Source organism: Hemicordylus capensis, chromosome 2 (assembly GCF_027244095.1).
Source record: "Hemicordylus capensis ecotype Gifberg chromosome 2, rHemCap1.1.pri, whole genome shotgun sequence".
NCBI classification, from domain to species: domain Eukaryota; kingdom Metazoa; phylum Chordata; class Lepidosauria; order Squamata; family Cordylidae; genus Hemicordylus; species Hemicordylus capensis.
This window is the reverse complement of record NC_069658.1, coordinates 188,372,006-188,434,396: the sequence shown is the minus strand read 5'-3', so window position 1 is coordinate 188,434,396 and position 62,391 is coordinate 188,372,006. Positions and strand designations below refer to the sequence as shown.

Sequence of the window (62,391 nt, the reverse complement as noted above, 5' to 3'; positions counted from 1 at the left end):
GGGGCCCGGCAGTCCGGAAGCGGGCCCGGGGCCTGACTATATTGCATATGTTTTTGTCTTGCTTCCTGCCACCACCATACGCTCGCCCCGCTGCAGCCATGAGGCCGAACCACTGATCTTTAAAATAATTCTAGCCACCATATGTGTGGCCAGGAAGTGGAGGGTGGGTGGGCCGAGCACCTCCCAGTGACCGGCAGAGCGGGAGCGGCCACTGAGCCTGATTGTATGGCCCAGCAGCCCTTGAGAACTGTGAGGCACTCCAGTTTGAATTAACGTTCAATTCAAACTGCGCAGGCGCGCTGGAGCACCTCGCAGTTCTCAAGGGCCGCTGGGCCATACAGTCATGCTCAGTGGCAACTCCTGCTCCGCCCACCACTGCCACAGGGAGGTGCTCAGCTCATCGCCCCCACCCCAATTCTAGCACTTGGTAGCTAGAATTATTTTAAAGATCGGTGGTTCGGTCAGGCGGGCCCCTCGCGGCCTCACGGCAGCAGCGATAGGGGACTTTGCTGCGAGGCCCCCAATTTTTTCCCCACCAAGGCCCAAACCTGCTTTTGGTGGCCCTGCTCATATCCTGGTCACAGCACATAATTGGGGCTCAATCCAGCCTGGCTCTTTTTGTGATTTCAGCTCTCCAACTGTGATTCTTCAACTGTGTCTTCAGAGAGGCTCCTCTGCTGACTTTTCCCTGGACCCTCCTGCAGACTTCTCTCCTGTAGACTGCTTCTTGACTTCTCTCCTGCAGACTGACTCTTGAAGACTTCTTGCAAACTGGCCCATTGCCGACTCTCCTACAGAGACTCTCGGGACTCTCCTGAAGACTGACTCTTGCAGACTGAACCTTTGCAGAGACTTTCTCAAACTCTCAGACACTCTTTCAAACGCTCTCTCTGTATGCATATTTTTGCCCCAGCAGTTTTTCAAGCCTACCAATCAGTACAAATCAAAGTTCCCTCCATTTTTCAAAATAGATTCCCCCTCCAAAACCAAACTGTCAACTGATATTCTAAATGAGCAACTAAAAAAACAGTGGTCATGACCTTTAGACCCTGCCAGCAACACAGAGACCAGCCAGCATTCTATACATATTATTTACAATAATGAAGAAGTTTTAGAAATAACAATTCAATAGTAATACATTTACAAAACTAAGAGGTATATAGGCTTCGTTCCTCCACATAAGCATTTCTAAAACCCCTTAGACCACATTCTCCTCTATTGGATGGAGTAGGGATTTCTGAATCTATTCTTCTTTCCAGAACTAGAAAGAAAATGTAGGAATCCATTTTTTGAAACTAATCCTAGGCAAATGTACCTGGGAGTAAGTTCCATTGGACTCAATGTAACTCACTCCTGAATAAATGTGCATAAGATTTACTTGTTTTCCTACATCTTTTGATACTTTTTAATTTAGTTTAGCATTTCCTTTAATGAGAAGATGCAACTACAAAGGCAACTCTCCATGTTCACCTGATAGATGGGACTTGATTGTCTTCTGGTTCAAGCTAGAAAAGATACCTAAGATGCAGAGTGCCAAAGCTGGAGTATTACCTTCACAGCGAGGGCTTCTCTTCTGTGGGACTGGAGCAGAGAATCTCTCTTGAACTGCCTGAAAATCTGAAGGGGAGATATCTAATTCTTCAAGGGCTTTCCTTGAGCTCATAGGTCTAAGTGGAATTTTTAAATGGACAGATGACCTAATGAGAAGTGCAAAATTGCCCTGTAGAAGGTATTGTGTTTAATGCCCTTCCCTCCAGAAGCAGTGAGATGTTCCTCCAGGGATATTCCAATATGCCTCTTCCCCTTCTTCCTCTTCTTCATCAATCGCTTTGAGAACTTCTGTTGAAAAGTGGGGTACAGTTGTCCCTTGCCAACCGTGAGGGTTCTGTTCCTGGAAAACCTCGCACTTGGCGAATTCATGGTTGGGAAGCAATTGGAAAGCATTGAAAACAGAGGGTTAGGGGAATTGTGGTCATGGATGGGCTGAAAAACAAGGTAAAAATCAGGAAAAAATCACCCTTGACCCCTGGAAATGGCCCCCTGACTTCCAGAAATGATCCCTGAAACCCCCCCCATCACTCCCAAAACTTCATAAATTGCCCCTTGATCCCCAGAAATTACCCCCTGACCCCTGGAAATGACACCTGACTCCCCCCCAATTACCCCCAAACCCCTGAAAGAAAAAAAAATCACCAAGCTGTGGATACTCAGGTCATGGTTGGCAAGACCCAGTCGTGGATTCTCAAATCCACGATTGGGAGACCCGTCGTTGGAGAGGGAAGACTCAGACTGTATAATTATTTGTAGTAGTAGGCAAAAAGGGAGACTGAGCTAGGAAAAGGACTCTTCCTACTCTTCCTTCAGCTTTCCCCGCAGTGTTCCTTTCCCCATTTCTTTTCTTGTGAAGGGAGAACAGAAGGCTGGTCACATTGTGTGAATAATCAATCAATCAATCAATATGTATGTATGTATATGTATGTATTCTCCCTCCGCTCCCTGGATTCACAATAGCCTACTGCCAAACATACTTGCCAGACAGAACAATACTTTGTTAATTTGCAATTTATCCACTATCCTATCCTATCCACCCCAGCACAGTACCTCCAGTGACTGTTGCTGGTGTCTATCTTATGTTTCTTTTTAGATTGTGAGCCCTTTGGGGACAGGGATCCCTCTTATTTATATTTATATCTTATTTATATATTATTTCTCTGTGTGAACCGCCCTGAGCCATTTTCGGAAGGGTGGTATAGAAATCGAATGAATGAATGAATAAATAAATAAATAAAAATTTGCAACCATTCCATAGTTGTTCAGAATTAGTTATTTCAACATAGGTTTTTATCAGTTGCGAATACTCTCGCCTATACACCATTGCTCTTATATGAATATTCTGTTCTCCTGCACTGCTGGGATCCCAGCTCTCTGGAGAAGGAAACACAGCATGTACTCTGAGCTATGGAACTTCTGGTGATAGGCTTCTGGTAATGTCTGAAGCAGTCCTGAGAACTTGAAGTATAACTCTTAAATCTGCCAGGGCCCATATGAACCTGCCAGGGCCCTCCGCTTGTCATCTCAGGCTCTACTCATGGTCCCACCACTAGCAGAGATCCAATTGGCTGGGACCAGAGACAGGGCCTTTCTGGTTGTGGCCCCTCAGCTTTGGAATGCTCTCCCCGAAGAGCTCAGCATACAAGTATGTAATGTAACAGGTAAAACTCAATGGATATGGGATACACAACTTTTATTCTATCCTCTTTTAAACAATAGTTGGATAAACTCCTATAGGAAAGGCTTGGGGGATAATGTTTAAAATCTGGACTCAGTACAGAGAGCTGGAAGATATATCCAGAGACTGCAGTTCAGGGTTCAGATGCTTAACTGGTACATATAGATTGTGGAGAGGTTACCATGATATTTCTGGATTTTGTTTTTCTTTTTTCTCTGCATCTCTTTGCACATTTCCCTCATCCCTGCCAGGAACATTGTCAACAATTATTTTTGGCTATGCTTGGGGCATTGTTATTTACCGTAGGTGTCTCAGAGGGAGATGCTTCCAGTCAGTTACTCCACAGAGCCTGCAGCAAATGACTACAATGTAATATTGGGACTTTCATCCGATCTTTCAGCCTGGGGATTACTCAAGTGCCTCAGTGGACAAAAATGAATCTGAGAAGTTCACTGACTTTCAGTTGAGAAGGGATTTATTAGATCTGGATAGACTTACAACTTTCCCATGTAACAGTGAAAACAGATCATTAAAACTGGATCCTGATGCAGGAGTGGAACCTGAATCTTGTAAGATCCCAGGATAGGTGCTCTGTTCACTATTCAGAACATGCTTATTCATTAGTTGATGGCTGCAGCATCAAGTGATGACTTACTTACATCTGTTAAATGAGTAATCACAGATCAAACATTACAAGCAGAACTTTGATGTCACCTCAAACTCAGTGCTTTTGATAAAAAATAAACTGACACATTCATTTTATTATTATTATTATTATTATTATTATTTTATTATTTTATTAAAACTTTTATACCGCCCTTCCAAAAGGATCAGGGCAGTTTACATTAAAACCTCCCTGAGCCTTTATGAGTCATAAAAGGTGTATTCAGACATTGGGCCAGTATGGGCAGTACAAAGCCCAGCACATTTGATTATGAAGGTGATGTCCTGGGAATATGCCCACCATGGTGTCCTTCACAGATGTTCCGGTGCCCTCCTAATGCCTCCTTTTATTTCATGGGGGGCGGTATTCATCCAAATGTCCCCTTTACTCATCCTCCAGATGATTTAAACTGGTGTCTGGAGCATGTGTGGAGGAGCCATTTGGATTATCAGCTCCTCCTATGCAATAAGGAGACGTGCCCAGAGGATGTCTGGACGTCCATGGAGGACACCATGATGGGTGTGGTCTTTATAATAACATGATGTGTGGCCTTTATAATAACATGAGCTGGACACTATATCATATGTCCTGGACCTTTATGTTCTATGTCTGTATTGACCTTTTAAGTTGTACGACATAAAAAGCTGATATGGACAGTATAGACCCCAGCCCAGAACACATGATTATGAAGGCCATGCATCATCATGATGTCCTCCATGGACGGACCATATACACATACCTATGGTTTGTGTATGAATGAGTATATGTCTGTTATTTTAAGAATGAACCTGGGTAGTGAGGCCTTCTCAAATACAGGAAATGGGTTGGAGGTGTACTGCGGTGTGTGCATTGAGTATAATGTGTGAATAACTCTGTGTTCTTACAGATCTGTAAATGCATACACTATGTACAGATTGTATGTGCATGGAAGATATTGTGCAAATTTGGTTCCAGTGATAAACATATAAGTGTGAATCAGCCCTCACAGTCTTGCTGTGCTCCCAGTTCAACTAGGCTTTGTTTTTTCATGGCTCATACCTGAGCCATTTTTGGAAGGACAGTATATCAACCAACCAACCAACCAACCAACCAACCAACCAACCAACCAACCAACGTAGACTCCCAATAGGTTAGGCCGAGCCAGCTTGCACTCCCATTGTCCAGCACTCATTGCAAGTTGTATCAGGGCATAGTGATGGCTTCCTTGGTCTTCAGCTGTTGCAGATCCTGGCTTGTGTTTCTCCTCTGGTCCTCATTCTGGTTCCTGACTTTAGGGGCAAATGTATAAATGAGGGGTATCAAACATTTTTGAATGTCCCTCAAGTCATGGATGTCCCTCAACTCAGGGAAGCTTTTTTGTTAAAAGACATTTCCTCTTTGGCAAATGTGGGTGGGGAGGGTGGAGTGGGTGTGGTCTACAAGAATAATATCTCCCTTACCATGATCCCTGTCAAAGTCTCTAACCATACTGAATGTGTGTACTTAGGTTTGGGGATCAGGGATAGTCTGAGACTTCTGTTGGTGTACCGTTCACCCCCTGCCCAATGGAATCCCTGAGATGATGGACTTGGTCTCGGGCTTGCCTTTGAAGACTCCCAGGCTTATGGTGGTGAGGGACTTCAACGTTTACATCAGGAACAATATGTCCAGAGCAGCTCAGGAGTTGGTAGTGGGCATGACAACTATGGGCTTATCCCAAGTGGTCTTGGGATGGTCGCATGTTGCTGGTCACACGCTTTCACTCTGATCAGGATGTTTTCCTGTGGGTGGGGACTTGTGTGATTTCCTCACTGTCATGGATGGACTAACTATTTGGTTAAGATTGGACTTACAATCACGCCACACCTCTGCAGGGGTGAATGGCCTATTAGGATAGTCTGCCCAAGAAGGTTATTGGATCCAATAGGATCCACCAGGGTTGTGAAAGGGCTAGTATATGTCCCTCCTCCCTTGAATCAGTATTTGGAACCATCAGTTACCCACTGTGACATTTTTAATTAATTCTTTGTGGATAAAATCTCGCTTATTCTGGCTCTTAGACTTAGATCCCATAATTACTGCACTGTCTGATGTAGAGGTGTCCAGCGATTCCTCTTATGTGGTTAATTGGATCAGTTTCAATTTGTGACTCCTGAAGATGTGGACAAGCTGCTTGGAATGGTGCAGCCTACCATCTGTTCTCTTGACCGACATGGCTTATAGTATACTATTTAGCAGTGGGGTTCTTGAAGAAAGCCTGGTAGATATAAATGCTTCTCTGAGGGAGGGCTTGGTGATTCCTTGTCTTAAGGAGGCAATCATTAGACCTCTTCTAAAGAAGCCTGCTTTGAAGCTCTCAGAGTTAAGTAACTATAGGCCTGTCTCCAACCTTCCATGGCTGGGCAAAGTAATTGAGAGGGGTGTGCACGGAACTGGCTGGTCTGGTTCAGTTCGAGTCTGAACTGGACCCAAACCAGACTGGGTCAGTTCAGTATGGCATCCCCTCGAAACACCCCCCCCCCGGTTTGGTCTGGTCCAGATTTAACTTACCCCCTCTGGGGGAGCTGTCTGAGGTGTGTGTGTGTGTGTGTGTGTGTGTGTGTGTGTGTGTCCATGGAGATCCCCCTCCCATGCCGGCCTCCCTTAGTCCATATATCGGCCGCACCTGCCCAATGGGCCTCTGCATGGCCTGGCATGCTTTGCAGTGGTTCCGGTCCTACCTTTGGGCCAGATTCCAGATGGTGTCCCTTGGAGACTGTTGCTCTTCAAAATGTGAACTTCTATGTGGCATCCCTCAAGGCTCCATATTGGCTCCAATGCTTTTTAACATCTGGGAGAGATCATCAGGAGATTTGGTGCAGGGTGTTATCAGTATGCTGATAATACCCATATCTATTGCTCCATGAAGGCATAACTTCGCTGAATGCCTGCCTGGAGACGGTGATGGGCTGGATGAGGGATAACAAATGGAGACTGAATCCAGATAAGACGGAGGTACTTATTGTGCAGGGTCAGAACTCGGGAGACGATTTTGATCTGCCAGTTCTGGCTGGGGTCACACTTCCCCAGAAGGAACACGTACACAGTCTGGGAGTGCTTCTGGATCCAAACCTCTCCCTGGTGTCCCAGGTTGATGCAGTGGCTGGAGGTGTTTTTTATCAGCTTTGGCTTATACATCAGCTGTGTCCATTTCTTGAGATAAATTACCTCAGAACAATAGTACATATGCTGGTAACCTCCAGACTCGACTACTTCAATATGGTCTATGTGGGGCTGCCTTTGTACGTAGTCAGGAAACTGCAGTTGGTAGAGAATGTGGCAGCCATGTTGGTCTCTGGGTCATCTCGGAGAGACCATATTACTGCTATGCTAAAAGAATTACACTGGCTATCAATAGATTTCCAGGCAAAACACAAGGTGCTGGTTATAACCTATAAAGCCCTAAATAGCTTAGGCCCTGGGTATTTAAGAGAATGTGTTCTTTGCAATGAGCCCCATCGCCCATTGAGATCATCTGAAGAGGTTTGTCTTCAGTTGACACTGGCTTGTCTGGTGGCTACTCAGGGATGGACCTTCTCTGTTGTTGCCCCGAGTCTTTGGGATGCGCTACCTGCTGAAATAAGAGCCTCCCCATCTCTGACAACTTTTTTAAAGGCCTTAAAGGCTTATATTTTCACCCAAGCTTTTTAACTTTACTGTTAAATTGTTTTAAGATTTTCATTCTTGTCTTATTTGTGTTATAAACTGCCCAGAGATGGAAGTTTGGGGCGATCTACAAACAAACACATACATCTTTACTCCTCATTAACTGTTTATTGCAACATTTATCCTAGTGATTCTTGACCAACTGGTTTAGTTGGAATGCACAGAAAATGAGACAAAGGTTAAAAAAAAAAAAGGAAGGCCAAACTAGACATGACACAGAGCTACTTGTTGATTTTATTTTTTAAAATATGAAATAAGCACAGTACCTTGCTCTCCAGCAATGACCTCCAAATCCTCCACTTTGGGGGCTTTTTTGTTATTTTTTGGGGGAAAGTGACACAAAATGGCTCTGTGCTACAAAATGGTGGCAGGAAATGATGTTGGAAGTAATTTCCAGCCACTCAAGAAATGCAGATAGGCAAAAATAGCCTTATTTTCACCCTACAGATAAATAACCTGGGTCCCTATGGCCCAACCGCAAATTATGAGCACTGTAAGTCAGTGACACTCTCTCTTCATGAGCATACACAGAAGTGTGGCGTCGCACACCCGAGAGAGAAGGCCCGCGGAGCAGCTAAGGGAGACAAGCAAGTGTGTGTCGGTCGTTGTTGTCACTGAATAATATAGTAGGTTGTGCGGGCCCTGCAGGCATTAGGAGGGAGGGAGTGTGCGCGGGGCGGGTTGCCTGCACCTATCAGAAGTTCATGGGCGATGGGCGGGCAGGCAGCCAATTGGAATCGAGCGGCAGCCAACTCGGGACTTGGGCGAGAATGGGCGGCAGCACCAGGCAGCAAGGAGAGAGGCTGCACGAGTAGTAGACAGCAGAAAGAAGAGGGGCATTTCAAGCCAAGCATGCGGGGCCCTAAAAAATGTGGGGCCCGTAGCAAATGCTACATTTGCTACTATGTTAATCCGGCATAGAATGGAGCTGCTCTAGGAAGAGCATCTAGGATCCAAGTTCCCTCCCTGGCATCTCCAAGACAGGGCTGAGAGAGATTCCTGCCTGCAACCTTGGAGAAGCCGCTGCCAATCTGTGTAGACAATACTGAGCTAGATGGGCCAATGGTCTGACTCAGTATATAGTGGCTTCCTATGTTCCTAGCATTTCTCCACTAGCTTACCTTTTCAGTACAACTGTGCTCTGCTCCCTTCTCAAGCTCCTCAAAGAATCCAGAGCAACCTCTATAGAGTTTTCAATATGACACCACATACAGTGAAATAAGTAGAAATCAAAACAGTAGCTGGTATACTGTGCAACATTATGCATGTGGTGGAATGGAACATGTGAACAAGAATGCTATTGTACAAGCACAAGAATTACGCAAAGGGAGTTGCACACCAGTGAGGCCATTATATATAAGTTGTGCAACTCTGCACTATTTTTGAACTTGCACAACATGACTCAACATAGCCTTGTGTGTGATGTTGCACACCAAGCTGTGTAGGCCTACTGGTTGTAAGTCTTCGTCCCTGTTCTATTATTCTTGTTTGATATCCAAGTAAAAGTTGTTGAGACCTAATACTGCATTGGTGTGGAGCCTATTCATAACAGTATTTTCTGGTGGCAAGGATGGGCTCTCATTAAAGCAGAGACTCCCTAGGAAAAAAGGAGGGACAATGGCTATCTATGGAAGCATGGAAGGTTTCCAGTGCAATGAAAAGGAGGGAGATTTTGAATCCTATGCAGAAACTAGAGCAGTCTTTCCAAGCAAATGGCACTGAAGAAGAAGACAGGAGAAGGGCTGTGTCCCTCACATTAGTAGAAAGATTGGCTTTATTGAAGGATTTGTCTTACAACAGCCTGAGCAAGTGGACTCTAAGAACATTGTTGAAATATTGAAAAGCTGATACCTGGTAGAACGATATGAATTCCATTTAAGAGATCAAATGGAAGGAGAAATCATTCCAGAATTCCTCACAAGTTCAAAGAAGCTGGCAGCTACATGTCATTTGGAGGGGTTTCCTGAAGAAAGCACTGAAAAAATGATTTGTGTTTGGAGTGAAGGATCCTGAGGTGAGAGAGGGACTATTAGAGATGGTACAGAAAAAAAGAGCTGCTGCTATGAGGGTCAGCAGAGGTTGCTCTAATGTTTGAAACCACAAACTACTTGCAGTTTCAAAATAAATTGCAGGTACATGAGACCCTCATTAGTTATAGGAACATAGGAACCTGCCATATACTGAGTCAGACCATTGGTATATCTAGCTCAGTATTGTCCTCACAGACTGGCAGTGCCTCCTCCAAGGTTGCAGGCATGAGTCTCTCTTAGCCTTATCTTGGAGAAAGCTAGGGAGGGAACTCAAAACCTTCTGCTCTTCCCAGACTGGCTCCATCCCCTGAGGTGAATGTCTTACGGTGCTCACACTTCTAGTCTCCCATTCAAATGCAACTAGGGTGGACCCTGCTTAGCTAAGGGGACAAGTCATGCTTGCTACCACAAGACCAGCTCACCTCTCCTCAGTTAAGGTAAGCAGGAAAGGGTGGCCGTGGAAATGCTGAATGAGAGTTCTGGGATCTTTTCAGGTTCTGACATAGCATTATGGGAATGCCAGAACTTGGAACAGATCAGGCAGGCATTTGCAGAGCCAACTTGCAATGAGGAAGCTTCCCTGTCCCTCTCCTTATACTTTCTCAACTCTAAAACAGCATTGAATGGGATTTCCTTTTTCATTCACATCCCATCAGATTTAAGCCTTGTATTATCCTTAGTTGCAATCAGCTGTGCTCTTTTGCCTTTGATTGACACCTGAACTGTGGGAAGTATAAAAGGTCCCTTCATGCACAAGCTTGCTTACTGCCTTCTCTTTGCTCACCAAGTAGGTAAGTGGTCAAAGATGGTGGGGTGGCTTGTCACAAGTTGTTTAATTCAGGGATGGAAACTTTATAGTCCCTGCATCTTTTAAGCCATGGAAGAACTTGTTTGTATCCCTGCTAAGTGAGTAAAGAGCCATCCTTTAAAGTGGTGAGTCTCTTATACTGTTTAGCAGGGTGAGAGCAATAGGCCGTACACATTATTCCTCCAGTGGGTGTGTCTGGTGTGTCTCATATTTCTTTTAGATTGTGAACCTTTTGGGATACGGGACCATTTTATTATTCTATGTAAACTGTTCTGAGAACTCTTGTTGGCAAGTGATATATTAATATTTGTTGTAGTAGTTCTTCCTGTCTCTTTGGGCAGTTTCTCCTACAATGTGTTTTATCCTTTATTACTCTGTTTGTTTTCCTCCTCTGAAATACATTCTCTAGCTCTAATCTGTCTGGCATCCTGTAGCCTACCAGCTGTCTGACCCTTCTGTGAAAGTTGCCTGAACACAGTCCCTTATCAAGGTCCACCCTTGATATTATATTGGCTGTTTTGGAGGATAAGCTGAAGCAGCTAGGAACATAGGAAGCTGCAGTGCCTTATACTGAGTTGGACCATTTGTCCATCTCACTCAATATTGTCTACACAGACTGGCAGTGGCACCTCCAAGGCTACAGGTAGGGTTGCAGCCCTATCTTGGAGATGCTAGGGAGGGAACTTGGGACCTCCTACACGCAAGCATGCAGATGAGAGCAGCCCCATCCCCTAAGGGTAATATCTTATAGTACTTGCATGCAGTGTTCACTATAACAGATTCCCAGATGATGTTGACTACAACTCCCATAATCCCTAAGCAAAAGCCATTGCAGCTGGGGATTCTGGGAGTTGTAGTCAAAATCTGGGAATCCCTGTCAGAGGGAACACTGCTCACATGTAGTCTCCCATTCATATGCAAATCAGGGTGGACCCTGCTTAGCACAGGGTTCTTGAGCAGTGAGTAATTCAGGGTTATTGATGGATGCTTGGTTGGTCTGATCTTGGGTCCTTGTGCTCTGACTCTGAGCTATGGCCTGTGAGCCAGGCACAATTAGTGGGCCCACGCTGCTTAGAAGAAGTAGTGTACACATGCCTGAGAAGATCTGACTATTCTTGGATGCTCTGTACAAAGTGAGGCAGACAGTACAGGGCTGTGAATCCTTTGCTGTGGGCAGTCTCAGGAAATGTGCAACCCTCAGGAACTTGCCCTGCTTCACAGGATAGGAGTTTGGTATCTGACCCCTGCACAGGATGGAACAGATCTGCCTGCCTCTCCAGTTGTTGCTGAGATGCTGAATTATTGCATTATTCAGAGTTGTGCATGAACTTGACATCTAGGGTTGCCAGGTCCAGATGGTAAAAAAAGATGATACCTATCACCAAAACAGAGGATGCTTTTCACCAAAAAAGTGTCAACTTTTTATAAAAAATCGCATGTGTTTGTTGGTATTATATATGCATATTTTGATAAATTGGATACTTTGAGAATAAATACAGCTCACTACTGTGAAGTGGCCACCTTAAGTGGTGCAGTGGGGAAATGCTTGTCTAACAAGCAGAAGGTTGCCGGTTCGAATCCCTGCTGGTATATTTCCCAGACAATGGGAAATACCTATATCGGGAAGCAGCGATATAGGAAGATGCTGAAAGCCATCTCCCACTCAGTATGAGATGATGCCAAAGGTAAACCCCTCCTGTATTCTACCAAAGAAAATCACATGGCTCTGTGGGTATCAGGAGTCAAAATTGACTTGATGGCACACTTTACCTTGCTGTGAAGCTGATGCCCAGGTGAGCTGAATGTCTGCTGTCTAGGTGCAGAGTTCACAAGGCCCCTGTTTCTTAACCGTACATTCATCTCCTGGTAAGGGTTTACCACACACAGAGTCCTCTTTCCTCCTCCCCCACGGGTCACCCAGCCTGCTCTCCCCAACCAGGCCAGCAACTTCACCTCTTGGCTCAAGGCAGGGCAACCAGCTAGCTACCGAGCCAGCCTCTCTGCATGCTAGTGCAGTGGTACATGCATGGTCTCCTAACCGCTTGCTGTTCTCTACGACTACAAACATTTATATATGGCTTTTCAACAGAAGGGTTCACAGTGGTTTTCAAAGAAAAATAAATATGATGCTCCCCTGTCCCCAAAGGGCTTGCAGTCTAAAAAGAAATGCAAGGTAACACCAGCATCAGCTATCAAAGAACTTCTGTGCTGGGGTTGGATAGGGCCAGTTGTTCTTCCCATGACAAACAGAAGAGATTCACCACTTTTTACTGGGTTTGCAGGGGTAGTTCCTAACTAGGTAAAGTTCGTTTGCTAACTGCTAACTTCTGCCACCACAACCACATGAAGGTAGCAAGCTGCCCCTGCCAGGCCCACCTATCTATGCACCTGCATCATATGGCTCTACAGCCTGCCACTGAAGCAGAACCTCCACTATGGCTTCCTCATTGGATGGATGGTCAGCAAGAAGGTGTTCTGAGCAAAGGGTGTTCCAGCTGCTCGCTCCCCACAACCTTGGACACCACAACATGCATAAAAAGTTGTTTGGTCCCCCAAATATTTTATTTATTTTTATTTTCATCTAAAAATCGAGCCCCTGGTGGCGCAGTGGTAAAACTGCCGCCCTGTAACCAGAAGGTTGCAAGATCGATCCTGACCAAGGGGCTCAAGGTTGACTCAGCCTTCCATCCTTCCGAGGTCGGTAAAATGAGTACCCAGAAATGTTGGGGGCAATATGCTAAATCATTGTAAACCGCTTAGAGAGCTTCCAGCGATAGAGCGGTATATAAATGTAAGTGCTATTGCTATATGATTATATCCCGTTCTTCCTCCAAGGAGCCCAGAGCGGTGTACTACATACTTAAGTTTTCTCCTCACAACAACCCTGTGAAGTAGGTTAGGCTGAGAGAGAAGTGACTGGCCCAGAGTCAGCCAGCAAGTCTCATGGCTGAATGGGGATTTCAACTCGGGTCTCCCCGGTCCTAGTCCAGCACTCTACACCACACTGGCTAGTCACATGACCACTATACAAGTCACTATTGACATCTCTTTATTTTTTTAGCTTGCTGATATTTAGCTGCAAGAACTGCAGGAGCCCTCAAAATGGTACGTATAAAACTGCTTGGCTCTAAGGGAATAGGGCTAGACTAGTGGGACTTGGGCAGAGCCATACATTGGAAACAAAGGCCATTCAACTGGGCCTTGTGTTTAGTTTGAGATGCACCTTTTGGAGGGAGTGACAGGGTGGAAAGGTGCTTGACCCTTTCCCTCTCTGCCCTTGCAAAGATGTATCTAACCTTCTGGTGTTGTGGGAGAGCTCCCTACTGCTTAGTTCAGTGGTACCCACAAAGGCAACCTTTTTCCTTTTTATGACCTGAAAACTAGCTTAAAGTTTGTTTTATGGTTGGGTGGGGGTTAAACTGCTGCAGGGCCTTAAAGAGGAGTGTCCCTATTGGTTCCTAAAGACAACACTTGAGGTGCAGGAGGAAGATCATTTTTCACATGTATAACTTGGTCCTGGGAATTAAGTGTCTGGGTTCAACTTTTTCAGTGGGCTGGTGATTGGTGTGTGGAAAAGAAGACATTGGCATTGATCTGACCCTTATATCATGGCAGATGATTATCTTACTTTACATAATTATTTTACATTACGTTATTTCCCATCATCTCTGTAGTTCTGTTTTTTTTTTGGGGGGGGGGGGATTGGCTATACCTTCAGAGGGCCAGAGAGTACTGGCAAGTTCGTTTTGCCTCTTAACAGACCAAATTGCTTTATCTGAGTCAGGGTGGACTCCTAGATGCTTGCACAGGGACATGTAAAGACTACTTGAAAATAGGAACATAAACAAGTGCAGAGTATTCCTTTTGGGTCTCCAGCTTGTGCCCCATAACACTCCCCATGGAACTCCTTCAGCATGGGGAGCAGGGTTTCCATGAAGACTAAATTGACACTTTTTTCTTGTGACAAATGTTGTTGCATTGAAGACTAGAAACATATGGTAAGTAGCTGCTGTCCACTGAAACTCCTAGTGGGGGGAACTGTATAAGCACTTCCCTGAAAAAAGCCAGGCTAAGAGGTAGCTGGAAAGATGGGGACACGGTTAGCCTGACTAAAACCTGGGTATGAATAATTCCCTTACACATCTCCTCCTCCTCTCAGCACTGCTTACAAATCAATGCCAAAGGCCTGGGTCAACTTGAAGCCTTCCTTCATGCAGAAGAAGGAGTGGCTTTCCAGATGGACAACCTCATGTTCTGGGACTCCCTGGGTAGAGGCTGTGACTGGGCCATCCAGGGCGTATCTGAAAAGACAGAGTCAAGCAAGTTCCAGATCACTCTTCTGCCCTCAGGAAAAATTTTGCTGAGAGACTGGGTTGGCATGTACCTTGCCCCAAGGCAGTCCGGCCATCCAAACACCTATCCCATCTTGCCTGTCCTGCACTCAGAAAATGCCGCCTTGCAATATGAAGTCTTTCACAGAGACAATATGGTAGCTTTCCGGGCCCATAATGGTCTCTTCTTGTCCAGAGTCTTCAGAAGTTTCCACACCATTGAAGCAGCCAAGCGCTTTGCAGATGACAGCTGTTATTTCCGGCCTGTGATTGGGGACCTCCTTAGCCCCACCTTGCAAATAGTAAGGGTGATTCCGGGTAATCTCTCCCGAGTAAAATGCTACCGTTGTGTCTTAAAGAAGGAGACTTATATCAACAGAAGTGAGGCACCAGAGAACCACACTTTCACCATGACCTGGGAAACCCAACACGCTGATAGAGTTTTCTGGAAACGCCTGTGGGGGCTTGGTATGGCCAGTTCTCTTCAATTTAACATCATGGACATGACTGCGACAGTGAAATACAGCCAGGACAATGAGAGGGTTGTCACTGTGATGAGGAATATTTCTGAGACGTGCACAGAGCAGGTGGTGGTGCCTCCCAGGATGAAGGCCACAGCCCGCCTTGTGTTTAGCAAGGACAATGCTACTGCCGTGAGCTTTGTGGCCATGATTACAAAGACGAAATCAGATGGGGATGTTGTGATATTGTATGAGCCTGGAGCCTGGAGTGGGCTTGTCTACTTTAACGTCCGTCTGGAGGTCAAGATAGAAGAACCTTGAGTCATGTATAGCCATGTGAAGCTACGGGACTGGTATCTTCCAAGGGGAACTGAGGATCAGGCTGTGTATGGACTTCACTTCTGAGGAAATGCATTTGATGGGGTTGCAGGCCTTCCTGGCTTGGTCCCTTGTATGATGCTGTTTCTTTGAAGAGGCATTCCCTTCTGGTCAAGGCAGGAAGTGATTCCCTTCTGGGCCATCTCTGCTATTTCCTGTTTGCCTTCAAGTGCCTGGGGAAAAAAGCTGATTCCCTTTCCTTGTTGTTAGGAGGGAGAGATTTTATCTTGTTGCACAACTGACAGAAAATTTAAATAAATATCACAAAACTCTTTTTGGAAAACAGCCTTGTTTCTAAATTGTGGGTGACAATTGTACAAAGACCAGTAGTGTCACTGCTAGTTTTGGAGAGGGAAGTTTTATAGCAAGGTTCAAAAGCTGGCTTATGAATAATTTCTTGGGTGTTATATGGGGAAATCAAGGAGTATGTAATGAGCATTATTGGTAGGGCTAAAGTTGTTGACACTGACAACAACTCATTGGTGTATGGGTCTAGTAAGCCAGCTTGGAGTATCCGGGTCTGCTTGTGTGCTCTTGAAACATGGGGAGGGATATTGCCCTGGGGAGCTCCCCTGTGGCGCAGGAGGAGGTGGTGATGGCACACAGAACAGCTACTGCAGATACCCCACACCATGGGTGTTACCTCACTTGCCTGGCCCTGATCTCCCCATTGTGTATTTTCTGTGTAAGTCGACATTGGCAGGGACAGAGCTCCTTGCGTGCAGCAGGAGCCTGTCCTCTCTGCTCTGGCTCCAATAGCTGGATTAGGGCTCTTGCTCTCCCCTTCCAGCCACCAACAAACTTTGTTTGCTCCATTTCAGGAGCAGAACAATTGGACAGGTTTGTTGAAGGAGGAGGGTGGTGGTGGTGGTGGTGGTGGTGGTGGGGAGAGTAGCACCAACAGCTGGATCACTAGAGTAGCGAGGAACTTCATCCTTGCCACCTTGACCTACAACTTCAGGCAGCACCTGCCCGCAAGGTGCTGCAGCCTGGTTAGGGGAAGGAGGTGGTGGTGTGGTGGTGGTGGTGCTGGGCGGGGGTGGTGCAGGGCCACCACTCAAACAACAAAAGGCAATGAGATGCTGTTGACATTGTCCCTCATAACTGGTGCCCATAATCCTGAGCTCATAATAGCACTGTGATCTTGATAGTATAGAGTTTCTATATATCGTTGCAGGCAAGGCTAGAGAGATCTGAGTGGGGTCTGAAGGCACACATTCAACAACAACAACAAATATGTATGTACTGCTTTTCAACAAATGTTTCCAAAGCGGTTTACACAGAGAAACAAACAAACAAGATGGATCCCTGTCCCCAAAGGGCTCACAATCTAAAAAGAAACATAAGATAGACACCAGCAACAGTCACTGGAGGTACTGTGCTGGGGGTGGAGAGGGTCAGTTACTCTCCCCCTGCTAGAGAATCGCCACATTAAAAAGGAGTCTCTTTGTCCAGTAAGCACATTTAAACTAGCCTGCCTAAATGAGTTGTACAGAAAGTTCAAATTCAGAGCTAATTCTAGGACAATAGAGAGGGCTAGTTTATTTTTTTGTGAGTGGTGGTCTTACTTGAGACGTTCATTAACATATGTCAAAAATGTGTTTTTCAGGACGGGTGGGTAAGCAGGGGGTGGGGTACATATGTGCACTAGTCACAGTGCTAGTACTACTTATAAAACATTAAGAGTATTCTAAGTGGGAGTTGAGATCTTTCCCCCCTTCATGCTAATGAAGGTTGGCTTGATATAGGCACTTCACACTAGTGAGGCCAGGAAATGTGGGATTTCTAACATGGGATATGCAGGGCTCTGGGCCATCTTCCTTGCTTGGTGATCAGCCATTCTTCTAGATGAGGATTCCAATAAATGAATAGGAAATGAATGATTGCTTCAAAATCCACTAACAAACACAGCTATTTGTAAATCGAACGAAGAAATCATGAACAGCTAGAATTAATGACGGGTGTATTTCCTTCCTTAAATACAGTGTAGAAGGGGGTACCAAAAGTTATAAAGCAAAACAGCATGTGTTGTAACTAGGGAGTAAACATAGCAGCAGCTTGTATCCTCAAACTCACTTTTAATCATATAACGATGGCCAAATTCAGACATAATAGGAAACTGGAGGTCCCTTCACTTCCAGGTTTCCATAGCTTCACATCCAAATGCTGGAAACTGTTAAGGGCAAAAAAGGTAAAGTTTTCCTCCCCAAATTCCACTCTAAACCTTTGGTCAGAGTGGAGTTTGGTTGCCTTTGGTTGCAAAACTCCAGTTTTGTGGTGCCAGGGTTACATCTGACCTAGAATTGCCATATCCCCCTGAAATTGTGGGTTTCACCTGGATTTTAAGCATCTCGCCCAGATTGCTTAGCCCACCAAGATTTGCTCAGCTTTCAGCTTTCTTTTTTCTTTTTTTAAAAAAGCTAAGCTCTAGCCCTTGTAGAAACGTAGTTAGGGAGGAAAATGTGCAGTCACCTCATCTCTCTCCTCCAGGATGTCAGACTTCTCCAATCCCCTATACTTTATATTTCTTTATCAGGTCTACAGAATAGGGAGTAGATAGGTTAGAAAATGGCAGATTGCCTGTCCATGAATAAAACAACTTTAATTGAAAAAGTGAGGCCAAAGGACTGCTTTTTGAATGAAAAAATGTGGAGGAGAGAAATCTCCTGATCTAACATAAAGCAACAGATCCACAAAATCCCCAGGGTTCTGAAATATTTGACCAAATGAATTCAGCATGTATCGGGTTAAAGGAAGTAGAATTAAGAAAGATGGAGCTATGAACCAGGGTAAAGCAAGAGGAGAGACATCTTTGACAGCAGGAGGCACAGCAGTGCGGCCTGGAGTGGGAGCATCTTCCCCAGAAGCAGCAGCAGTGCAAGCATGAAAAGGAAATGTGGCTACACCAAAAGCTGCTAAATATCATCCCAAATTATTTCACTGCCTTCACTCCAGGAGAGGAATCTCATGTGTTTCTTACTGCCTTTGAATGGGATGTGTAGAAATGGGGCTTCTGGGAAGCTTTCCATTATTTCCAGAAAATAGCCATCAGACAATGGGATACCCTCCCAGCATCCTAATGTGCTTGGATTTGTCCTGAAAAAACTGGAGTATTTCCAGCTTTTTAAACACTCAGTCAGATCAATAATTCCAAAGCAACATAATACCCTGTTTCTTTTTGCTATGTTTCTCCATTCTCACCACCCTCCATGGGCATCTGCAGGCTGTGTGTGTGTGTTGGCAGCAAAATATACACAAAATATGTAAATAGAAATCAAAACACAGCAGGATGTATCCAATGTTAATCCAGGTTAGAGTAGACCCATTGAAATAATTGTTAGTCCTGACAAAGGCTGCAATCCTCTAGCTGTGGTATAATCCTATGAGCAGCAAGTTGTATTTATAGTGAAGCAACCATATGGTCAAATCATATGGGGAGGAGAACAATTCCTTTTACCCCAATTAATCTGCTCTCCCCTTTCCTCTCTCTCTTTATGCTATTCTTGATGCACTGAGAGCAATTGGTGGGGCGATGTCTTACATGAGTGACTCAGAAGGATTCCCCTAAACCCAATCTGTTACTCAGTAGGAAAGCTTCTAGTTTATATACAAATCAAAAAGATTTGTTTGTATATCCTCCCACAAATCAGAAAATAAAGAAGATTCTAACTTCCCCATAAGCTAATGTGGTGCAGTGATTGTTGGTTAGTGGTTGTTGGTTGAGGTCTGGAAGACCCAGGTTGAAGCTCTCACTCAGTCAGATCACTGGGTGATCTTGGCCAAGATTTCTCAGCCTAGTCTACCTCAAAGGATAGTTGTGAGGATAAAATGGGGGGGGGGAGGAAGAAACTTGGGATGTAGTACATGGAGTCATCTGCTCCTGTGAGGCAATCTCTCTCTCACACACTCACTCACTCTCACTTCAGCCTTGTTAGGTCAGGTTTCTAGTTGTAGTGTTGCAGTTAGGAGGACACAGAAACTTTAAAGCAAGCGAGCCATGAGGTAGAGAGTTCTCTTGAATCCTGAATCTGGGGTGGGTGGGGGAGCTGCTCTCTCTTGCCCCCACCTGGACTCCCATGGCACCCTCACCCGTCATTTCCCATTTTACTCACATGAACAGTCTCTCCCCCCACCTTTGATTTTTCAGACTTGGCTGGCTGACCAGTCATCCGCAGAGTAAAACTATTCAGACTTCAGGGGGCAGAGAGGGAGGAACAGAGCACATGCATGAGGATGCTTGGAAGCCAACGTGCTGCCTGCTTGTAATAAAAAGGCAGCTCCTGAAGCAAGAAAGCAAAGCCATTATTGGCTGAGGTGTATTTTGTTTTCGGCAATATATATTTAAAATATAAAATACCTGAGCAAATGTATTTTAGATACAAAGTACTTTCCTGGAAAGTATTTTAGATATAAAATACAGAAGTATTGAAAACGTGTATTTTAAATACTTATATTTTAGATACTGCTTTCCAACTGAAGCCAAGACCCCAGCACGGAGCTTTGGGAGCTGTGCGCAGAGCAAGAGAGAGTGGGTCTGGGTTAGGTGGCTGGCTTCCTCCTTCCCACCCATTCCAGTTCCATGCTGGGGTTTGAGCTTCAGCTGGGAAGCAACCTGAAGGCGGCTGCAGCGGGACACAGAAATGTGTGGCTTCCTTGCATATGGAGCAGCTGGCCTGCCCAGCAGGTGCAAAATGCTCGCTGCCAGATCTCATGCTGTGCTTGGCTGGGGAAGAGTGTGGGGCTGGTAGGGTGTTGGCTTTGTTAGGCTGGGCAGTTCTTGAATGGCCCCTTCCGGCCCAAGGGAAGGTGAAGAGGACCTGGGCTACCTGTGACTGCTTTGGGCCATGAAGAACTCTGGAACAGGGTCTACTGGAGCCACCTTTCTTGTGGGGTTGGTTCCTGTGGTTTCTCTTCCCAGACCATGCAGAGAGTGCCTTTGTATTTGCAGTTACCCTAGATGGGTGCCGGCTCATGGCTGGAGGCAGCAGCAGGAACTGGGATGTTTGTGTTGGAGAGGCTAAATAACAGAGAAATGACAGAGAATAGCAGAGAATGATGTAGCCATCCTCTCAAGGGTCCCCATTAGCCTTAGAAGAGCTCTGAGGGCCCTGATGCTGCACTGCAAGGAGGACTGCCTGGAAATCAACTATCACAAAACTAAAATTATGGCCTTTGCCAGGAGGCCCAAGATCCACCCTTGGTGGATTGAGGGACATAAGATTGAGCAAGTTGCACACTTCAAATACTTGGGAGTAGTTTTTCATTCTGGCGGCTCATGGAGAACACGTGGTTTTAAATGCCCAGAGAAGTTCCTCTGCCATTCTCAAATTCCCGCGGAGGCCATTATGTACCCACGGCTCTTGAACTGTTCACAGCCGAGTCGCTAGCTCAGCTCCTCTATCGTGCTGAATTGGGCCCCTTCCCCAACATTGGGGAACTCTGGAACTTGTACAATCTAAATTCCTGTGTCAGTGCTCCAAGTATCGAGATGTGTCTCCAATGCCACTCTGCCCCTGGAGACAGGCTGATCAAGCTGGAGGCTAGGGTGTGGGTGGCCATTCTCTGTTATTGGCTCAGACTATCCTTTTGCCCATTGGTCTTTCCCCGCTAACCCTACACAATGATTACCAATCTAGCTGGATTCAGACAATTGAGACAAAAATAGCTACTCAGGGCCTTTCCCGCTTGACCTTGCTCAGCATGGGCTACGATTAGGCAAAATCAACCATCAAGCAGCGCATTATAGACATTGAGTGCCAAACCAATCTCAGCAGTGTCCCAAAATTTCATATCAGTGACGGGCTTCGATATTCTGCTTCTCCAGCAGCGTACCTCACCCAACTGGAAGTTCCAAAGCACAGAAGGGGATTCACTTTGGCTGTCATGGCCTCCCTTCAGGAGTGCTAGAAGGCCATTAAAGAAGGACCCCATTTGCAGAGCAACTATGCCCTAGGGCAGATTGAAACTACTGAGCATGTTCTACTTCTTTTTCTATAGATACATTCATGCCTCCCTTATCCTTCCATTGCTAAGCAAGTATTCAGGTCATCCGAGCCAGTTCTGAAGCTCCTTGCTACTCTCTTGACTCTAAGCCTGCCATCACATACAGCATCTCCAGATACTGTGCACCAGCAATCAGCATTTGTCGGTGGATGATGGGCAGTGAGCCCGTCAGCCTTGATCTGACCCTCAGTGCCTCTGGGCAGGCCCTGCAATTGCTCACGCACCTCCCTTTTTACTATTCCTTATAACCTTTAATCTGGCTGTTTTCCAGTTTTATTACTCAGGATTTTATCTATTTCTGTCTTCTCATGTCTTTTAACTTTATTACATCCATTTTTATGCCACCCCCCTTCTGGTATTTTTGTTTAAATGCCTTTCATGCCTTTTACTATTTTCCCGCTCTTCATCCAAAGAGCCCAGAGCAGTGTACTACACACTTGAGTTTCTCCTTCACAACAATCCTGTGAAGTAGGTTAGGCTGAGAGAGAAGTGACTGGCCCAGAGTCACCCAGCTAGTTTCATGACTGAATGGGGATTTGAACTCGGGTCTGCCCGGTCCTAGTCCAGCACTCTAACCACTACATCATGCTGGCTTTTGGTGTATTATCTACTATTTTTAGTGTTTTTAGTCCTTTAGTATTAATATGTACCATTTTATATGTAATCACCTTTTATCTACTCTCACTTTTAACATGTAGTCACCCTTATAATTTATGCTAGTATATGACCATAATATAGATAGATTGATTGATCCTAGCTTGGAATTCTTAAAGATAATTGCAACACAAGAAAAATCCCCTTTATTGAAAAAGTGAGGTGATTTGGAATAAAGAACTATTATATAGGTTGTGGTTATGCAAAGACTAAGTATCTTGGGAACCCATCATACAACTGACTGTACCCCAACGATTTTGTAAAAGCTTACTGGAACTGGCACATGATTTGCCTTTTGCAGGTCACCTAGGAAGGAACAGAACAAAATTACAGCTAATGACTATTTTTATTGATCTGGAATAGTACAAGTGACTGAGTACTACAAAACATGCCAAACAGTAGGAAAGGAAAGGCATAAGAGCAAAGCCCCCTTGCAGCCTATATCCATCATAGGAGAAGCCTTTTACAGGGTGGGAATATAGACATTTTGGGTCCCTTTAGTAAACCCACTTGAAAAGGGGAAAAAATATATCGAAACAGTGGTGGGCTTTGTAATAGGATATCCAGAGGCAGTGGCTTTAACTTCAATTGGAGGTTTTATTTAATACCTATTCCCTTCAGAGGTTTTCTCAAAGGCATACATTTTCTCTCTGAGGTGATGGAGTGTCTCTGGAAATGCTGTGGAGTAAGACCTCTAAAAATTACAGCTTGCCATCCCCAGCGCAATGGACTGGTGGAAAGGTTGAATGCTAGCCTGAAGGCGATGATGTGGACTTATGGGTGGCCTCCAAAGCCACTGTGTTTCTGCAACATTATGCACTCTCTCTCTTTACCCTTTCTGGGTACAGGCACTCCTGCCCATGGCCCTTCTCAGAGCGGCTTTGACTTCCTTGTTACGCAGGGTGTAGATTAGTGGATTCAGAACTGGTGTGACTGCTGTATACAGTACGGTCACAGCCCTATCTGTTTCTAGGGTGCTCTCTGAGCGGCAGGGGCGTATCTAGGGTAGGGCAGGCAGGGCACATGCCCCGGGCGCCACTTGAAGGGGGGCGCCATTTTTAAGAATGAAAAAAAATTTTTTAATGGCCACCAAAAACAAAATGGCCGCCATGCATGCTCAAATGGCCTCTGCAAGGCCCTAGTATCTGGGGAAAGTCAAATTCTCAATTTATTTTTAAAACTTATGTAATAGTGATGCTACAATGCATAGTAGAGAATTAGACAGGCACTTCTGTTTAGTTTTCCAAGTACACCTCCATATAGTATTTGGGTATTTCATGAGCCCCAGCATACTGAAATTTGTAGTTTTCCAGCATTTTTTTGGTCTGGCTATGTCCACTGCTAAATAGTTTTTGAAATATTAAAAGATTAACGAGCTTAACTTGTATTTTTGAGCTGATTTTATGGTAAAGTTATCGGAAAGATGGGTGTCAGATGTTTGGACAGGGGGCGCAATTTCAGTGCTTTCCCTAGGCGCTATTTTCCCTAGATACGCCTCTGCTGAGTGGGGACATAGGTATATGGTCTCAGAACAGCCATAATGGAGGGCCACCACAGTGAGGTGAGCCCCACAGGTGGAGAACGCACGTCGGAGGGCTTCTGCTGAGCGTATGGCTACCACTGCCCGTAGGATGAAACCATAGGATGTCAGTGTTAAGGCAAAACAACCCATGATAATGGAACAGGCGACCCCAGCTAGCAAGGTCCGCTTGATTCTGGTGTCAGAGCAAGAGAGGGCTAGGAGAGGGGAGATATTGCAGAAGAAGTGCTCCACCCAGTTGTTTTGGCAGAAGGAGAGATGGGACAGCATGATGGCATGGAGAAGTGAGTGGAAGAAGCTGGCTGTCCACACAGAGGCAGTTAAGGTCCAGCGTAGCTGGTGACTCATTAGGACAGGGTAGTGGAGAGGATGGCAGATGGCCAAGTAGCGGTCATAGCCCATGATGGCCAGCAACATGGCTTCGGTGCTGCCCAGAAGATGGAAGAAAAACATCTGAGCTATGCACCCTGCATAGGGGATGCGATTACTATGGGCAGCTAGCCCTAAGAACATTTTGGGCACAGTGGTGGAGAAGTAGAAGACATCAATGAAAGCCAGGTTGCCAGTGAAGAAGTACATGGGTGTCTGGAGCTGTGGGTCCCAGAAGGTGACAGCTGCCACCACTAGGTTTCCAGAGATGTTGGCTACATACAGGAGCAAAAAGAGACCAAGGAGAAAACCATAGAAATCATAGGCATCTGACATACCAGTCAGAATGAATTCAGTGACTAATGTTCTGTTCTGCATCAACCTGGCAGATGTGGAAAGCAGAGGAGGAGAAAGCATTGCTGAGGATGAAAAGAAATGAATTAATTAATGGAGCTAGCCAGACAATTTTTTAAAAATGTAGTAGCAACTGTAATAATACTGTAACTTAGAATTTACAGTATATAGTGCTTTCCAGTGTTCAGTGTGACTTACATAATTTATCTTCTTATAATGTTTGCAACAACCTTGTAAGATAGGTCAGTATAATTATCTCTATATAGCTGATAGAAGCCACCTAATGGTGCAGCAGGGATATTGGGCAGCAGCGATATAGGAAGGTGCTAAAAGGCATCATCTCATACAGTGTGGGAGATGGCAATGGTAAACTCTTCCTGTATTCTACCAAGAAAACCACATGGCTCTGTGGTCGCCAGGAGTCGACACTGACTCAACGGCAATCCTTTCCTTTTTCTTTCCTTTATAGCCAATAGAAGGTTGAAACTGAGAAAAGGCAACCAGGAGATTTTTCACACATGCCTTCATGCTGCGGGGTATTTGAAGAGCGAATCTGCTCCACAGTAGATTCGCAAGATGTTTAATTCAGGGGATTAACTGGACAGTTTACATAAGGTTGGCTCCTCTCCACAGTCCCTGGCAGATCTTTTACCTGCAAGTTCTCACCAGCTTGCTCCGGGTTTTTCCTCCAACCAATCACAAATCACAACAAAAAGCAGGTGAGAGACCTTTTTTTGTTGTTTGTTTGACAGCTATGAATGGAAGAATGGCATGACGAGTTGCCAAGCTGGCAGATCAAACAGCAGAACGTTTCATCTGAGCCTGCAGAATCTGACCCAAATCTTTGCTGATTTTTATAATGAACTTGGCTCTGTGAGTGACTGCCTTCATCACCTCATGTCCCCCCACCACACCCACCCCAGACCATCTAAGAGGCAGGGAAGTTCAAAGTAGAAATCATTGCTTTCTCTGTCATGAAGAAAAATGCAGGCAAATCAGCTCAGACAAAAAGGTCTCAGGTTACATCAAGCTGTAGTCTCCATTCTGCATATCTAAAGCCTATGTTAAGACCCACATCTTGCAGTTTGTGCTTGCGTTTAATTCAGGAATTTCTCCCTCTCCCTCCCCTTCTGGACTCCCTTCACAGAATTTCACTAATCTGCCACAACCCCTCCCTGCCCAGCACTTGCAATTGCAAATCACTCAGAGCAGACCATACCCAACACAGCTGTCAAACTCCCCTTCATTGAGTTTTGAAAAACACCAAATTACTGGCAATGGCCACTACACACATCAAGGGAGAAGCGGTGGGGCATAACAGAAGCCTCAGGTTTGTTTGTTTGTTTTAAAAGGACATAATTTGAACTAGGCCAGAATGCGCAGAGCTTGATTCGGAGGAAAACAGAGTCATGTCTGTACTGATCCCTGATAGCCCGCAGGGACTTCGGGGTAAATGCAACTAATATGTGGATTGGCACACTCCCTTCTGGAGGAGATTTGAAGTAAAAGCCATGTCTGCAAAGCCACCCTGTGGTGAGTTTATGACTAGTCAAGATTCAACCTCCTGATTAATAGCTCGGCTTCTTTGCCACTATGCAATAGCAGTCCTCATTGTTCCATCTTCTGCTTTCTGGCCGGTGGCAATTATGATTTATTGAAGTTTTCCTATGTACTAACCAGGAGTGTAGAGAAACTGGCAGCAGCCCGTGTGTGGCTGCCGGCACCCCCTGGCCCTGCCCCTGTATCTGATGTCAGATGCAGGGGCCCAGCTAGTCACACCCCCATGTCTGATGTCAGATGCGGGGGGCATGGTCTTCCTCCCAAATGGGGCCTTGCGGCCCCGTTCGGAAGGGAGATCAGCCCGCGCTGCATTGAGCGCGTTGCGTTGGCAATCCGGTAAGGATTCCCCTTTACAAGCAAAGGGGATTCCTTAACTAAAAGGGGGTGAGAGGGTACCTATTGGTAGTGATGGTGTGGTGGCAGGTCTGCAGTGCAGGGATGTGCAAAGCAGATGTGGTGGGTGCAAAGAATTTTCCACACTCCAAAACGCTACAACGAATAAAATGTGGGTCAAGGCTTCCTGCAACGGAAAAATACAGCTACTTTCCTGCAGAGCATTTACAATGTTGTAAGGCAAAAATGCTTCATTAAGATTTGAATCAAGGCATGGGAAATATGAACACACCCTGCTGACAATGTAGCAGCACCGATGTGGAAACACAGGCAATCTGGAGGGGCACTTAGTGGATGTGGTGTGAGTAAGTTACAGTGTGTAATCTGGAAAACGCCCCAGAGGTGTCTCCAAGGCTGCCTCCTCTGCTACTGTCCCTATAAAGTACACATTCTTCTCCCATAGAATGTGACTGAATCTCCCAAGCATCCCTTTATAATGCCCTAGTCTCACCCCAGCCACCTAATGGGGCAATGGGGAAATGACTTGACTAACAAGTTAGAGGTTGCCAGTTCAAATCCCCACTGGTATGTTCCCCAGACTATGGGAAACACCTATATCGGGCAGCAGCGATTTAGGAAGATGCTGAAAGACATCGTCTCGTACCTCACAGGAGATGGCCATGGTAAACCCCTCCTGTATTCTACCAAAGACAACCACATGGCTCTGTAGGTGCCAGGAGTCGACACCAACTCGAGGGCACACTTTACCTTTACCTTTAGTCCCACCCCATCCCTCCAAACTCAGATGAGTTGAACTTACTGCTGGCCTTTCTTAGGATATATGTTACCATTTGTGTGTGATTGATACTGAGACTCAGGAGCACACCATATGTTCCAGCAGCTGCAGGGGGTGGAGAATAATGCAATCACTGCTAGTCCACATAGAGTACTGCAGGGATTCCCAACCTTGAGTCCCCAGATGCCAAAGGCCATTGTGGCCGGGGTGATGTGAGTTGTAGACCAACAACATCTGGGGATCCAAGGTGGCAACCTCTGGAGTAGCAGAATTATGCTAGTCAAAGGCAAAATAAATATATATATTTTAAAATCTATTCATTCAGCAATACTTTGCTAATGCCCCTGGAGCCCCTGGTGGTGCAGTGGTAAAACTGCCGCCCTGTAACCAGAAGGTTACAAGTTCGATCCTGACCAGGGGCTCAAGGTTGACTCAGCCTTCCATCCTTCCGAGGTCGGTAAAATGAGTACCCAGAATGTTGGGGGCAATATGCTAAATCGTTGTAAACTGCTTAGAGAGCTCCAGCTATAGAGCGGTATATAAATGTAAGTGCTATTGCTATTGCTATTGCTAATGTTCCTAGTGCCCTTGGAAAAACAATGTGAATTGAGGCTGAGAAGGGGCGGGGGGATTTTAAATTAGTTTATTCCAAGCTTCTTGTACATTTGTTTGAAACATAATGAAAAATCCTCCACTATCTGCATAATTGTTTAACTTTGTAGTTCATGCTCTGTTGCTTGCTTCCTCTGGTGCCTAAAATGATCTCCTCCAAGCTGTGATGCTTCTAATAAGGTGCTACACCCTCTGCCATCATCTTTCTCTGCCTCCACTACTACTACTACTTCTACTTCTACTTCTTCTTCTTCTTACATTTATATCCCATTCTTCCTCCAAAGAGCCCAGAGCGGTGTACTACATACTTAAGTTACTCTTTCACAACAACCCTGTGAAGTAGGTTAGGCTGAGAGAGAAGTGACTGGCCCAGAGTCACCCAGCAAGTCTCATGGCTGAATGGGGATTTGAACTCGGGTCTCCCCGGTCCTAGTCCAGCACTCTAACCACTACACCATGCTGGCTGTCACTACATGACAATACTCTTTCAGCTTCTGACAAATCATTGAGGCTGTGCACATGAGTAGCCCTGCCTGGGTAGGGCTACTCATGTGCAGCACCGGGATTGAGGCTGAACCCGGTGCTGCCTCCCTGTTGGAGATGGAGTTCCAGTGCATTGACCTTTTGTACCAACTACCTTAATGACCACTGGGGCATTGAGAGCAGAGGTAGCTAGTGAGGGTCTCCTTACCTGTCCCTGCTTGCCTCTACTCTATGACCCCTGTTTTGACCCCTCAGGTTCTTTCTTTAATGAGTCAGTCCTCTTCCTTTCCTCCTAGAGAGAAGATGGAAACATCTCTCTCTCTCTCCCTTCCTATCCATTATGTAGCTGATAGACAGGATAAATCTTTCCTAACTCAATAAACTAGTTAAGTAACTTAGAATCTACATTCTACAGTGATCTCCATGCGTGTTACTCTAAATAGCTGCAACAACTAAACTCTGTACTCTGGTGGTAGCTTCTTCCTTGGTGCTTTGCTAAATAATCGCAAAACCCCAACACTCCCCTGGTAGCCTGAGTTTTTGACCTGGGCGTTTACCTGGATTAAAGAGTGCAGTCATGCTCTTTAGCCTGAGCATACACAGAGTCGGCAACTCCCAGGGAAATCCTCAATGCACCACACTCATCGCATGGTGCATTGTGAGATACCTGGAAGACTGAAAAATAAGTCCCGGCCTCCCGAGATCTACGCTGCACAGATAAGTGTGAATTGTCTGGGCACATGATGACATACTGAAGAGGACTTCACCGATTGGGAGGAAGATAGGCCCATCCCTGCCTCCCTGCCACCCCTGCCCTTGCCACTTCTATTTTGGACATGAGCATGGCCTTCTTGAGTATTGAACTGATCAGTTATCCCAGTTAGGAAGTGAATTACCTGTAGATCCTGTGGGGAGGGAGACTTGAGCAAGGAATAAAGTGAGATTAAAATGGAGACAGATGGAAGAAAACATCATGGAGCACATCAGTATCAACAATACTGATTTTTAAAGTGACTTTGCAAGATTCTTTCTGATTCTTACTCCCTTTATTTCAAAGTCTACTCAGAAGCAGCGTGTTTGTTGCCCCCTTTTACTTAGCCACCTCTTGATGGCATGCTTCACTTCAGTGTTACGGAGGCTATAGATGGCAGGATTGAGGGTAGGGATAACCACTGTGTAGAAGACAGAGGCCATTTTGTCAGTCTGGGAGGCATATGTGTTCTCGGGCCGTAGGTACATGAAAATGAGGGTGCTGTATAGCACCCCTACAGCAGTGAGGTGGGAGCCACAAGTAGATATGGCTCGCCATGATCCTGTTTGCCCTACTGTACAGAGGATCATGCCATAGGAAGCCATAATGGCTACCAGAGTGAAGCTCTGGATCGCCCCACACACGGTCAACAGCAGGAGCTGATTAAGATCTGTACTGGCACAGGCCAAAGCTAGCACTGGAGGAATGTCACAAAAGAAGTGGTCCAAAGTGTTGGCACCACAGAAAGGCAGGCAGAATGCCATGCTTGAGTGGATGGCTCCAGAAGCTGCACCTGCTAAGTACGACACTGCTACCAGGAGGCGACAAAGGTGCTGAGGCATGGCAGCTCCATAGTGAAGTGGGCGGCAGATAGCTGCGAAGCGATCATAAGCCATGGCAGCCAGGAGGCAACACTCGGCATCAGAAGCGGCTGCAAAGAAGAACATCTGGAGAGCACAGGCTGGGATGGAAATGGTGTCATGTCCTTTCCAGAGGCCCAGCAGCATCTTGGGGGCCACGGTGCAGCAGGAACACAAGTCCATCAGGGCCAGATGGCTCAGGAAGTAGTACATAGGAATGTGCAAAGGCCGTTCAACCCTGATGAGGATTGCCAGGCACAGGTTTCCTACCAGGCCAAGGAGATAGATCAGCAGGAAGAAGGTAAAGAGAAGGAGCTGAAGGTCACGGCGGGAAGTGAAGCCCAGGAGGAGAAACTCGCTCACTACTGTGCCATTGCGATGTGCCATTGGACCTGTTGGAGGGAGAAACCATATTAAATCCTTCCCTCTCACCTTACCATGAGAAGGTAGACTCACTCCTCCTTTATCAAGAAATTGTTTGACCCTGTTTTGCCCAAATGTTACTGAGGGAGGCTATTCACAGAACTGTAGAAAATCGGGCTAGCCTCCACTAGCCTGATTTTCTACGATCGTGAGAACCACCAGGCTCGGCTGTGAGCCCAGTGGTTCTTGAGTGGATAACCCGCTCAAGTAGCCTGTCCCTTAAACCGGGTTTGCGGACGGACCGCTCTGCAAACCCAGTTTTTTAAAATTGTGAGTAGCTGTGGTGCGGCTCTGTGCCGCAGTTACTCATGAGTAGACCCCGGCAAGGCTTGGGGGCCTCCCCAGTATGCCCTGTGCACTCGCGCAGGGCATACTGGACCTTCCGGGGGCCATGCGGCTTCAAACTCCCCAGCCCCCACCGGCTCCATCATGGAGCCGGCAGTCATGTGGGTGGCCGATCTGGCTGCCCAGGGCTCCCGCCCTGCTTGTGTGCGGGGAGAGCGGGCGAGCCCGCTCTCCCCACTAACTCTTACAAACCGGGTCTCACTGATCGTGAGACTCGACTCAATGAGGATCCAACATTCTGCTTTAAGAAGAAATACTATATTTACCTGAATACAAGATGCCTCTGAATTTAAGATGAGTCTCTTAAAAACAGAGGTTAAATACAGGTTATACTTGTATTTACCCCAAAGGGAGAACTCTGAATTTAAGATGACCCCCTGGTTTCTAACAGGGAAGAACTTGCGGCGGGGGGTGGGGCGGCTTAGTCTTGGATTAAGGTAAATACAGTAGAAGTTCTCTTTGCAGAGAATGATTTACCCCTGAGGAATCTGGGAAGAATTCTGTCCCCCTGAAACGGTTATGTTTCCCCCCCCTGAATACTACACTTCTTTTCCAGATTGGATGACGGAAGCCAGACTCTTGGTCACCCCACCGTGCTCAGGCGTTCCTTCGTTATGTGTGCCACTGGAAGGGCACATAGTCTACCCATAGCTGCAAATGGAGCTCAGGCTTATGTAACTGGAAGCTGCCCTTCTCCATTCAACAGCTCCAGTGCAGCAGGAAGCAATAGTTGCAAGATACTTTGAAAGCAAAGTATGTATGAAAGAGAAGCACAAGTGTGAGTTGCTGCTGAGACTGTCCCCTGGAAGCTATAGAGACCCAGGGCAGATGATGGCTACATATCACTCCTGTGGTTTGAGGCAGTTGTATGGATATGAAGCCTATGTACTATTTGCCAGTGCTGAAATAAAGTTTTGCACAATTTCAAAACCTGGCAGTTTTAGAATTCAGTGAGGCTGTGCATATGAGCAGCCCTATGCAGGTCAGGAAAGCCCTACCTGGGTAAGACTGCTCGTGTGCACCGACAGGATCAAGGCTGATCCCAACGCTGCCTCTGCGACAAGCCCAACTTTTAAACCCGGGCATTTTCCTGGGTTAGAGGGGGTGTGAGTGCCCAGAGAACAAGGGAGTTTTGGGCAGCAGATATATACACAGAACAGAAAAATAATTTCTTGTGTGCACAAAATTAATGGATGGGGCAATGCAGAAAGGAGGTGGGAAGTGGGAGGGAAACCTCCCAAGCCCTGACCTTTACTCATCCAAATCTCATTCATAGCCCCACCAAAGTCCTGCCACAGGTTCCAAAAGTTTTTGTCTTGCATTGGTTTGCATGTACAAATCAATGGACCTACCAAGATGTAGATAAAAGATGGCTGGAGGCTCATTGTCCTATTGCTGAATGTCCCACCTGATGCTTCCTTGCTCTGCTTGCTCTATTAGCAATTTTGTCTATTAGTGCGTACACACACACACACTCCTAGCCAATTTGTTCAGCAGAAAAATAATTCCTTCTTTAGACTTGGAAGACAGCGTACCAGTTATCAGGTCAGCTACGAATCCATTGGCTGATCACTGTCAGTCATCCCCTAGTTTTCATCATACCTGAGCAGAGAGAGACCAAGTATCCCCTTTGTCCATTGTCATGTAGCTATGTGACCCTGACTGCTTTGTTTTATAGTTTTTCATTCTGTTTTAGGATATGTCCTCCTTTATCTCCTCTAGGCAAAGATGATCTAATATCCCCTATTCATGTCTCTGCTTCCTGATCAAGAGCTCTGTGGGGACAGTTTGTTTGGCATCTCTACACCCAGAGGGTCTTGTTATCCAGTCAGGAAGGAAGGTCTTTCTTATCCCAATTAATGGCACTCTTTAGAAAGACAGAAGTTATGTCTTACAAAAAAAAAAGGGTGTGTGTGTGTCATTATTCCCACTAGTGAAACATGGTGCATAACTTCTGTAAATAACATGAAAGACTGATTAGTTTGTAATTTTTCCTATTTAATGATGAGAAATGTAGATGAACTTTCAAGGGACAAAAAAACCCAGTTCTATCTTCTACAGGAGCTTTCACCACTTAGTCAAACAAATGATTTACCGAACTCAATTTCCCCCTGCCAATGTTTGCCACTGGCTTTTTCTTTTTTTCTTTTTCTTTTTGATTGATTGGCACTTCTTTTTTATTTATTTTTACATTTATATCCCGTTCTTCCTCCAAGGAGCACAAAGTGGTCTACATGATTATGTTTATCTTCACAATTACCCTGTGAAGTAGGTTAGGCTAACAGATAAATGACTGTCCAGAGTCAATTAAGTTCAAATCTCCATTTAAATTCAGATCACCCCACTGGGTGAGTTTCATGGCCAAATGGGGATTTGAACTTAAGTAGTCCTGATCTTAGTCCAGTGCTCTAGCCATTACACCATATATACTGCTTTTCATGCGAACCTTCCAAAGCAGTTTACATAAAAGCATTGAAAGGATAAGCATCAATAAAAGACCATACAACAAACAACATGAAGACTTTTACAGATCTTCACATGCTGTGCTCTTTAAGCTTTATCTTCTTTTCACTTTCCCTCTGACCCTATTTAAGTAGCTCTGTGGTGGCAGCTGGGGAAAAGAGGGGTTCCCTCAGCAGAACATGGGAGCTGGATGGTGGCAATTCCCCAGGCTGCATCTGCCTCTCCTCTCCTCAGAGCAAGGTGGCTCTTAGGTAGCTCTATGATGGGAGTTGCGGGGGAGAGGTGCAGTGTGTTCCCTGTAAAAGGGATTCCCAGATGTTGTTGACTACAATTTCCATCACCTTCAGCTGAAATGGCCTTTTGCTGGGAATTATGGGTTGTAGTCAACAACATCTGGGAATCCTTGTTACAGGCAACACTGGAGAGGAGTTAAAGGGGTTATCACTTCAGAGAAAGATGCAGAGGAATCATGGACAACTTAGAGGACGATGCCCTTAGCCATAGAGGGAGGAAAAGACCTGAGCATAAAATTGCTTCCTTCCTTCTTGGCTGATGAGGTAATATTCTAGATCAGTAATGGCAAAGTTCTTCCACCTACAGTAAGCCGTTCAAGTTTCTTAGGGGTTAGCCCACGCCTGTCTACAAACCCACTGCATTCCTTATTCTGAGCAATTTGTCTAGGAAGTGTCTGCCCCTGTGTCTGAAGAGACTGGCAGGTTCTTCTTCCCTCTCATGGGGAAATCAGCCATCACCCAGGGGGCTCTGTGTGTTAATTCCGAGGCCAGGTCAGAAGTGACAGCTTGCACTTCCGGCCTGGCTGGCACACTGAAGTGTAGAGGGGGCAAGACAAAGTCAGGGACAGCGATGCTGCCTGTTGTAAAAGATGAGTTGAACTTTAGTCCTCTGCATTATTCACCTCTCTTCTACACTTCCTCATTTCTAAGTTTCAATCCCCTCTTCTTTTTTATTCCAGAAACTCAGGAAGAGTTGGAGGAGAAGTTGTGGAGTGGATGGAAGAGGCAGGCAGAGCTGATTGGCAGTGGGGGCTCCCACCAATCAACTGCCAGAGGTGACAGCCTCACAGTGGGCTGGCCCTGCTTTCAAAGTCAGAGCTCTGACTTCAAGACCCAGGGACCTTGCTCTCTGTGACACTGTGGCAGGTGGAGGGAACTGCTTGCCTGATTTCTGCTGCACTGCATCACCACCAGTAAACATGGCCAGAGGGTGGTACTGCAGCTAACATCCTACTGGAGACTAGGTGATTCACTGGTAGCGGGCAGAGGAAGATATGGCGGTGGGAGTTGGGCTGGCTGTTACAGCGGGAAATGGTCCAGGCAACTGAGGCTTGTTCCTTTTTCCAGCTCTTCTCCCAACCCTGAGACCCCTGGGAGCTCTGAGAACACTCCCTCAAGGATTAGGGTGCTGCTGCTGAATGCCAGGTCAGTCAATGCTAAAACATCTCTCATCCACGATCTGATTGTGGATGAGCATGCTGACCTGGTATGTGTGACGGAGACCTGGTTGTATGAGCTGGGAGGGGTTGGTCTCTCTCAGCTCTGTCCTCCAGGTTTCCTGAGCATGCAGCAGCCCCAGCTGTAGGGTTGGGGAGGGGGCGTTGCAGTCATCTATCGAGAGATCCTGCCCATTTCCAGGTGCCATTTGAGTTGTAAAGCTCTTAACAGTTTGGGCCCGGGATACCTGATATCTGCTCCCAAGGGTTGCTGCCTGCTTAGTGTATGTGCTGCTGAAGCGAGCACTTGCTGCCCACTTGAGATCATCTGAGAGGGCTCTGTTCTGGGTGCCGACAATGAGGGAGGCTCGGTTGTCGTGCACGCGGGACAGGGTCTTCTCTGTTGCTGTCCCCAGACTTTGGAATGCTCTCCCAGTGGCCATTCGCTCCTTGGACTCCATCACAATTTTGAGAAAGCATGTTAAATCTTGGCTTTTTATCCAGGCCTTTACATGATTGTTTTATTGCTGCTTCTGTGTGTTTTTATCCGTGTACATCTTTTATGTTTGTATTTTATATGTTTTAAATCAGATTTGTTGTCCTATTTTTACCTTAATACTTTTAACTGTCATTTTTATTATGTTTTCTAACTTTTTTAAACCGCCTTGGGATTGTTTTTAATGAAAGGCGGTATATAAATTTGACAATCAATCAATCAATAAAATTAAAATAAAGAACCAACAGAGTTCCATCTTGCTCTATGAAAATCCTGACTCAGTCCTGGCTTTTCAATCAGAAAATGTATTGCTCAGAGACAGAATGAGCTCCTCCTAGACTGCCTAGCCCTGCTCGACTGCTTGCTGAACTACCCAACAGTCCTGATAGTCATTGAGGCTATTCTCATGACCAGCAAAAATCGGGCTAGGAGAGCCAAGCCCGATTTTTGCTGCTTGTGTAAACTGCCAGGCTCGCAGGTGAGCCCGGTGGTTTACAAGCGGGTAACCCGCTTGAGAAGCCCTCCTCTTAGCCCAGGTTAGTGCAGCGAGTGCTCCGCTAACCAGGGTTAATGGATCGTGTGCTGCCGTGGCGCGGCTCCACACCACGGCCACTCATGAGTAGACCCCCAATGGGGAGGCTTAAAAGCAGCCTCCCGGCTCGGGGGTCTCTCTAGCATGCCCTGTGCACTTGCGTGGCCCCCACTGGCTCCGTGATGGAGCTGGCAGTCATGTGGGCAGCTGCTGTGGCTGCCTGAAGCAGACTGACTGCTTGTCTGTGGGGAGAGCGGACTAAGCCCGCTCTCCCCGCAAACCCCATTTCGGTGGCTCCCACTGATCATCAACACTTTGCTTCAGGGTTAACAGCTCCAGTTTTGCTTGGAGGACTATCAAGTGTTAAATTGGAAAATTAATCCAGTTACGAAAGATTGTCCCCATACTGATTTGTGGGGAGTTTACTCATCCATAGCCCCTCCCCCCCTTACAGAGGTCTAATTACCAATTGCATGGACATTTTCTGACAGCAATAAATTGCTGGATGTTCAGAGCTTTCATGCAAGTTCCAAGTACTATCTGACTTCCTGTACACATTGATTCCATGCTACTTCCTAGCCTTTTATCTTCTACTAGTATTTTTAAGCCCGTTTTAAAATAACGGGTGCTAGTTGGGTTACGTTTTCCCCCTCTCCTCCACCCGGCTGGGCCCACCGCTTCCTCTGGCCCCACACTGTTGCCTCTCTTCCCCTCCCTCCCACCCCAATCTCTTGCCCTCCCTCCCCCTCCCCCCTCTCTCTCACCCTCCCCTCCCTCTCATCCTCCTGCCCCAGTCCCTCTTGCCCTTTTCCCCTGCCCCACTCCCACTTGCCCTTCCCCTCCCCCCTCCCTCTTGCCCTCCCCCTGCCCCACTCCCTCTTGCCCTTGCCCCTCCCCCCTGCCCCACTCCCTCTTGCCCCTTCCCCCTGCCCTTTCTCCCCCCCCTTGAATTTTTTTTTCCTTACTGGCCCGCCGCTCCTCCTCCCGGGCGGCAAACAGTTTACTTTGGAAGCGGCGGCGAAGAAGCAGCAGGAGGAGGCAACTGGGTCCAATGCCGGCCGCGGCGGGCCCACCATGCCACGCGGCCTGCTGTGGCCGCTGCCGCTGCTTGTTTGTCGTTGCGGGCGGCTGCTGGACAGCCACTGCTCCACCCATTCCCACCTTCAGCTCCTGGTATCGGGGCCCACTGCGGGCTGCCGTTCTGCTGCCGGGCCGGCCCCGCAACCACCAACTGTTGCCCTGCCGCGGCCACCACCCCCATGGGCCCCACTCGCCGGTTCCCGCTTGTTCTCCTTCGTCACTGCCGCCTCTGCCCTCCCCAGTTCCCGCTTGTTTCTCCTCCTCCCGGTGCCCATGGCTGGTTTTGTGGCATGGCTGGTCCCGCTGCTGCCGCGTCTGCCCTCCCTGGTACTCGGTTCTCCTCCTCCCGGTGACATCCTGAGCAGACCAAGAGAAGAGCCCCTCAGGGGAAGGTCCTGGCCTGTGAGTTTCAAGACTGAGAACTTGGCTGGCTCTGGCTGAAGGTTCTGAGATGGTATGAAAATGGTGCCTCAGGAGTGAGCCTGAGGAAGCTCAGAGGGGCGTCTGAGAAGAGCTGAGGGAGAAAGTGGGGAGAGGGTGAGGGCAGACACCTTGGGACTGATCTCTGGGGAAGGCTGAGGGAGAGCACATGGTGTGGCTCCATTCGGGGAAGGCTTCGGGGAGCTGGGTGTCAGGCTCAGGTCCCTGGTCTTGGTCTAGTCTTCTTCAGCAACTGAAAACTGCCATGGAATCTCCAGGGCTCAACGGTCAACCACCAACTCAGAACCAACCGGTGGCTGGAAGAAGGAAGAACAAGGCCGCTCCGTCCCGGGGCTTGAGTTACAGTGGCTGCAGGGAACAAAGGGGATCTGGCGGGTGGGTTCCACAGGGAATAGGACTAAGACCTGCCATTTAACCAGTCCCTTCAACCTCTTCTGCATATTATTTATTTCCCCCTTTCCCCTCCATTTTTAACACCTGACTGAAAAATTGTGAACGTATTCTTTAAAGATTTTTAAAATATAACGAAAGTCCGTTTCAATATTGATTGAAATCACATCAATGCACTATTACTGCCTGCTGTTGCATTTCCTGTTGGAACTAGGACCCTGACAGCATCAGCTCTAAGCTGCAATGTCTCATGGTGACCACTGGGGGGTGGTTAGGGGCATGGATGGAAGTGCTGGACTCCTCCCCTCTTTGTCCTTTCAGTGTAAGTCTCCATGTTGTCTCTCCAGAGATGGCTGTTTGTTTTGGTCTCTCTCTTCAGCCATGAGCTACAGCTGAAATTAAGCTGCTGGCTTTTCAACATTTGTTTGTAACCTTTTCTTTAAATAAATCCTTGCAGTTCTACGGTACAAAAGAACCGTCTCAAGACCTCTTGCTTTGCTGCTTTCTCACCAAACTGGTTTTGCTTTGCTATTTGGGGACTGAACTGCCATTCTTCCCCTATACATTCATGCCCTATTATTGTCTGTTGCAGGAGGGGTGAGACTCAAGGGTGATTTAATATTAAGGATTAAAGACTGGTGGCAGTGGAACTGTATTAAATGGACAGGGAAAGGTTTTAAGACAAAGACGCCCCTTACAGGGAAACTTTCAGATGTCTGTGGCACTAGTTTGAGCTGAAGGTGAGTGCAACTTCTAAGTTGTGATATTAACCAGAACTTTCTAGAGAAGCCTGAAGAAACAAGGTTTGAGGGGGCGTGAGGGGAAGAGGTTAAATACTATACACAATTTGCAGGGATTGAAAATGAAACTGCTAATATTATAATGCCCTTACACAAATTTCCAGTGGTCGTTGCTGGCATCTACCTTGTGTTTCTTCTTAGATTGTGAGCCCCTTGGGGGTGGGAAGCCACCTGTTTTCTATTGTTCACTGTTTTTTATGTAAACCTTTTTGGGAACTTTTCTGTTGAAAAATGTTATATAAATCATCAATCATCATCATCAATTTTGCAGCCTGTAACAAGCGTCACCCTGCTTATCAACCTGAGACACTGCTAGTGAGGGGGTCTGTACTCAAAACTGGAGAGGATAACAACTTTATACTTAGGTGGACCAATATTACCAAGAAATGTGTATTTATTTCAACTTCCCTTTATCTAATCTTTGCTGCCACCACCAAGTTCTTCCTGCTTGGGTTTTTATCCTGACAACCCCCCGGAGAGCTGGGAGCTGCGTGAGGAGAAAGTATAATGCGCTGGACACAGGATGTACTTTTAAATAAAACAAAATCAAGTTTATTTATGTACAAGCTGCTCAAAGGTTTCTCTCTCTCTGCCGTGCTTCACACTCATAATGGTTTCTTTAATGACAATCACAAGACTTGGCTAAAGTGTATAGAAGTGATACAAGATTCACGACACACAGATTACACCCACTGGCAGACATTCTTCACAGTGTACATGGACAGACAGAAAACAATTTGACTGAGGTAGCCACAGTTGGATCACTTATAGGCACATATCCTACTCAACCTGTGCCTGGAACCCCACCAGTACCAGAACAGACCCTATATCTCTAGAGATCCACTCTCTAGCCCTGGCCATCCCTAGACACTCTGTGCTTCCAGTAAGACAGTTCCAGTAAGACTGCCACTCTCTGCTCCATTCTAAAGCCCCTCCCTTAGGAATCCCACCTGGAGGACAGTTCCTTGGGCTTTAAAAGGTGATTGACAGGACTGGAGCTGCTGCCAACTATCACACAGCCACATATGGAAGAGGAGAGGAGAGCTAGTCTTGTGGTAGCAAGCATGTTGTCTCCTTAGCTAAGCAGGGTCTGCCCTGGTTGCATATGAATGGGAGACTTGATGTGTAAGCACTGTAAGATGTTCCCCTTACGGGATGGCGCAGAAGGTTCCAAGTTCCCTCCTTGGCAGCATCTCCAAGATAGGGCTGAGAGAGATTCCTGCCTGCAACCTTGGAGAAGCCACTGCTAGTATGTGAAGACAATACTGAGGTAGATAGACCAATGGTCTGACTCAGTCTATGGCAGCTTCCTATGTACTGTGTGCAATTTTGATCAATATATCCTGCAAATGATATTGAAGAGCTGGAAACAGTACAGAAAAGGACCACCAAAATGATCAGGAGGCTGAAGCACCTTCCTTACAAGGAAAGGCTACAACATTTGGGGCTTTCTGGTTTGGAAAAGGATGACTAAAGTGAGGGACATGATAGAAGTTTATAAAACGTTGCATGATATGGAAAAATAGAATAGTTTTATCTCCCATAATACTAGAACCTGGGTCCATCCAATAAAACCGATTGGCAGGAGATTCAAGGAGACAAAAGGAGGCATTTCTTTACAGAAAGTATGGGATATTATTATTATTATTATTATTTATTAATTTGATGCTGCTACAAGATGTGGTGATAGATACTAGCCTTAAAAAGGCTTTAAAAGGGGATTAAATAATTCATGCAGGATGGGTTTATCCAATGACTATTAGTCATAATGGCTATATACTACATCCAGGTTCATAGGTGGTACTGTATGTTGCCTGTTGTAGGGAAGCAGCAGTAGGAGAAGCAGCACTGATGTTTCTCTGCAACTGTTATTCAGATGTTCCACTTGCGGACATCTCAGAAGCATCTGACAGGCCATTGTGAGAAACTCAGTGACCCTTTGGTCTGATCCAGCAAAACTCTTCTAATGTTTTTATGGCCTTCCTTAAGAGCTAGGCTGGGATAAATAGCATATTTAGTGGCGCCATTCCCACTGGATTTCAGGGCAGAAGTCGGGGGGGGGCAGAAGCCCCCACTGTCTCTGCCCCCCCCCCCCCGAATCATGCAGGATATTTCCCCCCATGCCACCACCAGCCTGCAGGAATTTCCCAGACAGGCAGAACTGAGAGTAGACTGTGACTGCTGCTGCCCTGACACCTCCCCACCAAGGCAGTGCAGCCAAGACTAGTGGGCCTGGCTGCAGCCCAGCCCCAGCATGGCCCGATATCATCCCATCATAACTGGCAGGGGCATGAGCAGCCACTGAGCTCAGTGGCAACCTTCCTGGGCTCAACTTTCCAAGGCAGTGTGGCGGTCTCCTCTGCAATGCCACCAGCACAACTGCACACACATGCCTTGGAGAGCAAGGAGTCTGTCACCTGCTTCTTCATGTGCTGCTGGTTCCATAACCCTAACCCTTTCATCTTGAATATTGACAAAAGTTAGACCTGCTTCTTTTAGGTGTTGACCTTCCTACCCAAAAGTTTCCTCAGGGCATCCTTCATCTTGTCATTCCTCAGGGTGTAGATGAAGGGATTGAGTATGGGTGTGACTACAGTATACATGATGGCAGCCAGTGTATCCTTTTCAGCTGAGAAGCTGGATGAGGGCTGGAAGTAGACCCAGATGACAGTGCCATAGAACAAGCCCACCACGGTCAGATGGGAGCCACAGGTGGAGAAAGCTTTCCGCTTTCCTTCAGTGGATGGAATCCTTAGCACAGCTATCAGGATGCGTGCATAGGAGAGGGCAATGAATATTAGAGCTCCATTGACAATTAGTGCACCTTCTGTGTGCACCACCAGGGTATTCAGGAGTGTTTTGGAGCAAGAAATCTTGAGCAATGGGAAGACATCACAAAAGAAATGGAGTACATGATTGGTTGCACAGAAGGAGAGGCGAGACATCAGGAGGGTGTGCAGGAGAGAGTGGAGATGAGAGACCAACCAGGAGGCAGTCACTAGCAGCCAACAGACATGCTTGCTCATCACTGTAGCATAATGCAGTGGCCGACATATGGCCATGTAGCGGTCCAATGCCATGGAAGCCAAAAGAAAGCTGTCAGTTATGCCAAAGGCAATGAAAAAGTACATCTGGGCCAAACACCCACCATACGAGATCTTACTAACTCCAGAGAGTGTGTTGGCCAACATCTTGGGCACAGTAGTTGTCATGAAGCAGATGTCCACCAGTGAGAGGTTGATAAGGAAGAAGTACATGGGGGCCTGGAGGAGGTGGCCATCCAGCCTTACGGCCAGGATGACGATGAGATTCCCCAGCACTGTAGTGAGGTACATGATGAGGAAGATGGTGAAGAAAAGCACATTCAAATCTTGTCGCCTTGAGATGCCAAGAAGTATGAATTCAGAAATAACAGTGCTGTTCTCCTCCCCCATCCTATTACCAAATCTGTAAAGTGGTAAAAAGAAGAGTGTGAGACACTGAGTATTAGGCAAAGGATGCTAGAAAACATAGCCACTTTAGAAAAAAATGATACCCTAGATCAAAGATTTTGGGACAAAATAAGAAACTACATCTTATGAACTATGTCTCAATGGAACAGTGAACAATAATACCCCTTTTCAACAAAAGAGTTATCAAAAGCATTTATATAAAAAAAGAAGAAGGTACCTTGTTTCCAAAGGGCTCACAATCTATAAAGAAATACAAGGTAGACACCAGAAGTAGCCACTGGAAATAGACTCTGCTGGGTTAAATAGAGTTAAATAGAGTTACTCTCTCCCTCTGCTAAATATAAGAATCATTGCTTTAAAAAGAGCCTCTTTGCTAAGTTAGTATGGGTGAATTCAATTTAAACATACAGTACAAGGAATACCCTTTTATTGGTAAACAAGCAATAATTCTCATTCACAGAAAATGAGGCACAAGAAACATTTCATTTCCCAAAACTGTACATTTCCAAATACCGTAAAGATCCTCAGAGTGCTCATAAGTGGTTTTGTGTATGCAGTCATGAGTAATGTCTATATTATTAGACTGTGCTGGCCACTTGCAGTTATGGAATGCAGAGGGGGGTGTTAAAAAGGAATAGAAAAGAGGGGAAGGGAGAATGAATGGTGCTTACTAGTGAGTGTGAAGAGGAGGAAGAAGAATGAAGCAGTGAAGCCCAAGACTAGGTGTGCAGAAGAAACTGAAAGCCTGGATATTTCCTCAGCAGGACAGCAAGATCACAAAAGTAGATGGTGGGCAACAGAAGCATCTGTTTACATATTTCTTTGTGGAGAGTGGCTGTATGATTCCTCTGCTGTCTTTAGAATCAATGCAGCTAAAGAAATATTAAAAGAAGCCAAAATTGGCAGGATCAGATGTGTGCATGTAAGCTCAGTGTCTATATGCTGTGAACATTTCTGCAGGTGAGATAATATTTTGGCAAAAAGGATGTTTCTAAGTGCTATGCAGATGACAGACAGAGCCCAAAGATTTTTCCCTCTCCAATCCACCCAGAAACTTTTGGCCATTAGGATATGTCTAGACAAGGGCATCCTCTCTATTTAGAGCACAAGGAAAGTTCAGTAGAAAGGCTAGAGATATCCTTACTGGTGGCACCAGAAAAAAATAAGCGGGCAGGCAAAGTAGGGGCAAAGTGCATTTCTGAGTAAGGGCGTGCTTTGTCCCACATGCTAGATTTCTGAAAGTGAAATGGGGGACAGAACGGGGGAGGAACTACTTTTCTGAGGGAGCACTTCCCTCCAATTTGCCCCACTCTGTAGCCACCCTCAGATATCTCGTGCTCCTTTTGAAATACTAGGCATGCAGATAGAAGAGCCTTTGCTGGCCCTGTACTGTTCTCCATCAAAACAGGCTGACAAATCTCACAGCTTTGGACTGGAGATTCCAAGCACTAAAATAGCATCCTCAATGCTTGCAATGCTTGCAGGTAGCATCTGGAATTTGAAGATCAGCCAATGAGATCTAGTGCAGGGGTCCCTGACATTGGGTCCCCAGATGCTGCTGGATTACAGCTCTCATCATTCCCACCCACAATGGCCAAAATACATTGTGTCTGGGGATGGTGGGATGTGTAGTCCAACACCTGATTAAGAGAACAGCCTGTTTGGGGGGCTAAAAGAAGCATCCCACTATGTACTTTGGATCGGCAGGCTTGCAGACTCCATCTTGGCTGGAACTCATGGGAACATGACTTCCCTTCAACCATCTGAAAATGGCAAACTCTTGAGTCAGTCGCTTAGCATAAGCAGCTTGGGGTGACAATCACCAGGTCAAAAGTACAAATACGTGATTGGACAGTGCTCCTCATAGCTCCTTTTTGTGTAAATGCACAAAAGAGGTTGCTTGGCTTGGCAGACACAAGTTAAAGCATCTAGAGCACACCCACCCAGGATTGAATAGGACAACATGTATTCTTTTGTTCACCATGGATGTCATCCTCATCAGCAAAAAGGTGTGGTCCGTGTATGGCCCAAGGACAGGTTTCTGCCCATTTGTATCCCAAACCCCATCAAGCTGTGTGCTTTTCTAGAACCACTGCCTGCATGTTTGGGCCCGGGATAGCGGAGGTATCCAACAATGAGGGAGGCTTGGTTGACGTGCACGCGGGACAGGGCCTTCTCTGTTGCTGCCCCCAGACTCTGGAATGCTCTCCTGGTGGCTATTCACTCCTCGGTCTCCATCGCAGCTTTTAGAAAAAGTGTAAAATCTTGGTTTTTTGCCCAGGCATTTATTTGATTCTCTGCTGCTGCTCTTTATAGTCTGTATTGCCTTTATACTTTTGTTTTAAAATTTTAATCAGATTTGTTTAATCCGCCCCCCCTTAATATTGTAATTGTGTCTTTTTTACCATCTTGTGTTTAAATTTTTGCTGTAAACCGCCTTGGGATTGCTTTAATGAAAGGCAGTATATAAATTTAACAATAAATAAAATCAATAAAATAAATGTACTTGTGTCTTGGCATTGGCCATTCCATCTGCCTGTGTCTTTGCCCTTGTGCCCGTTCTGCTTCCAGCCTCCAGTGTAGACCCATCTCCAAGTCCAACCTATGCACCACGCTTGGTTGCTTCAGAGAACTGGTCCTTTGAGATCAGACCCCCTTTAGACTTTTTCTGGCTTCCTGGCTTGTCAGTGGCTCACTTGCCTCTGCACCCCACATTCCTGCCTGTTCTTGCAGAGAGATCCCATGTGTACTAACTAGCCTATGTTCCTCTTGCTCCTTATTCTCTTTAAAATCTAAAGCTGCTCTCTAAGACTTTTTCTCTGGCCAGCCTGGAGTAGATTTTGATTCAGACCTCAAGCTAAAACGCCTCTTCGTGAGGCAAATTAGTCTTATCCAACTTATTAGTTAATATTGTATTGCTTATCTTGAGTAATCAATTTTTCTGCATTTCTGTACCCTTATTACCCTGAAATCAATCTGATGGCATTGTATCCCAATCTCTGTCATTATTTCCAGACCAAAACTTTGTACAAATTAAACATTGTAATGAGCTGCTCCCTTTAGATTTGCTGATTCCCCACCTTAGCCCAAAAAGTTAGTCAGAAGTGTGTAGCCAGCACTCCAGAGCAGTTTCATTAACTTAGGAACCCAATGTTTATTTATTTATTGTTCAGTTTTTATACCGCCTTTCATAAGGCATTCCAAGGTGGTTTACAAAAGTTAAAATACAATAAAACTCCATAAACAATCACATTTAAAACCTTATCATCAATTAAGCAGTAAAAACCATAAAACACAAACACACACACACAACCTTAAAAAAAGACAAACAGAAGCAGCAGAGTTGAGAGACCCGGCAGTCCCTAAGGGGTAAAAGCCTGAACAAATAAAAAGGTCTTTAGTTGTTTTGTAAAAGCAGCTGCAGATGTCAAAGAGCGGACATTCACTGGGAGAGCAATGTTGGGAATCCCTGGTCTAATGCATAACATGTTGGACTTATATAGGAGAGACTCTGTTTCAGATCTCTGCTCAGCCATCCAACTCAGTGGGTGACATTGAGCAGGTCACTCTTTGTCAGCTTGATCTGCTTCAGAGCATCTGTTCGTATTATCAAATGGGTGGGGGACCACACAGCATCCTGAGCTTGTTGAAGGGAGAGCAGGGTTGAGATAGTCTGCCAGGATACAGGATATAACAATGCAGTTGTGGCTCCTGAGTATTTTTACCTTTCTTTAACCACGGAAATGTCCACTTGTCCACATAACTGAAGCAGAATTCAGGATCTCCAACTTCCAGCCACAAACCCCAGCAAACGTCCCTTTCACAATTAAAATACCTTGGACCTAGTTTTCCATTCTCTAACCTTGCTTAGAATGCTGCTACCTATTAGCTAGGAAGACAACACTGACTGGGTAGATAGACCATAAATCTCACCTTTCGCCATCTAATGACAAATGCATAACCAGTACCCACAGTCTCATGTACTTTACCTGAGGTGTTCTGGGCAGATGCTGTCCTTCCCTTTAATAGCACTACAGGAATCCAGGAGAAAGGAAGATAAAGCTATACTGAAGGAACATTCCAGCTATTTGGGCCCATGATTCCTTTCCAGGTCTCTTGGGAACCATACCCAAAGCTTCTAATTAGTGAAAAAGACAAAACCAATAGCCTGGCTGTCCTGGGACTTTGGCTCTTATGTAGAAGAGGAACGAATTTATATTATTACTAAGGTTGTTCTCAAACACCTATGACTGCCATATGTTAGGAATGAAAGATACAGAACCAGAAGTTCTGCTATTGGTTTATGTTCCTTCTCCTCAACAGTTTCTTTAGAATCATGTAGTGATAGTAGCTTTTAGAGAGAGATTTTGGCTAGGACATTAATAGCAAGGATTGCCAGGCATTTAGGCTGTGAGTCTCTCAAATAGGGATCTCTCTTTGCAGGGGCATATCTAGGGAAAATAATGCCTAGGACAAGCACTGAAATTGCACCCCTGTCCAAACAGGGATGATGGGACTTGTAGTCAATATCTGGAAATCCATCTTAAAAGGAACACTGTACCATCTAGACTAGAACACTGTACCATCTAGACATGGTTGTTGATCAAAACCTGAAAACATGAGCCATCTCTGTTAAAGACTTAGAACAACAGTCAGGAGTTATGTGAGGATTCCAAGTGTCATTTTCTCTGTCTCATCTCATGCTTTTTTAAAAACATGATTTTGTCCTAGAGCAGGGATTCTCAAACTTGGGTCCTCAGGTGTTATTGGACTTCAACTCCCATAATCCCCAGCCTCAGTGGCCTTTGGTTGGGGATTATGGGAGTTGAATTCCAATAACACCCGAGGACCCAAGTTTGAGAATCACTGTCCTAGAGGATCACCTGCCCAAATAGCCACTAGCAAAATAGGGGAAGAAGAAGGTGGAGGGGGTGGGGGCGGAGCCTATAAACCAGTGAATGATTCCTGCCAGCCTTTGTCTTGTGATGACTGTTGGCTCATGAGGGGGTATATGTGCATTCACCACACCAGTGCTTACTTTGACATGAAGAGGGAGGAGAATACATTAGTTTGCCACACTAGACAGAGGCATTTGCAACAGCAGCCGACAGCCAAGTTCTGCCAGGGCCAAAACCAGCCCCTGCCAGACTAAGGAATCATTGTAATTTGCCCCTTCCTGTCACAAGCAGTGTGCTGTTCTTTTATTATTGACTCTAACTCTCAGATATCCCAGTCATGGATGGAAAATTCAGGGTCAATTTACAAGAGACACATTTTCTACATGGAAGTTTCTTCTGTGCAGGTGTTGTGCAGACACCCATGTGTAGTGACCGCCAGGGGCATAGCAAGGTTGGAATGGGCCAAGATGAGATTTTAAAATGGGCCCCCAGCCCCTCAAAGTCCAGGGCCTCCACACACCCCAGGCCCCCAAGGATTTAAGTCTGATATTTCAAAATAAGTATGCTGCCTGGGAATACATTTCACTGAATACACACATGCCCACTTCACAATATATAATGATATACACTGAGTACTATATATTTGTTCTACTTTTAATGCCTAGAACACAATAGAAACACTAATTATTAAAATGAGCCCCTCACTGCAGATTAGCAAAGGAGACTTTCAACCATGCAGGGTGAGCCTATGTATGTTTTCTCAGAATTCTGAACAAATTCAGTAAAGTTTGATTCCAGGAGGTTTTTCACATGGGGCTTTTAAAGCCCTTTAACACACATCTCCTCTGGAATGGAGGTGCTGCATTCACATGTTGGCCAGATTTATCTTGAAGTCCCTGTGAGATATTGGGGAGCAGTTCACACACAAGAAAAATAACATAAAAGCACAACACATGCTTCACAGTTCTCACTCAGACCTTCTGCAAAACAACTTGAACATAAGTGCATTTATAAATGAATGAATGAATGAATGAATCGTCTATAATAAAACCCTTCAGCGTGATCCCGTGCCTGTCTTCGGCCCGTGTCTTTCTCGGCTGTTCTGGGCATGCGCGGAGTGCATGCCCAGAACGACCGTGAAAGATATGGCTGTCCAGACACGGGCGGCCATGTTGTTTAGTGGCAGGGGGACCGGGAAAAAGTGAAGCAGCAACGGGGGAACTGGGAGGGCTGAGCCAGCAGCGGGGGAACCGGGAGGGTTGTGAGAGTAGCCGCTCTCTCACTTGCCACCACCAGTCGCCCCCGCTGCCCCCCCCACCTGATTAAGGGCCAAATCGGCCCAAACAATTGCCGCCGCGGCCACCGCCGCCGACCACCCACCCACCCTCCCAGCTGCCCGAGTCCTCCTCACCGCCGTCTTCGGCTCATCTTCGGCCCGCGACAATCGGCCGATCAAGGACCATAATCTGAGAAGGAGAGAGGAGCTCGCATGCAGAGCTCCTCTCTCTGCAAAGCCTCTCCCCGAACTTGTGCTTTGGGCACAAGGGACGCAACAGGCAGAGGCTTTGCAGAGAGAGGAGCTTTGTTTGTGAGCTCCTCTCTCCTTCTCAGATTATGGTCCTTGACCGTCTGACTGATGCGGGCCGAAGATGGGCCGAAGACGGGGGTGAGGAGGACTCGGGCAGCTGGGAGGGCGGGTGGGTGGTTGGCGGTGATGGCGGAGGAAGTTGTTTGGGCCGATTTGGCCCTTAATCGGGGGGGGGGGAGATTAGAGCCGGCAGACCACTATTGTAAAAAAGAAAGAGGGGGAAAAAATAGAAAAAAGCCACGAGCCCCAAAGAGCACACCCATTATAGAAAGAAAAGAGGAAAAGAGAAAGAAAAGAATTTTTTTAAAAAGAGGGATAAGGAGAACGAGAAAAGGAAGGAAAGGAAAGAAAGAAAGAGAGTCAGAAAGAAAAAAGAAACAAAAAAAAAGGGCAAGAGAAAGGAAGAAGGAATAAAGTGGGGGGTGGGGAACCTAGCGCCCGTTATTATAACAGGCTGAAAAATAATAGTATAATATAATATTGTTTGTTCCAGAAGTTTTTGTAATTTTCTGCCATGAAACAAGCCACTTATAGGCCTTTTGAGATAGTTTTTGTTTCTAAAGCCAAACATTTCCCAATCTGTTTTAAATTAAATATTCAGAGACTTCTCAGTCTCTCTGCCCCCACTCTCCATATCAAAACCCTATGGCAAGCAGAACCCTATATATCGGGAGCGGGTAACCACAAAAAGGAATTCACAATCTACCTGACGAAGGCTGGGCTGGGCTGGCTGGCCTGGGCAGAGGGTCTGCTGCAGAGAACTCGGCCTGCCTCCTTCCTTGCTTGCTTGGGGCCTGCCGGCCTACTCGAGTTCAGGCTTCAGGGAGGCCTGCATGGAGGCTTCTCTGGAAGCCCTGCCCACCCGCCGATCAGCTGAGAGGCAGGGAGAGAAGGAGCTCTGCAATTTGCATGAGGTTCTGATCTTAGGCAGAAGGGCAAGGCAAGCAGGAGGGCAAGTGGCTTAGGGGCCATGGGGCTGGGCAGGTGGGCAATGCAGTGGGGGTGGCAGGCACTGGAGTGGCACCCCCCACAGTGGTGCCTAGGGCACGTGCCCTGGCTGCCCACCCCAGTTACGCCCATGTCTCTTTGCACTCCTTGTGTGAAGCATCATGCACACGGATGGCACTGTATTAACAAGAGCAGTAACGTGTGCCATTTTAAATCCCTTGATGAAAGTAAGGCCTGAGGCAGTACTGTCTTCTCCTGCCTGTTCTCCTCTCCTAGACCTCTCTCCCAAAGCTAAGGCAAGGGACGTTTGTGTGTGTGGTGGTTGTGTGTGTGTGTGTGTGTGTGTGTGTGTGTGTGTGTGTGAGAGAGAGAGAGAGAGAGAGAGAGAGAGAGAGGCAACAGCAGTTTGCAGTTTTGGAAGATATAGGGAAAGCTGAAGTTGTTTTGGGGTGTAGGTTCCTGCTCTATGGGATTAGACATGAATTAGCAGTGCACATGCTGGTCACCTCTACCTGATGTTCAACAAGTATATTTGCAAATAAACCAAATATGACAAAAATGTGATAAATCTGTGTGATCTTCCCCCCCATCCCCACAAAAGCCAGAAGAGGTAGTGCTGCCTCTGAAAATGGGCACAGTCATAGCCTTGTGCTGGGGATGGGCTCTTTGTCCCACTCCCAGGCACAGGCTCAAGGAGAGCCCCGATTGGCTCTCAAAAGTTCAAACACCTCAAAGGCTGCGCGGCTTGGGGTGTTGGAAACCCTAGGAGTTGCCCTGACCTGGACGAGTTGGGTAGGATGGAGATGAAGTGGGCTCAGCCCCGCTTCTGTCCTGAGCCAAGGTGTGGTCGCAGTGACCAAAGCATGCATATAGGGTGAATTATGTGAGGCCTACAAGTCTATCGTAAGGGGAAATGGAGCAATTTAACAGACTGAGGCTGTTCACACACGCAGTGTAATCCAGGCCAGGGCAGCCCAGCCAGGACGAGGCTGCGTGTGTGAAGCTCTGGGAACAAGCCCAATCCTGGCGCTGTCCCTGAGCCTAGCCCTGCTTTTTAACCTTGTGATTAGCGGAGGTTAAGATGTTGGAAATGGAGTTCCAGTGCATTGACCTTTTGCAGCAACTATCCTAATGACCACTAGGGGCATTGGGAGTAGAGACAGTGAGTCAGGGTCTCCCTATCTGCCCCTACTCTATGACCCCGATCTGACTCTTCAGCACTTCCTGTGTGGAGTCACAGTCCTTTCTTTCCTCTTAGAGAGCAGATGGAAACATCTTTCTCTCTCCTTACCTATTCATTATGTAGTTCTTCAGATTAGAATCAGGTCTTTCCTATCAAAGTGAACTTAACCAATAAATACGTAGTATTTAGTTCTACAAGAATCTCCATGTGTCATCTCTAAATAGCTGCACAGACTAAACCATCCTCTGCTACCTGCTCTGTAACTGGAGTGTTTGCTCTCTTCCTTAGTGCTCTGCTGTTTACCTACTGGGGGTAAAATTAACAGCCCCCAACATAAGTGAACCTGGAGTTCGCTTAACCTTGACAGGCAATCGTCTGGGCAACTGCTGCCAGGTTAAGAGGCTTCCCCTGGGCCTGGGCGCTTTCCAGATTACCCACTACAACTGTGGTAAAATGCTTCGGCTTGGCAGGATTGAATTGAAAACGATCCCCAGAATCTACAACAGGAACATTTCCCTAAAACAGGAAAATAGGGCTACTTTTTTTGCAAGGGACATACGTTATTGCATGACATGGCAGTGATAAAACTTGAAACAAGGCATCGGAAATGTGAATGGCACATGGCTGACAGTGTAGGGACTGCAGTGTCGCAACACAGGAAGTACGGAAGCACACTTAGCATATAACGTTGTGACACCGTTGTAGGGGTTAATCTGGAAAGTGCCTTGCAGTCATTTCTGTCAGCAAGCTGGGGGGAAGGCGTGGCCACACTGAGCACAGCGGCTGCTTCAAGGAGAGCAGCCGCTGCACCCGTAGCACAGGGCACCCTGGGATGCAGAAGTGGGGAAGCCCACCCGCTCTCAGCTTCTACTGTTGCCACACTGCCGCTCGTGTGGGTGCATGGCACCGCAGAGTGGAGGGCGGCCACTGCTAATCTACCGGGGAAGGCAGGCGAGCTCCTGCCTTCCCTTCTGCGTGTCTGGCAGCGGCCATGAGGTCATGTGAAAGACCTCACAATGTTCTAGGAGAGCTCAATATCATCAGGAGGTGGAAATTCCAAGGATTTTCCTATTTCCGTAGTCTTTTTATGCCCCTTCTCATTGCCCCCATCACATCCTCATTTCTCAGACTGTAAATAAAGGGATTGAGCATTGGGGTAACCATGGTATAGAGGACTGCCACCACCTGGTCCTTTGCGATGCAGTAGCTTGAGGAGGGCCTGATGTAGACTGCTATCACAGTGCCATAGAACAATGACACTGCCCCTAAGTGAGAACCACAGGTTGAGAAGGCCTTGCGTTTCCCAGCAGCTGAGGGCACTTTCAAGATGGCTACCAGGATGAGGGCATAGGAGACCACAATGAAGAGGAAGGGGCCCATGATGACCAAGGAGCCCTCAGTGAAGGCCAGGAGCTCATTGGGCTGGGTGGAGGAGCAAGAGAGGCGCAACAGAGGCTGGACATCACAAAAGAAATGGGGGATCTCTCGGGAAGCACAAAAGGAGAGCCGGACCATCAGAAGAGTGTGAGCCAGTGAGTGGAGATGAGCCAGCAACCAGGAGCCCATCACCAGTAGGAGGCAGCGCTTGTGGCCCATCAACGTAGAATAATGGAGTGGGTGGCAAATGGCCACATAGCGATCATAGGCCATGGAGGCAAGGAGGAAACTGTCAGTGATACCAAATGCCACAAAGAAATACATTTGAGTCAGGCAGCCCCAGTAGGTGATGGTCTTTGTGTGTGACAGCAGGTTCTCCAGAGCTTTGGGCACAGTAGTGGATGCAAAGCCAAGATCTGCCAGGGAGAGGTGGCTGAGAAAGAAGTACATGGGGGTGTGAAGGAGGCGGGTGTCAGATCGGATGAGCAGGATGATCATCAGGTTGCCCAGGACAGTCAGTAAGTAAATGGAGAGGAAGAGGGGGAAGAGGACCCCCTGGTTTCCCGTCTTGGTGGAGAAGCCCAAGAGAATAAATCCAGAAGCCTTGGTTTGGTTCCCGTTGCCCATGTGCTGTCTAGAAATACAGATGCAGAAAAGAAGGTGAGTCTCTGGTGGGCAGGAAGGACACATAATTGAATTTAGGAGAGGCTGAACAGGAAAATGTTATCTTAACATCTAGAGGTGTCCATTTGGTCTCATAACAGACTGAAAAGGGTCCATTCAGTGCAGATTCCTTTTGTTTTGGACTGAACAGGCAAGGAGCAAACGGTATGGAGGGGTGCAAATGTGGGGTCTCTGTTTTTGGGACCCCTCCATTGCCCATTCATTTTATTTTAATATTTTAAAGGGGCTTTTCTCCCTTATTTGAAACTGTAGTTTCACTGCTGCTTGTGTCAATGGGGTGTGTGTGGTCATTGTCAATGGGGGGTGCCCCATTCCTGGGGCAGTTATGGATTTTAAAAAATGGCTGCTGCCAATAGAAGTCTGCATATTGGAGCACCTGCCACTATTGATGTAGGCAGCAATGAAACTATAGTTTCTAGTAAGAAATGAATTGGCAATGAATGTGGCTACCCACAACCCCCATTCATACCCCTCTATTCTGTGGGATCCCCCACACCCCAATCTGTACCCATCTGTACAATTTGCTCCCTGGCCTGGTTGATTCAAAATAAATGAAGTTCTTGTTACTACTATCATGGGGAGCAGTAATAATAGTTTCAACTATGAGAAAAATTGTTTTTTAAAAAAAATAAAAATAAAAAGCTACAGTATAAGGTAAGAGATAAACAAGTTGAGAAAGATACTCTGAATAGATTATGAAACAAGTGGGGATGGAACCAAACAGGCCAGAGCATTTCTGAGCATCCACAAAACATAAAGGGCTGTAATCTAGCATCTTTTGTGGTGTGTACAATCTTATTAGAATCTAGGTCAGGAGGACTGCACAACTTTGGCCCTCCTGCAGATATTGGACAACAAGTCCCATAATCCCTGACAATTGGCCACTAGGGGTGATGGGAGTTGTAGTCCAAGTGCAGCCAGAGTGCTGAAGATGTGCAGCCCTGATCTAGGTCCAGTGAAGATGGTATGCATTACAAAAACTGACAGTACCTGAAAGAAGGGACCCAGGAAACCAGATTCAGAAAACCATATGAGATTATCGTTATGGATTTAATTGGTGACTGAGAAATCCAGAGAGCTAGAAAGGGCATGGATGGAGCAGAAATCTATTGGTTTGCATGGTGATGTGTGAGAGAGACCTGCCAATAGGAAGGACGAACTTTACTTTCTTTCCTTCTGGAATGGCTCCTGTATCTTTAACAACAGGTGAATTTCACTGCATCACCATCCCAGGAAAAAGTGTACTGGATACATGTCTGCTTGTCATACAGCTGTTTCTGCATGTTTTTTCAGCCACGTTTCTTCATGGGGGGGGCGGGGGGGAGAAAGCATTAATGCTGGGTTAGTAAGGAAAATATGTGCAAGGGTAAATGAATGGAGAGATGGCCATTTGAATGGAGAGATGATCAGAGATGTCAGTGTGACAAAATATAAAGCACAGCAAGAACAATGGCAGCTGCTACAGGACTGGTTGACACCATCGTTCCTGTGTGTTTGGTAATAAGTGGTGAAATTGTGATTTCTTTGGTATAGTGATGCTGACGTACCCTGCGAATCATGTACTGATCAAATACTTCCTGCCTCCTTTTAAGGGATTCCAAGCATGAACTGTGGCTATGAAAAATGTCAGAACATTCACAAGCATCAAATGAATGAATCTTAGTATCGGTTCTAGGGCTTCTTTTCTTTCATGCGTACGGTTTAAAGCAGCTCTTCAATCAATTGGTTTGTTAAACAAATATAAAACCTGCAGTGCTAATCAATTTCAGTGGGTGACCTCTCCATTTTCTAGTGTTATCGCTCTCTTTTTCTTATAATACTAGAAGGCAAGGTCACTGCATGAAATTGATTGGCATTAGATTCAAGACAAACAAAATAAGGTATTTCTTCACTACAAAGCAATATGGGATTCACTGGTACATGAGGTGGTGATGGCCGATGGCTTAGATGATTTGAAAAGGGGACTGGGAACATGGATGGTGGTCTATCAATGGATTTTAGTCATGGTGGCTATTTGGAACTTTTTCCTTCAGAGTCAGTATTCTCTAAACACAAGTTGCTAGGGGGCAAACAGTGGGGAAGAGCAGTTTCTGCATGTTCCTCAGCCAGGTTTCTTCGGGGGGGGGGGGGAGAAAGCATTGTTCTTATTGGTGCTGGGTGAGTAAGGAAAATATGTGCAAGGGTAAATGAATGGAGAGATGGAGATCTTTATGAGAGCAATGACTTGAACAGTGTTTTTCATAACAGATTGCTTGAGGAAGAGAAACTGGGTGAATATAGATGGCCATTTACTAACTGGTAAGTTAGCAGGGTGACATTATGTCCACATTGAAAGCTGATAGTCTGGAGAATTGGTCCATCCAAGCAGCAAATAGAATGAGTGTGATCGGTGGGTGCCATGTGACTACTTGTGCAACTCCATGGCTGAATTCAGAATTAGCACAAACATGGTCGAGTTTGGAACTCCAGTAGGTCCAAATTTGTGAAACCTGCGGTTGGCCTCGCCAAACTCCAAACTGAACCTTTGGTATGCACAAATGTGATGGACATATTATTACTAGTAACTTAAAAGACTAAAGGACGAAGAGATGGTATATGCCTAGCAGGGTGTTTGGGGGGGAGGGAGGGGGGAGAGTTGAAGAAGAAATATTAAAAAGAATTGACACAATGGAAATAGATCACAAAAGTGGATTAGGTGGATACAGTGGCAGCCATGTAGGACTAGATACATTATCTCCTTCCTGCCTTGAGTTTGATTGGAGGTTCTGCTGCTAAATGGAGCACTGGACATTTCTAGAATGGGAATCAGTGACTTACTTCAATGAAGGTTTCTCCTTGTCAGATGTTCTTAGATAGAAGTTGGAAACTCGAACTTGTCAAAGGAGTAGTCACGTTAGTCTGTTACAGAGCAAGCACAAAGAGGAGTCATGCCTAACAATTGTATTCTTCTTGGACTAGAGCCTAATTAATAAGATGCACATTTAAACTTCTTGTAAACTTCCTTGGGAGCTAGTCTCTATGGAGATCATGGCCCTGCAGTAAGATGATGGATTAATAATATTTCTGTTGTAAATAACTCCCCAAAGATTCCAGAAGGGTAACTGTTTTTGTTTGTTTCAGAAAAAACAAGGGAAGGCCATTCACACCACCATTGCAACCTGGTGGGGAGGTCAAACTTGCCTTCCCCCTAGATGATCCAGATCCTTGTGTGCAGCATGTGGTTCACACGCCCACACAATCTGTGCTGCTCTGGGCAGTGCAGATTTCTGGAGGCCGCGAAAATGCAGCTCAGCCTCCAGAGATCCCTAAGGATGATGGTGCTAAGGAGCACAGTGCATTGAGGAATTTCCCCTCAAGCCGGGCACTCTAGGTGCCCAGCTCTGTGTCTACTTGGGCTGTGTGCAGCCCGAGCAGACACATGACCAGGGACCTGGATATAAGGGTGCGCTCATGCCCTTTTACCCAAGTAAAAGCCCAGGGGAAATTCCAGGGCTACCTGGTGAGGTAGAGCTGGGATTGGCCATGATCCTGGCGCTTCACACAAGCAGCCCTACCCAGGTGGGGCTGCCCAGATCTGGGTAGGGCTGCTCGTGTGAACAGCCTCAGAACCTTGTAGCACCATAAAGATGAACACATGTCTTGTAACATAAACTTTCAGGGACTAGAGCCCACTTACTTCATGGAAGTTGATGCTACAAGTCATTTGTTGTGCTAAGTTTCTGTAAGACTCTTTGGTGTTTTCCCTCAAAGGCTGGACAGCATTAATAGTGCGCCTGTATTTTTTTTTTTTTTTTTTGCTGGAAATGTAATCTCAAAAACACAGATTACATAGAAACATTGGAAACAATGGCCTGACTTGTATGTCTGGCCATTGCTCCCTCTTGCTGAGTATTCTTTACACTGACTGGCAGCAGCTCTCCAATATTTTAGGCAGGAGTGAGGAGTCCTTCATAGCCCTATCTGGGAGTTATCCAGACATGGCTTCATGCCATTGGAAGGGTGAATCTGCTTCACAGCAGAATCAGAGCTGTTTAATTCGTGGCATTAAATTCACCATTCGCATTTCCTCGGCCCCTCTCAGCATTCCCTGCGGATCTTTCTCTGTGTGTGTTCCTACAGTTTGCTTCAGGTTTTCTCTCCCACCAATCACATGCCTCCCTTCATTATTACTTGTTGTTGTTGTTGTTGTTGTTGTTTGACAGCCATTCAAACTTTAGTTTGAGCAGTCATTCCAAGCCTTTGCAAGAGACTGGCCCTCAAATCCACACTGGCTGACCCATAGGTTACAGGAGCCACAGCAGCCCCACCAGCCATTCTTCTGCCTCTCCCCCCCACTGCCACCCCTCCGCTGTGAAGTGGAGAGATCCCAGCCCCATCTGAAACAGAAGCCCTGGCTGGCACCATTACGAAAAGCAGGGTGGAAATGATCAACAATGGAGAGGGAAAGTGCACAGGGGCTGGGGTGGGGGGAGGAAAGAAAGCTGCCGTAAACTCTAGCCTGGCACTTTAGATGTATAATGGATTTGGAATGTGGTGGTCTTCTTCTTTAAAAAAAAAAAGGTATGTAAGGTACTAAAAGGTGTATTTCCTTCCATGTAGCTGTGGTCAACTTCCTCTGCTCTGAAAACTACTCTGGGCATCATTCCATCTTTGCATCATTCATGGCCTCGTGCATTTGCTTCTGTTGGTGTCTACGCTGGAGAAAGAGGCCACCAACATCTGACTCCTGTAAGACCAAATGCAGGAAGACCAACAGACAGGAACTGGAGGCTCAGAGCTGCAGCAAAGTCCGGGGGTTTTAGGATAGGGTATTCTGGGGCTGGAGACAGGACAACAGTTTTCAAAGGAATCAAAAGTGGTCAATGGAGAGAGGTTTGGCTTCTCTGAGGCATATATATGTATTTCTTTTGGCTCGGGGATACTTATTGAAACAGTACCATACAAAAATCAACAGGCAAAGACCAAAGTTCTCACAGCAAGCAGCCACCCGTTTTTGAACACCCTGGGAAAACCTTGGTCTGTCTAGCCTGTGTTTTAGGACAATGCAGAACTCCACTCACTTCCTGTTGTTGTGCATTCCCTCTTTCTTGCTTCGAGCTCGGCACACTCTTCTGCCCATCACTTCCCAGACTCTAGCAAGCTAGATGAGAGATTGCCATGGTTTCCTTTCCTTTCCCCTCTCCTTCTGGACTGCCAGTCTTGGCATCTCAAAACCAAATGGTGGCGGCTGAGTTGTGGTTCAAATTAAAGCTCTGCTGGGATGTTTTGCAATTAGGAGGTGGGGCGGGAGAAAGAGGGCAATGCTACAGCTATGAGCCCCTGGTGGTGCAGTGGTAAAACTGCCGCCCTGTAACCAGAAGGTTACAAGTTCGATCCTGACCAGGGGCTCAAGGTTGACTCAGCCTTCCATCCTTCCGAGGTCGGTAAAATGAGTACCCAGAATGTTGGGGGCAATATGCTAAATCATTGTAAACCGCTTAGAGAGCTTCAGCTATAGAGCGGTATATAAATGTAAGTGCTATTGCTATTGCTATTGCTACAGCGCCAGCACAGCCTCCTCTTCCAATTGCCCGAGAGAGGGGTGGAGGGCATCCCTGTCGATAGCCATATTAAAGGATCCTCTCCCATCCACTCTCTGCCTGTTTTGAAAGTGCAAGAAGCTGAGTGGAGGCTAAGAAGAGACCAGGCAGAGACAGGCAGGCGCACCTTGCAGCTTGCTGGCTGGGGCACCTGACTGACCCAGGTGGCGGAGGGGAAAGAGGAGAGACAGATATGCACATCAACATTTCAAGGGCGATTGAGCCAGCAGTACCCCCAAGCACCTCTCTCCCCTCCCCTCCTAGGAATGTGGCACTCAAGCCCTGGCCATTCACTTTCTTCTTCTCCCAGCTGAACTCCCTCCCCGCTTGCAAAGCGGAGCGAGGGAACTAATAATCCCGCACTGCTGCTGCACCGAATGATCATCAGTGGCCCCTCCACACATCACAGATAAGCTTCAGAGCAGAGCAGAAGCCTCCGCACCCAACCCCCCACAAAGCTGCTGAAACTAGAAGAGGTTTTTTTACACCGGACATAATGCCATGTGTGTAAAACCTCCTGGAGATGCTCAGGATTGACCCTGGGACTTTCTGTATGCAAAGCAGATCTCTACCACTGAGCCATAGCCCCATCCCCATTATCTTTATGTGTGGTAGCTCTGGAGATTATTTCAAGACTAATGGCCAGTATGTTGCAGTCTTAAGCCAGTGTTTTTGATCAGCCCATGAACAACACTTTGGGAGCACAACGTCTATGGTTTCCAATGGAAGTGCATCCCTGGAGTGTGGACGTGCAACTTTAAATATTTATGCACTTGTGATCTTGTGCAAGACCACTAGTGTTTTCTTAGACTCCTGCAGCAGTGAAGGCCAATTAGAAATGCTGGCAAAATACTGCACCTCATTGATTGATTGATTGATTGATTGATTGATTTTATTCGATTTCTATACCGCCCTTCCAAAAATGGCTCAGTGCAGTTTACACAGAGAAATAATAAATAAATAAGAGGGATCCTTGTCCCAAAGGGCTCACAATCTAAAAAGAAACATAAGACAGACACCAGTAGCAGTCACTGGAGGTACTGTGCTGGGGGTTGATAGGGCCAGTTACTCTCCCCCTGCTAAATAAAGAGAATCACCATTTTAAAAAGGTGCCTCTTTGCCAAGTTAGCAGGCCTCATGTCGGTCAATGTTTTGGATTTCATCCAGAAAGTAAATTTATTGTTGTTATTTCATATATATATAGTTATAAATTCTTATTTTATTAGATATATATATAGGGCTATGAATATAAAGAAAAGATAAGTCCCTGGCCTATGTAGTTTGAAATCTAAATGCAGACCAAGTAGAAAGTATTTTTATTTTTTAGCATACAGGGGGACATCATTATTTGTGGACCCTGTATCAGCGGTTTTGCATATCCGTGATTGGGTCTTAGAAACCCAGTTTCTTTATCCGTGGATAGAAAAATAGTGGAAATGTCTTCCGATGTAATTTCTGGGTGCCATTTTCCAGCAGAGAGTCATTTTGTGGCTCTTTAAAAAAGTAAGTGTGTGTGTGTGTGTGTGTGTGTGTGTGTGTGTGTGTGTGTGAATATTCAGCCATTGGGGGGGTTGTGGAGGCATTGTTGGAGACCTGGGGGTACTATCCTTTTCCCCCCCGCCATCCCATTGACTCAAGGTTTCGTTATTTGTGGTTTCCGTAATCACATCTATATTTGAGAATGGAACCCCCACAAATAATGAGGACCACCTGTATTAGTATACCATTCCAAACTCATGTCGGGAGATTAGGAAGATTACAAAGGGAGGGGAGGGAGAGGGAAAACAAACAAATAAACAAACAAGATAAGCAAGTGCAATGATCTGGAGGTGGGGGAATTTGAGACGACACCCTTGTCATGGACAGATCATCATCTGGTGGGGTTTAGTTTGACTGCTCCGTCTGCCCTCTTCAGGGGTGGTGGGCCAATTAGGATGGTCCACCCCTGGAGGCTTATGGATCCACTTGGATTCCAGATGGCCCTCGGGGAGTTTCCAGTGTCCAGAGCTGGTGACCCTGTTGAGGCTCTGGTTGATCTCTGGAATGGAGAGACGGCACGGGCTGTTGACACGGTTGCTCCTAAACGCCCTCTCCGGCTTGGTGGAACCCGATCTGCTCCTTGGTTTTCCTCAGAGCGATGAAGCAACTCGAACGACGGCTGGAACGACGCTGGAGGAAGAGTTGTGACGAATCTGACTGAACACGGGCTAGAGCCCATTTTAGGGACTACTCCGTGGCGGTGGGGGCGGCGAAGAAATGCTTTTTCTCTGCCTCCATTGCGTCTGCTCAGTGCAGACAAACAGAGCTGTTTTGTGTGGTAAAAACCTTGCTCCACACATCCCCCCAGACAATGGGGTAGGAGTCATCTACAGCTCTTTGTGATCAGTTTGCCTGTCGCTTTGCAGATAAAGTCGCTCGCATCCGTGCTGACCTGGACTCCAGAGTTTTGGCAGTTCCGGCAGACGTGCCTCTGGTCCCATCTGGTCCCATTGTGTTGGATTCTTTTCAGTTGGTGCGGCCTGAGGATGTGGACAAGATCCTGGGCAGTGTGCGGGTGACTTCGTGTGCTCTTGACCCTTGTCCTTCATGGCTAATAAAAGCTGCCAGGGAAGGAAGAGGCAGATGGCTGGAGGTGATCATTAATGCTTCATTAAGGGAAGGCAGGATGCCATCGTGCCTCAAGGAGGCGGTGGTAAGACCACTATTAAAAAAGCCCTCGCTTGATCCCTCCAACCTGGATAACTATAGACCTGTGTCTAACCTTCCCTTTTTGGGCAAGGTGATGGAGCGTGTGGTGGCGTCCCAGCTGCAGAGGGTCTTGGATGATACGGATTATCTGGACCCTTTTCAATCTGGTTTCCGCCCTGGGTATGGGACTGAGACTGCCTTGGTCGCTCTAGTGGATGACCTACGCCAGGAACTAGACAGGGGGAGTGTGTCCCTGTTGGTTCTGCTGGACCTCTCGGCGGTGTTCGATACCATCGACCATGGTATCCTTCTGGGCCGCCTTTCGAGTATGGGAATCGGAGGCACTGCATTGCAGTGGTTCCGGTCCTTTCTTGGGGGGAGGGTCCAGAAGGTGGTGCTGGGGGACTACTGCTCGGCCCCATGGCCATTGGCCTGTGGGGTCCCGCAGGGATCGGTCTTGTCCCCCATGCTGTTTAACATCTACATGAAGCCGCTGGGAGAGGTCACCTGGGGACTTGGACTGAGTTGTCAGCAATATGCAGATGACACTCAGCTCTATCTCTCCTTGTCATCTGATCCTAGGGAGGTGGTGGATGTCCTGAATCGGGGGCTGGAGGCCGTGATGGGTTGGATGTGGGCTAATAAACTGAAATTGAATCCGGATAAGACGGAGGTACTGTTGGTCAGTAGGAGAGCCAATCGGGATGAGGAGATTTTACCGGTTCTGGATGGGGTTGCACTCCCCTTGAAGGAGCAAGTACGTAGCTTGGGGGTACTACTGGACCTGGCTCTGCTTTTGGAAGCTCAGGTAGAGGCGGTGGCCAGGGGTGCCTTTGCACGGCTTCGGCTAGTGCGCCAGCTGCGTCCCTTTCTCGAGAAGGAAGATCTGGCCACGGTTACCCATGCCTTAGTCATGTTGCGGCTGGATTACTGTAATGCGCTCTACGTGGGGCTGCCCTTGAAGAATATCTGGAAACTGCAGCTAGTGCAAAACGTGGCAGCTAGGGTTTTATCTGGAGCTGCCCATTGGGAGCACATCACCCCCATTCTGAAAGAGTTGCTCTGGCTTCTGGTTCGTTTCCGGGTCCAATTCAAGGTGTTGGTTTTGACCTTTAAAGCCCTTAACGGTTTGGGCCCGGGGTATTTGAGGGACTGCCTGCTCCCAAGGGTTGCTGCCCACTTGACGAGGACATCTGAGGGGGCCCTGCTCTGGGTGCCGACAATGACAGATGCCCGGCTGTCGTGCACTCGGGACAGGGCCTTCTCTGTTGCTGCCCACAGACTTTGGAATGCTCTCCCAGTGGCCATTCGCTCCTCAGACTCCATCACAGCTTTTAGAAAGCTTGTTAAAACTTGGCTTTTTACCCAGGCTTTTACATAATCGTTTTTACTGCTGCTTCTGTGTGTTTTTACCTGTTGTATTGTTTTTATGCTTGTATTTTATAGATTTTAAATTTGGTTTGTTTTTATATTTTTTAGCTTAATATTTTTATTGTCTTTTTATTGTATGTTTTAACTTTTGTAAACCGCCTTGGGGTTGTTTTTTAACGAAAGGCGGTATATAAATGCAACAATAAATACATAAATGCAACAATAAATAAATAAAAATTACATGGTCTTAGGTTTCATACCCAGGACCTGCTTGAGACAATTGTCCCAAATACAGTAGTGGCC

General features: G+C 46.5%; 5 protein-coding genes across 10 annotated transcripts; 1 reads left to right on the top strand and 4 right to left on the bottom strand.

Annotated features, from left to right (window-relative positions):
- The first annotated feature begins 8,145 nt into the window (after positions 1-8,145).
- LOC128342070 (uncharacterized) lies at positions 8,146-15,857 on the top strand. Of its 2 annotated transcripts, none has more exons than XM_053288899.1 (3): positions 8,146-8,168; positions 13,477-13,520; positions 14,575-15,857. In XM_053288899.1, the coding sequence occupies exons 2-3, from the start codon at positions 13,518-13,520 to the stop codon at positions 15,526-15,528; spliced, it is 957 nt and encodes a 318-aa protein (XP_053144874.1). In that variant the 5' UTR covers positions 8,146-8,168; positions 13,477-13,517; the 3' UTR covers positions 15,529-15,857. The 2 variants fall into 2 exon arrangements, with proteins under 2 accessions (XP_053144874.1, XP_053144873.1); XM_053288898.1 differs by lacking the exon at positions 8,146-8,168 and adding an exon at positions 10,296-10,398.
- Positions 15,858-22,509: 6,652 nt separating this feature from the next.
- LOC128343733 (olfactory receptor 12D1-like) lies at positions 22,510-24,529 on the bottom strand. Its single transcript, XM_053293168.1, has 2 exons — positions 23,861-24,529; positions 22,510-22,548 (listed from the first exon to the last, which is right to left on the bottom strand). Exons 1-2 carry the CDS (start codon positions 24,527-24,529, stop codon positions 22,510-22,512), a joined length of 708 nt encoding a protein of 235 aa, XP_053149143.1.
- A 4,664-nt stretch (positions 24,530-29,193) lies between these two features.
- Positions 29,194-49,123, bottom strand: LOC128348086 (olfactory receptor 5C1-like). Of its 3 annotated transcripts, none has more exons than XM_053303625.1 (2): positions 48,965-49,123; positions 29,194-30,292 (listed from the first exon to the last, which is right to left on the bottom strand). In XM_053303625.1, the coding sequence occupies exon 2, from the start codon at positions 30,285-30,287 to the stop codon at positions 29,352-29,354; it is 936 nt and encodes a 311-aa protein (XP_053159600.1). In that variant the 5' UTR covers positions 30,288-30,292; positions 48,965-49,123; the 3' UTR covers positions 29,194-29,351. The 3 variants fall into 3 exon arrangements, with proteins under 3 accessions (XP_053159600.1, XP_053159598.1, XP_053159599.1); XM_053303623.1 differs by lacking the exon at positions 48,965-49,123 and adding an exon at positions 36,575-37,708; XM_053303624.1 differs by lacking the exon at positions 48,965-49,123 and adding an exon at positions 37,241-37,702.
- Positions 38,847-46,164, bottom strand: LOC128348088 (olfactory receptor 1361-like). Of its 3 annotated transcripts, XM_053303627.1 has the most exons (3): positions 45,762-46,164; positions 41,990-42,062; positions 38,847-41,767 (listed from the first exon to the last, which is right to left on the bottom strand). In XM_053303627.1, the coding sequence occupies exon 3, from the start codon at positions 41,752-41,754 to the stop codon at positions 40,816-40,818; it is 939 nt and encodes a 312-aa protein (XP_053159602.1). In that variant the 5' UTR covers positions 41,755-41,767; positions 41,990-42,062; positions 45,762-46,164; the 3' UTR covers positions 38,847-40,815. The 3 variants fall into 3 exon arrangements, with proteins under 3 accessions (XP_053159602.1, XP_053159603.1, XP_053159601.1); XM_053303628.1 differs by lacking the exons at positions 41,990-42,062; positions 45,762-46,164 and adding an exon at positions 43,626-43,637 and having other exon boundaries at positions 38,847-41,742; XM_053303626.1 differs by lacking the exon at positions 45,762-46,164 and having other exon boundaries at positions 41,990-42,272.
- A 2,334-nt stretch (positions 49,124-51,457) lies between the features above and the next one.
- LOC128343732 (olfactory receptor 1L1-like) lies at positions 51,458-52,393 on the bottom strand. Its single transcript, XM_053293167.1, has one exon. The coding sequence runs from the start codon at positions 52,391-52,393 to the stop codon at positions 51,458-51,460; it is 936 nt and encodes a 311-aa protein (XP_053149142.1).
- Positions 52,394-62,391: the final 9,998 nt, after the last annotated feature.

Bases quoted from the DNA above. Each gene is read 5' to 3' on its own strand.
- LOC128343733 (XM_053293168.1), bottom strand. From the start codon at position 24,529: ATGCAGAACAGAACATTAGTCACTGAATTCATTCTGACTGGTATGTCA. The intron at 22,549-23,860 runs GTAGCCATACGC...GTTCCTTCCTAG, and splicing joins GTTTCATCCTACGGGCAGTG to GTGACCTGCAAAAGGCAAAT.
- LOC128348086 (XM_053303623.1), bottom strand. From the start codon at position 36,764: ATGGGTGGAGCAGTGGCTGTCCAGCAGCCGCCCGCAACGACAAACAAG. The intron at 30,293-36,574 runs GTAAGGAAAAAA...TCCCTCCAACAG, and splicing joins GGAGGAGGAGCGGCGGGCCA to GTCCAATGGCACATCGCAAT.
- LOC128343732 (XM_053293167.1), bottom strand. From the start codon at position 52,393: ATGGGCAACGGGAACCAAACCAAGGCTTCTGGATTTATTCTCTTGGGC.
- LOC128348088 (XM_053303627.1), bottom strand. From the start codon at position 41,754: ATGGGGGAGGAGAACAGCACTGTTATTTCTGAATTCATACTTCTTGGC.